Genomic DNA, 72,089 nt, shown 5'->3' with positions numbered 1-72,089 from the left:
TTGGGCATATTTTTCAGCTACATTATACGACTGATATTTCTTATTCTAGTCAAAGGTGAGGTGTGCGTTTCTCTTTTTCTCAATTTTGCGCACATAAATCAAACATCATATATTTTTTGTCTACTCAAGATGGTGTAGTTATCATGGTCCTCTTTGTGCATGCCACAGCTCCCCCCTCCCCCGCAAGATGTAAATTTAAGGTGTTTGATGATCCATAAACCTGCTTCTGTGCCCCACTAAGGAGTCTCATCTTGGGCCCATAGCCTTCTTGAGTTCTTTGCACTTGATTGATCGTTATCAAAATACTAAAGAATTATAATCTTTGTCTAAAAATATAATAAACCTATAGAAATATAAAAAATATATTTTTGACTTATAAAAAATATATTTTTAGAAATCAATGTCATATAATTATATTAAAATACCATAAAATTGAAAAAAATCTGAAATTCATTAAAAAATGTAACAAATCAGTTTAATACTTAAAAACATGCGTTGATGATATTTTTAATGAAAATGAAGACATAAAAAACATTTAAGTACAATCAAAATTATCATGTTATTTGTGATTATCTGTTACGCATATTTAATGTTTGAACATTTCTAGATATGCCCTAAATTTCTAAGTTTCAAGAGTTTCATGAATATTTCCCATTGAGTTTCATGAAATTACACTAGAGAGTATGAATAGATAAATGACACCCATTTTTGCTATTCATGTTGGGTTTAGGAGACCTTCATCTAGAGGAACATAATGATTGATAAAATGCCTTTTTTATACCTTAATCTGACCATATTGACATGTTTATTTGCATTAGTTTAGCTATGTATGCATGTTATCAAGCTTAAAATGATTAAATTTATTTTTAGAATGATATTCAAAATTTTCAGCATTTTAATGAATTTTTGAGGATTTTTATGGCAATATATTCTAAAAAGAATATAATTTTATGAGTCATAAATGATTTTTGGGGAAAATTTTGGCATTAAAAGGGATCGTATCCGTGATTCCTTTGATCCTCAATCGAGTCATGTTGAGCTGCTCATATGTGCAGCCTCTAGAAGTATTCATGCAATCCTAGACTTAATGAGGTCCATTCACCGTGTGTCATTGTCATTACATCATCCTGATTGCATCGAAGATGAAGTGGAGCTGTGGGGAGAAGGGAGAAGAAGTGGAAGGCCACTGAACAACTGAAGTATATCTTTTGACGTCCAAAACATCATTTTTGTGTGACCCTCTTGGACCATGTATTTGATGGAAATATATGTGGCCGGCAAGCCAATCACACATTCCGCATCTCGTTCCATATTCATTAATATAATATATTCATTATAGTGCACGTGTGATGCTCATAATGAAGTCCGTGAATACATGATCAGACTTAGTGAATTATGATGAGATTATAATACGGAGATCACTAGTCTTTAAGCATGTGTTCTAAACATTCCTATTCAAAGGATACGCGAGAAGGACATCAAAGTATCCGGATAGAATAGCACTATCTAGCCTCACTCATATGATGAATATGGCCGGTCCCGTAGCCATTAGTGTGGCGACACTAAGGATAGATAGTGGGTGCTCTTTAGTGGAAAGAGTTCACTGAATTGATCCGTACGAATCCCTGAATGGTATTATACCGAATTGTTAATCAGGTTGATTCACGTCACGGTTGTGTAAGTGGTCCTTAGACCTGAGACACCAAAGACGTCTTGTGGACGGACGGTTGTACTTTGGCTATGGCCAACGAGTCTCTAATCATGGGATTCTAAACGGTCTTAGTTCGGGTGCATCAAGAAGTACACGAAGGCGATTGAATGGTCAAGATGGGATCGTCCACCCTCGGTATAAGAGGTGACAGCTCAAGGAAGACAATGCAATGAAGTCCTTGGCCAAGGCAGTGAAATATCGGAGAAGAGTTCTCCGATGATTTTCGAATGCATCAGTACTAACTCGGATGATCGATTAGGGTTTGACAGTTGACCATACCCTAAGTTGTCCAAGGAGCGTCAAGTGGATGAGGGATTATACATACACCATAACCGATGATGAACAGGTTCCACGAGTGAGTCAATACACACTCCTTTGTATCTTCTAGGACACGAGGTGTAGCTTGGCACCCCACATGTCGGAGTCTCGACCTATCGATTAGGTTAAATCGATCCGAAGTTAATTAATCTATATGATGATATAGTTAATTAATTTGGAAGGCCAATAAAGGTTATTGGGCCGCTGGATTCGTTAACTAGACTGATACATGGGCCTAGAGGGTCACATGCAAATGGTCTTTTGGATGTTGGAAGATATACTTAAGTTTTGGGGGTTTTTATGAAAAATACCTGCATAGTATAAATAGGGGAAGGCCCTGAACGAAATTCACCCATGCCAGAATTGTTCAGGGGCCTTTCTCCTTCTTTTCCACTCTCCCCACACCCCCTCTCCATCCCTGATGTGATCAGGACGATGTAACGATGCCGACAGAGAAAGAACGGGGCTCGTCGACGAGAAGGAGGAGATACTGTTGAACTCCAAGCTAGGGTTTGGAGGGAGGAGGAGAATGATATCCCTTAGTTGGAGAATGTACACAAGGGGGTATATATACCCTAGGGGAGAGAGAGAGAGGAGAATATGAGAGTGATATAAGATAGAGGGCCTAGTGGGCTTATAGAACATGACCCACTAGGAGAGACCTCTCACTAACAGCCCCCCGCAAGCGAGGTATGGATGTCGTCCATGCCAAGCTTGGAGGTAGCATGAACAAGGAGAGGATTCGATAATCCCTTTGTGAGAACATCGGCCGCCTGGTCGGAGGACGGCACAAAAGACAAGTCGAACAAGCCCTCGTCCATCCGCTCCTTGAAGAAGTAGCGGTTGATCTCCATGTGCTTGATTCGGCCCGTCTGGCCCGGATTTTGAGCCAAGGCAATAGCCGACTTGTTGTCACAATAGAAGTGGATCGGATGGGTGTACTCGACGCGAAGTTTGCGGAGCACCCCGTGAATCCACTGAGCCTCAGAGGCCCCATCCGCAAGAGCCCGGTATTCCGCCTCTGCACTCGAACGGGAGACACGATCCTGCTTGCTGCTTTTCCAGCTCACAAGACCCCCGAAGGCGAAGATACAGAGGCCGGTGGTAGACCGGTAGTCCACAATTGAGCCTGCATAGTCAGCGTCAGATATACCTTCACAGTCGGCTCGAGCTCCGGGAAGAGTAAACCCTTCCCGGGACAGCCCTTCAGTGCACGCGAGCACCCGGTGAGCTGCCTGGCGATGAATCTCATGTGGAGCATGCATGAACTGACTGAGAAGGCTAACTGCATAGCTGATGTCGGGACGCGTGTGGGTCAAATAGAGGAGTTTCCCCACCAACTGCTGATATTGATGAGTGCTGACCGGCGGAGAGTCACCCCCTTTGCCCAACTTGACATTGGGATCGATGGGGGTCTTCACAGGAGCACAGTCGGTCATACCCGTCAAAGTCAGCAAGTCCACCGTGTATTTCTGCTGGCTGATGAAGATACCGCGAGCCGAGTAGGCCACCTCAAGCCCCAAGAAGTACCGGAGCTGACCAAGGGCCTTGATCTCGAACTCGCGAGCAAGGGAGTGGCTGAGGCGTGAAGCTTCGGCAGTGTCCGACCTAGTGATCAGGATGTCGTCCACATAAACGACCAGGATAGCAACCCCGGCCGGGCCGTGACGGAAGAAGAGAGTGGCTTCCCCATTGCTCTGGGTGTACCCCTCGGCGCGCATGACGGAGCTGAAGCGGTTGAACCACATCCGCGGCGATTGCTTCAGTCCATACAAGGACTTCCGCAGGCGGCAGACGGTCCCCGGGGGCCCGAGGGGGTAGCCCGGAGGATGATGCATGTAGACCTCCTCGGTAAGATCACCATGAAGGAAGGCGTTCTTAACGTCGAACTGGCGGATCAACCACCCATGATGAGCGGCCAGCGCCAAGAGGAGGCGGACGGTGTCCATCTTCGCGACCGGAGAGAACGTCTTGAAGTAGTCAACCCCATAGGACTGAGTGAAGCCACGAGCCACGAGCCGTGACTTTCGGCGTTCCAGGGAGCCATCGGCGTTGTGCTTGGGGGTGTGAACCCACTTGCACGAGACAGCCGTCTTCCCGGGCGGTAGAGGAACCACATCCCACGTGTGGTTTTTGAGCAAGGCGCGCATCTCCTCGTCCATCGCCGCTTTCCAATGAGGACAAGCGATAGCATCGGCTAAGCGGCGTGGAACAAAAACGGAGTCGATGCGGGTCAAAAACAGGTGGTAGGGAGTACTCAACCTGGCGAAGGAGCGATAGTGAGATAGGGGGTAAAGGGAAGTGCGGGTGCACTGGCGGACCCCTTTACGCAAAGCGATAGGCAAGTCAATCGAGTCATCGTCATCAGGAGAAGAGGAGGGAGGCTCGGAAGGAGCTGGCGGAGGAGAGGAAGGCAAGAAATCAGCAGACTGGGAGGGAGCGGAAGCAATAGGCGAAGAGTCGGATGAAGAGGATAATGGAGTAGGAGCGATGGGTGAGGAAGAGAGGTCGACCGGAAGCGTCGAGGAGGTAGCAGGAGATGGAGGAGTAGAAGAGGAGGGTGAAATAGATGAGGAATGAGGAGAGACGACTGTGGGAGGAAAGGGAGCAGCGGGCTCCAGATCGGATCCGCCCCAAGGGGGGAGCCGGGGAAGATGAGGGAGAGAAGAAGGGTTGAAATTCGGAGAAGGTGACATTGGCGGAGACGAAAAAATGACGGGAGGAGGGATGAAAACATTTATACCCTTTCTGGAGCGAAATAGCCAACAAAGATGCATTTGAGCGCCCGGGCATCCAGCTTCGACAAGGAGGGCGTCGTGTCGTGAACATATGCCGTGCAGCCGAAGACGAGGAAGAAGGTGAGTCGGCTGCGCGGCGGGAAAGGCAGCCGACAACCGGTCAATCGGAGGGCTGAACTAGAGGGTCGGGTGGGCAGCAGGTTGATAAGATGAGTACTGCCAGTGACGGCTTCCCCAATAAGTCCACGGGACGTGATAGTCCAGCAGGAGAGTGCGGGCAGTCGACGTGACATACCCAATACACCGCTCGGCAAGGCCATTCTGCTCGGGCGTCGCCACGCAAGACGTTTCGTGGAGGATCCCATGGGCGGTGAAATAAGAGGTCAACTCATGGTTGACATAGTCCCGCGCGTTGTCGGATCGGAACCGCTGAATAGTCCGGCCAAACTGAGTCCGAAGCATGGTGCAGAAGGCTTGGACAGTCGAGGAGACGGCACTCTTGGACGGCAACAAGTAGGTCCACGTGTAGCGGGTGGCCTCATCAACGAAGATCAAGAACCACCGGTGTCCCTTCAGGCTGGCCTGCCGCGACAGGCCCCACACATCGCTATGAATGCGATATAAGGGAACATCACTATGAGAAGTCGACGGAGGAAAGGAAGCCCGGCGAGGTTTTGCCAGTTTGCACGCATCACAAACAACGGAAGACAGGTCCAAGCCAGTACACAACGTCGGAAAAAGTTTTTTCAAAACATGGAATGACGGATGCCCGAGCCGCTGGTGAGTGAGTAGAAGCCGCTGCCGACGCTGGTCCTCGATCGTCAACAAGCACCGCTGTACCGGAGTCCCCGACCGCCCCCCATCGTCCAACAGCAGCAGGCCATCCGACCGCCTAATTCGCAAAGTCTTCCCCACCTTGTCAGTCAAAAAGATCCCATCAGGCTGAATGTGGAACTAACAGTGGACCGCATCGACGAGGCGCTGCGGTGACATAAGCAAAGTCTGAAGGGACGGAACATGGAGGACGTTGTGAAGGATACCAAGGCCATCCACATGGATCGACCCGATACCAGTCACGCGAAGTCGTCCCCCACCCGCGGTGTGGACAGCTCGACCTCCAAGATGCCGCTCGTAGGACACGAACCGGTGATTGAACGGGGTCATATGCTCAGTGGCCCCGGTATCTAGTACCCAGGTGGTATCCGAGACGAATGGAGCTTGGAGGGCCGAGTGTCCACAATACCACTGATCTGACTTGGGGAGGAAGAACGCACCGAAGTCACTGAAGTGAGCCACGGTAGGCTGCGGAGGAGGCGCGGTCTGTAGGGCAGCCAGCTGGGCACTGATACGGGCAAGCTCGGCAGTCAGCTAGTCAGTAGTCATGGCTGGATGGCTGGAGGTAGAGGGCGACGGGGCCGGTGCTTGGGCAAGATGAGCTCTGGCTTTGCGGGACCGGCGAGAAGACGATGTAGGAGCTGATGACGACGAGGGGGCGGGCTCCGGATCGCGGGTACTGTGCAAGAATTTCTTGATGCACCGGGCCTCAAGATGGTTCGGTTTGCCGCAATAGGAGCAAACCACCGGTGTCCGGGGGCCCGAAGAAGGCTTGGGCAGCAGGGGAGGTTGCTCCGTAGGGCGGGACAGGAGAGCAGCACTCTCGCCGGGAGACTCGGCAGGCAGATCCAGCAGCGGACGTTGACGGCGAAGACTGCTTTCAACCTCCGTCAACTCCTTAACCAGACCATCGAAGTCCGGGAGAGGAGTCTGGGAGTGAAGGGCCCGGCGCCGGACATCAGCATATTCCGGATTCAGCTTGTCGAGGAATGACATGTAGCGAAGTTTGAGAGCATGGCGGCGGTCGACGCAATTCGGATCCCCCACCGGCATGTAGTAATCCACCTCGCGCCACAAGGCTTGGTGGGCAAGACTATAATCCATGATGGACATGGTGCCATGTCGGAGTGCACTTGCCCGCTCGGCCAAAGTGAAGATCTTCCAATCATCGGCATCGTGCCCGCAGTAGCGATGGGCGTGCTCCCAAATCTCCCGAGGTGTCGTCAGGTGGAGGAACTTGTCGTAGACCTCTCGGGAGAGAGTGTGAGTCAGGAGCCACGAGTGGACGAAATACTGCTCGGCACTCCAGGTTTGGAAGTGCGGATCCGTGACGGGAAGAGGCTGACAAGTGAGATGTTTCTGGAGCAGACGGCCGCGCAGAGTGTACTCGACGAACTTCAGCCACGACATCAAGTTCGGAGCACTGAGGCGGCAATTGTCTGGAGCCGGAGGTAGGGGGACGCCAATTTTTGGTGACGGGAGCTCCTTGGCAAAATCGGCCGCGGTGAATTCAGTTTGGGTCGGAGCCGGGGCGTTGGAGGCAGAAGGATCACTGCCCATGCTGGAGGCAGTCGACATGACGGCAGACGGGCGGAGCAGATCCCTCAGACAGCAGGCGGCACGCTGCTGGCGAGCAGAGCGAAGGCGCGGCTTGCGGGCGACGCACTGCGCGCGGGCAGCGCGCTGCTGGCGGGCGGAGCGAATGCGCTGCCGGCGCGGCGGCGCATCGCTGCGAAGCGGCGTGAATGCGCTGCCGCGGGCGGCGATCGCTGCGGGCGGCGCGACGCGCTGCGGGCGGCGCACTGCTTGCGGGCGGCGCGAATGCGCTGCCTGCGGGCGGCGCACTGCTTGCGGGCGGCGCGCTGCTTGCGGGCGGCGCGAACGCGCTGTTTGCGGGCGGTGCGCTGCTGGCGAGCGGCGCGGATGAAGACAGGGCGGCCCCCCCTCCAGAAAAATCGAAGGAAGAAAGGGAGGGAGGTCGATCAAGAGCCAAGATTGGGAATAAGAAATAGGGATTGAGGGAGAAGTGGAATGGGGATTGAAGAAGGCCCGCACAAAGGCTTAGGGCTAGAGAGGAGGACCAGGCAGCTCTGATACCATGTTGAACTCCAAGCTAGGGTTTGGAGGAAGGAGGAGAATGATATCCCTTAGTTGGAGAATGTACACAAGGGGGTATATATACCCTAGGGGAGAGAGAGAGAGGAGAATATGAGAGTGATATAAGATAGAGGGCCTAGTGGGCTTATAGAACATGACCCACTAGGAGAGACCTCTCACTAACAGATACGATGCGCCGAGGACCGCGTGGATACGTCTAGAGGCTGCACACTTGAGCAGTTCGACTCATCTCACTCCGGGATCGAAGAAATCACGAATGAGATTCGTGCAAGGTACGCCGTTTCAATGTTTTTGTTGATGCCGTTCGATTCGCAAAGAGACTTTTGCTGCGCATCGTTTTAGATTTATTCATCCAAGTCGAGGCCCCTAGAACCCAACAATATTGGTCTAGTTAACGGCTCTACTGACCCAATAAACTTTATTGGCATTCCAATTTGAGTTAAATATATCATCATATAGATAAATTAATTTCGGATTGAGTTAACCCAATTGATAGGTAGAGTCTCCAACCCGTGGTGTGCCAAGCTACACCTCATGGTCTAGAAGATACAAAGGAGTGTGTATCAACTCGCTCATGGAACTTGTTTGTCATCAGTTATTGTGAACACATAGTCCCTCATCCACTTGATGCTCCAACAACAACTTAGGGTTTGGTCAACTATTTAACTTTAATCGGTCATCCGAGTTAGTACTAATCCATTTTGATATTATCAAAGAACTATTCTCTAATTTTATCCCATCTGGAGCAGCTATTAGGGAGTTCTTCTTGCGCAAAATCAGGAAAAAAAACAGTTTTATTTCTGAAATTTTAAAGATTTTTTGGACCAAAATTCATTTATTTTTCTCTTTTTTTGGTTTCTTATTTGAATATAATGTTGATTAATTTTAGGCAGAAGAAAAATAAAGAATATTGGTGCCACATGGTAGGCACCAATTTTATACAAATTGATGCCTCTTTTTGATGCAACACAACGGCCGGAATCGGCGGCGCGCCTTGCAACACACGGGACGGGGTAGGGCTCAATCCAATGCGTCTGCAAATATCAAATTATTAAAATGATGCAAGAGTTGAAAGCAACGAGAAGGACGACCCGCAACCGAATGGGCGATGGACCTGGCAGCGTTCCGTACGTACCACGTACAGTCGGGCTCCCGATGACCCGATAAATCACGTAATTTCCCCAGTTGAACGAAAGGAGTGGTCAATAAGGACGAAACTCTTCCCAACCCACGGACGAGACGGCTCAAAGACGGGAAACTCTCGGCAGAGGAGCACACGACTATGTATTGAAAGAGGCAATAATACTCTAAGGGGCGAGAGTTGACCTACAGGACTGTAGTCCGGAAGGCCGCGGTGGACCGGAGGTCGGGGTCGACGTGCGTCGGGCCGTGGGGATGGTGAACGATGGGTACCGGGTGACGAAGAGGGCCTTCCCAAGAGCTCGACGACGCCGCGTCCAGGTAGGAGGCGTCACCTTCAGGCTCGGATGCCGGGCAGTGGCGGAGGCACGGCCCAGCAGATCGAGAGAGAGATTTGGGAGCCGGGTCAACTGCTGGCACACAGGGGCGCGAGGGGGGGTCTTGAGAAGTGCACCGGCGTTGCAACGACTTGCGAGCACTAGCGGGTGTCGTGCGACGAGGTAGACCACTATTCGGCGCCGCGGACGATGGGCGTTCGAGCAGGAGGGGAAGCAAGTGCGATCGGCAGCGCGCTGAAGGGTGGAGCTGCACAAAAGCACCAGCAGGTGCCTGAGAGACTCAGGCGCGGGCAGCAACGCGCGGATGCAGTTGGGGTTGTGTGAGCGGGTGAGCGACGTGTTGGCGGGGCGGGAGGCGCACTGGTGACCTTCGGCGGGCGTCACGCCCGGCGGCGAGTGGACGTCGCCGACCGGTCGTAGCAGGGTCAATGGCACCCGGGGCCCCGGCGGATCAGGAGGGCACACGGGCGGGGCGGCGGCCCACGGTGCAGAGGACGAGTCGCGATCGAGGCTGACGCGTCGGCACGGTGGGAGGCGCGGAGTCGCCGCGGGCGGCTCACACGCGCGGCGGGTGACGCGCACGCGTTGCAGGCGGCGCGCAGGCGAGACGGGCAGCGAGAGCCTACAACGGGCAGATGGAGCGCGGCCGGGATGAGCGGCTGCGACCGCTGCATGGCGCGTGCACGGGCGTCACGCGGGGCACGGCGGCGGCGTGCGGTCGGGGCAGCCAGGTGCAGGGCTCAGGCGTCGTTCTCTTCTTCTTCTACGAGGGCGGCGGTAGGCAGGCGGGGCTTCTCCTTCCCCCTTTCCACGACCTGTGAACGGGCTCACATCATTCTACTAAGACGTTAGTTCGATTCATCAAAATAAAACTTCTCTGGCTCCTCTAGGGCATCCTTTCCCTTTTTATAGTGGGAGAGAGGGGGACCCTAGAGGTTGGCTTTAGTTAGGGGGAGAAAACCCCTAATCAAGCCACAAAATCAGTGGTTCTTCTGAAATGAAATAACGGGGCCAAAACACGGAGGCCCACAAACATGACAATGGGAAAACATTCAAAATTATGAAAGAGAAAAGGGAGGGAGGGAAAGCTCTAAAGCTGTGTACTTGAAGGATGCGTCCCTTGCGTCGGCTTGAGCTTCACGACGGGGTTGCTCGCGGGTCGCCATGGGCTGGTCTTGTGCTTCAGCTGGCAGATGGTCCTCCATCACTTTTATACATGATTCTCTCTCACACACACACTTTTTCCATGTGGGATTAATGAGACTTTTGTCCTTTTCTCAGTGACATGGCTGCACGAGGAACGCCAATTGTGATGGGCGAGGCAGCCAATGAAGGGCGTGACATACATGGGGAGTGTGTATCACGACCTGGGAAGTTTAAACCAAATATTATAGAAAGGAAGTTCTGCAGATGGCGTGATTTCACAGCAAAGATCTTCACTTAGTCCTTATCTTTACTCGTCTCTCTCTTTCCAACTGTATCATGATCGTCCGTATGATGCACCGTTCTCAATAGATGGCCATCAGATGATTGACCCAATGAGCCATGCACCATCGCTCTCTCTCTCTCTCTCTATATCTTTGTCTCTCTCTTGTGTATGTGATAAGTCCAAATTTAGGGGTTTTATGCAGTTGTTTTGATTCAGACTTAGCCAACAATATTTATGAAAATTTTCCACTTAAATACTCTATAGTTAATATAGAGCAAGTAAGGGGTAGATCCACAGAGAGGCATAAATTTAATTTTAGAATTTTTTTCCAAGCTTGGGATGAAGAAAATGATTTTAAACGTGAAAAATACAGTTTCTGGGATTTTCTGAATTGTTAGGTATTTTATGTAACTTCGTATGATTTAAATTAAAGCCAAAATACAAAGGAAAACACAAAACACTAATTTTTTTCCTCAACAAAAGAAACCAAAAATAAATATTTTTAGAATTTTCTGGAGTTTAATTTACAACACAAACAACTAGAAACACTAAAAATGAGAGTTAGAGATTTTTTAAGATTTTTTTAAATGTTAAAATGACTGTAACTTGATTATATGAATTTTCTTTATTTTTTCCTAATTTTTTTCAGAATTTTTCAATGCAGAAAATAATTTATCTGATTTATCTGATTTTTTTCTGTTTTATTTCTATTTTTTAATAATTTGAAATCCTAAAACTATGATATTTACCTACTCCGGCGATCGCCGGAGAGGCGGCGGCGGCGGCGGAGGCGGTGGCGGAGCGGCAGGGGGGTGGAGCGGTGGCGGTGGCAGTGGCGGAGTGGCAGGGGGGCGGAGCGGCGGCGGCGGCGGCGGCGGCGGCGGCGGCGGCGGCGGAGCAGGCCAAATGGGCTGGCGGGCCTGGGGTGGCCCGTATAGGGCTGGCCTTAGTGAGTCAGCCCACTAAGGTTAGCCCAATTTGGCTAAGTGAAGACTTAGCCAAATGGGCTTAAGCCTTATTGGGCTTAACCTAATGGTCAGGACTTAGACGATTTGGCTAAGTCCTGCACAGGGCTTCCCTGTGCCCTGAGGTCGTGTGCGCTGCTGCGCGCGGACCAGCAGGCAGAGGGCTGTCCCTGCCGCACGGGCATCTCACGGCACCGCACACCACCGCACAGTGGCGGCTAAAGGACAGAAAATTTGAATTTCGAAAGGATAAAAATGATATTTTAATGCAATTTTTTTAGGAATTCGAAGTGAGGAATGCTTAAGGATCTATAGAGAGATAGGGAGATATTTTAGAGGGAGAAATAAATGTTTTTTGAGAGATAAAATGTCGAAATGAGAGGATAGAGAGAGAAAATGATGAGATAGAGAGAGAAAATGGAGAGATGGTGTAGAGAGTTTGAAAGGGAATTTGAAGGTGTAGACGAAGGAGATTTTTTATGAAATTTTGAGGGGATTAACTGTGGATATGGATGAAGGTCTAGAGATAGAAATAACATATTCTAGAGAGAGAAAGGGCCGAAATGAGGAGATAGAGAGAGTAAATAAAGAGAGAGTGTAGAAGGAGTTTGAGATAGAATTTGGATGTTCAAATGAAGAAGCTTTTTAATGAAATTTTTAGGGGAGTAACTATGGATATAGGTGAAGGTCTAGTGAGAGAAAAACCTATTTTAGAGAGAGAAAGTAGAGAAAATGAGTGGTTAGAGTGGGAAAGTGATGGATTTTAAGGGTAAATGGATGGGAAACGATGTAGAAAGTAGAAATCTAAGATCCTAAAGCCTCAATGCAAGTTTACTGAGCCCTCAATGCTTCCTCTCAAGTATGTATCCTTATATTTTTCCAGGATCAGGCGTTTATCAATGCAAAAAAGAGACGAGATTAAGAGAAAACATCAATAAACTTACATTAAGCAGGTTGAACAACCTTGATTCTGAAAAATACTTTGTCCTGCTGACCAGCCAGAGTCTAGAGCACGTCCAGAATGAGGGAAAATGAGGGAGGAAAAGTCTATGTGTACATTGTAAGAATTACTAAAATACCCCTTTGGGCATTATCTATTCTCTTTTCTTGCCATTTTTCCTCTTTTTCTCCATTGGTTGAGAGCTTTGCCTTATAATTTCCAGTTTATTTCTTTTTTAAGGTGTTTTAAGGCCAATAGGTAGGTCAGGTCGTGGCCCAAGCCCCTCTGATCTCTCCTTTAAAAGCCCACAACACCGTTTCATCATTTGCAGCCCATTATGATAATCACTAAGCTCCCGAAATTCCTACGATTTCCTGAGAATTTTAGCTTCTAATTCCTGTAAATTTCTGCACATTTGGAACTATAAAATACTCATCAGTAATCAAAATGATTGACTTCATAGAAGTCAATGAAGTTAGTGAAAAATAATCAAAATGTGCAAAAGTTGGAATTTCTAGCTAATGCATAAATATTTGGTTAATTCAAATAATAACATGATAAATTATAAATTAATAATAATAAAAACATCTAAAATGTATGAAAATATATGTTCATTTATCATGTTATCAACACCCCCCAACTCGATTCATTGCTAGTCCCTTAGCAATGGGCCTTAGGTTCGCCTTTGAGAAGTCCATCCATCCCTTGAAACAAAAGACTCAAGTATGAAATGCTATGAATATCAATCACATCTCTAAGTATAAATAGCCCATAAAATAGTAAAGCACTAATGGTCAAGTCTTTTGTAGTGATGGAAAGATCTAGTGGTCATGAAGAGGGAAGCTTTTCTCTCTAGGTATGGTACTATCACCATGAAAAGGTCTCACCCTCTAAAGAAAGTTGCCCCTCATCACTCAAGAGAAGAGGCCCTCATCTCACCCACATAATATCTCACTTCCACCTGAAATTTGAAATGAGTCATTCTTCTCATCCAAGTTCTAGCACATAATATCAAGAGTGTACCAAAGGAATACATGTGTGGTGAGGTTAAATTCAAACATGGGTATTTCATTCCCATAAGGACCCATAAGGTCTTCAAAAGATAACTGGTGAAGCATAAGAGGAGATAGGTGAGTGACATCAACATGGGAACGATTGGGTGAAGGGAAAATGATGGATGTCAGATTGGTATATGTTACTTAAATGATGGCCAGATAAAAATCCTTTTTTTTCATGCAAAAAATTTTCACGGCGGATCAATCTTCATTTATACATTTAAAGAATTCGAAAGTACCTTTTTGCATTAATTACACCGTAGTGCTGACATGGATCGTAACATATGGCACACTCTCAGCCATCCAACAGGTAGATTACTTACTTTGTCTTTAGCGCGTAGGACAGGTGGCACCACATGATCCGATGGCATAGAAAACAAGGAAACTCTCTGGCGGATCAGAACACATAACATTATCTGAGTGGCACCCGTGTGGAAGAGATAGAAAATGAAATTAAACAAAATTAAAATCACAATATCTTAAGATCTAACCGTCAGATTGGGCCCAAATTTTGAGGGTATGTTTGTCTTTTCCCCCTCTACAATTCATATGGTTGGATCATAAAAAATATCAGTAAGAAGGGGAAAAGCACCGAGGAAGCTCTCCCACTCCTTGGTTGGCCAGGAGGGACACATCAGCTGCTTCTGAAGTCGAGTCTTCTTGATTCATGAGTTGATTTTGTAGTTTTCTTCTTCATCTTTGAATACTTTCTTGAATGTTTAAAAAATGCCAAGGCATGGGCGAGATATACATGCCCTTGGAGGTTTTTTTGAATGGTGAAGAGCATTGTATATTGATTCTGGTTCAATATTTTGGCACAAAAATATGTTCCTACTCAATTTCTCATCTCATATTCTATCTTAGATATGTAGATCCAATTTGAATTTAGCCTAAAACTCAATTTCCCCCAATTTTCTCTTATTTCACCCTAGCTTATTTTCTCTGCTTTCTCGCTCTAGACTTGGAAATTAATTGTTAAAAAATTCAATTCCATACCTACTCTACCTAACCCTAAAATTTCACACAAAAATTCATCCATCCTGAATTCTAATTTAAATTCAATTGTTTCACTTAATAATTCGCAATTAAATACCATAAAAATCTTTCATTTGGTTCTTTTGCTGCAGCATGTTGATCTCGGTTTTGCTAAAACCATAGGTCATTAGTTTCCTGTCTAAACTTCTTTGACCAAAAAATTAACTTCCAATAGAAATAGAAATACATTCCTGTTACTACACAACAACATAAGTCACAAAGAGGAAGCTCACTAAGTACATCTTTGGTTTCTCAAGCTTTTTTCAAAAGAAAACATGAGAATTTCTTAAAAGTTTCCACCACGTGGATCTACCTCTTTCTCATCCTATTCTTGCTATATTTTGATAAAGGAAAAATTACAAATTTTATTGCGTAATTCTAATTCTAGTAACACAATTAATTGAATTTGATTAACCACTTTTTAAGCTTATCATCACACTTCCTGGTGTTGAATCTGCTAAAAATAGATTCCACATTGTCCTTGGTATGTTAGATATTGTTGTTATCTTCTTTATCAGTGGTGCCAAAGATCTAAGAAATCTTCTCATCATTTCACTCCCTCAGTTATATGAATTCACTGGAGAAGAAGTAATGAGGAGGCTTGAGAAACTTGGATCCTTTTATACTAAAAGGTGATTCTTTTATAAAGATCCCACATTTAGGATGCATACTCAGATGTCACCTAAATTTAGTGCATGTGATCCTCTAGGCCCATATACCCGCTAGCTAATAACTCTATGAGCTAAAAAACTTTTTATATGCTAATCAGATAATAAAATATATCATATATTTTTATATATTTGTTAATCACAGATCAAGTTAAGATAATTTATAGGTGAGTCTAACACGTGGGGTACCAATTGACATTGCATGCAATAAAATGTATAGATGATTTTGATAAAATTTTCATATCAATAGTTATTTTTTACATGTAATCCCTCATCCGCATAACAGTGCAGGAAGACTTAGGCCATTACCAACCATCAAATCCTAATTGGTCAACCTAGTTAAATTGATGCATTAGGATATCATCATTTAAATATTTATTTGATAGTTCCACTACACTGGACAAGGATTTCATTGCATCATACTACTATAATCATCTCATATTATAATCAGGAAGATAGCCCCATCTTGAACAGTAAATCATCATTGCAGAGTTCTTGCTGCATCAGAGTTAAGAACATTTATAATAAAGTGATGAGGTACTCATATAAAATTATCAAAACATAATGGTTTACCGTAACACATCCTTGGTTTCTCAGATCTATGAACTAATTACATAATTGTGTCATGAATAAACCTAACTACTACTTAAGTATAATAACATATAAAGCTTCATATGTTTCAGCTCAGTGAAATCTTTCTCTAAAGAACACTCAGTATATCTCTTAAGTGTCTCCACACAAATGGTTAGAAGATTAGCCATAGTTAGTGACGCGTGTGGGTGCAACCAATGCTATTCTACCTGGATATTTAAACGCCTTTCCCCAATATCCTTGAATTGGAATGTATGTCAAAAAGTAATTTAATACCATATTATCATGATTCAATAATAATTTCATTAGTTCTTGAACTTCAATATAAATATAACAATGAATAATAATGAAAATGACTTATTCAGATGAATTTAAAAGAGATATTCAAGTGCAGTTGGCTTAGAAACCATATAAGTACATCACCTTTGATATAGGATAATCATTGAAAATAGTGATATATGAAACAATTGAGATTTAGAAAATGAAACCTCACTTCCTTGGTCAATCCTTTACCTATATAGTCCAAAAGGAGATGTTATGTTAAAGTGAAGTTATGGTTATGTTTTCAACCAAATTATATGTGCATTTCATAAGTATTTTTTTGGAAATTTATTGGGATTTTATGTCTCTATATTTTGATATATTTTTAGGAAAAATAAATTCACTAGGTGTCAAAGAAGAAGTTCACTAGGATCAACCTTTGAACATCTATAAGGTCAAATAGTATAGAAATGAAGAGATTGCGTATAAAGCAAAAGTTTGGAATATATTCAAGAATCATTATGGCTATTTGATAATAGATGGTTCATTTTTCATTCCTTTTTTGTACGTAAGGATTCTGAAAATTTACGAACTGGGCATTAATATCATTTTATTATTGAATATAAATGACATAAACTCGTCTCTATGGTTTTTTTTCTTAGTGATCTTAATATTATGGATTCTGTGGTGGATATTTGGTTACAAAAATTTGTATTGACACAGTAGAAGATGGATATTCATCATATGTATTAGAAGAAACAATATTCTGATGCAGAACCAAAATACCAATTTTTGAAATCTTACACTCCTACGACTTTGCGGCTCAAAATCCATTTCCTCAAGAAGCCTGTAGATTTTGTTAACTCTTGATTTTTATATTAAGCAATTAAAATTTTAATTCAGGGAATTGAAGCAATTATATCTTTTAAAATATGTGTAGACTATCCTCAGATTATCTTGTTCATATGATGAGGATTTGATGTAATAAGTAGTCGGCGGGGATTGAGCGTCACATATTACAACACAGAAATGCCGCGTACAAACGAGGCAAAATGATATGATGCAAAATTTGAAATTTAACGACAAGTATGAAGTAAGACTACTAAAGTCAAGCATCCAATTAAATCGACGAAGATCAAGTGATTCACAATCGACTCCTCAATGTCCCTTTGGACCAATTAGACGCTACAAGATGAGGGGTAAATTTAATTACCTGCCGACGTCCAATCCTCCACAGTAAACTACTAGTGGTTAACCACAAGAAGATATCCTATCTCTTAGTAGGGTGAATTTACGTTCAATCATCAAGGATAATCCTATCTCTGGGAGGCGTGGATCACAATTCAATAATACTGTAAAAAAAAATTGATCTGCGATGAAAGAGAAGACGGTAGAACCTGATTGGTGTAATATCTGTCGATTAGCAGCAGAACCGTAAGCTGACGCGAGCAAGAACGAGTGCACCCACAGGGCGTGGTGCGTGGAGAGGACACCGGGCGCGAGCAGAGTGTGCGGCGGGTAGGGCGCCAAGGGGCTGCGGGCACGCGCGTGTGTGCGGTGGAGGGCATGCACACGCCGAGGGCGGCCCGCGACAGAGCTTGGGCGTGGCTGAGTGTGGACGAGTTGTGCGGGCACGCGCGGTGGGGAGCTGCCGCATGGCAGGACGCTGCGCGGCAGGGCTTGGCGTGGCAGAGTGCAAGCGCGGGATGGCGATCGTGCGGCAGGGTGTGGGCACGTCAGGGCGTGGGAATGTGGTGCTCACGGGCGTGTGCAGGGTGTCCAAAGGATGACAATTCTGGGACGTCCTGGCGCTATGGGTCCTAAGAACGGCAATTCTTGAAGCCTTGAACAGGAGACTCCAAGAAATGGGGTTCTTGGACGTTCTGGCGCGGCTAAACCCACGATGAAGACGATGGCGGGGTTGGCCGGCCGATGGCGACCTGATCGCAACAATATTCAGCCGGCGGCGAAGGCGACGTCGGCAGAGGGCTAACACGAGCTTCAAGAATTTGATCAAATTACCTTGTAAGCATGTTCAAGAAGAGGCTCCCTCGGTAATTCTTGAAGCGATGACGGATCAAGAATTGGCGATTCTTGATGGCGGTGTGGAATCAAAATGGCAAGAGTGGGGCAATGGCAACGATCCACGAAGGACACGGCATGGAGTGGTGACCACGATCTTCCCACGATCCAACTACAGGCTACCTATGAATGAAAGAAGGAAACTAAAAAATAATCAAACTTTCACTTTGATTCAAATTTTCTCTAAAGGTCCTCTTGGGCATGCCGGCCTTTATATAGGGTCGAAGGCATGCCCAATTGGCCATAACGGGAGTGAACCGTCTCTTGACAAGCGGCCCTCTCAAAATTACGAGAATAAAACCATTCAAAAAGGCCTTGTCCACAATTCGAGAGGAAATTAAAATAAAAATAAACGATAAAATATGAATATGTGCTGCTGTGTCGTCAAGCGGAGTACTTAACGACGAGTCGCGGGCGTCGGCTCGAGTAGCTCGGCGAGGCTGTTGATGTCATTCCGTGCTGGTGGCGAGATGGTCCCTCATCAGGATTGTTGATCCCCAACATTTGCTTGAATAAATTAATGTAAAATTATTGTTGCTCTATAGTGAAAGAGTTCCCTGAATTGATCATAATGAATCCTTGAATTGTATTTTACCTTGTCGATCAAGTTGATTTTTTTCATGATTGTATAAGCGGTCCTTATCCTCAAGACACCAAAGATATATTCTGATGAGATTTCAAACAGTCTTAGCTTGTATGAAGCATAAATTGCATGAAGATAATTGTGTAGTAAGATGGAATTGTCCTCCATATTATAAGAGGTTACAACTCAAACAAGATGATGAAATGAAGTCTGCCACCCGTGCAAGGGAAATATAAAAAGAATAATTAAAAATGAGTAAATAGAATTAATGATTGCGGTTAGATAGTTGACCATAACCTAAGTCATTCTAGAAGTGTCACGTGGAAGGATTATTCATAGACAGTAACTAATGACAATAATGTTCCATGAAAGAGATGAGTTAGTGTAGTTTCACATGGCACATGTTGGTGACTCTACTAGTTGATTGGGTTAAAATGATCCTGAATTAATTAATTTTTATATTGAATATATTCAATTAATTAGGAAGACCAAAGATTTCATGGTCTTATAGGGTTATTGGTAAAAGTGGTATATGGGCATAAAGGGTCACACACATAAATTTTATTGAATGTTAGAGGATATACTTAAGTTATAGGAGTTTTGTTAAAAATTATCATTGAGAATAATACAATATAAATCCCAAAGAAAAAGGTCTATATTACTTTCTGTTGGACACCCATTCTAATATAATTTTTTAATCTCTATTTAGGAACCCTCCCCTTCTAATGTGACTAGAATGGCGAGAAGATCTTTCCTAGATCTACGTTTGAGCTAGTTATGAAGGAGAAAATGAAATTAATGTGCCGAGGATCACATGGATACATCTAGATGCTGGACATTGGTGTAGTTCAAGATGACTTGTTCAAGGAACCAAGTGTAGTAGATTAGGCTCCTCACACGGTAATTTGATCATGCACATGCTTTTGATTTTGTTTTAAGGTCTGTTTTGATTCATTTTATTTTGCTTCACTCACTGTCTTTGGATTGTCAATCATGATCTCAATACCTGACACATTCCACTATTTTCTTTTTCCCTCTTTGGCACCTAAAAGTCACTGTCAACCTAATCATCTCACTACGTCATTATTGCATCCCCTGGCGATAAACATGATTTAAAATTATTTTAACAAGCCATTCACTGGTTTGAATTGAGTGTTAACCTTGAGAGTATAACTGTATAGGGTTCATTGATTGTATATGAAATTTGTAATAATGCACATACAATTTGCAGTATGTTAACTCTCATATCCCCATTGGAAAAATAGATATCTTGCCGACATAGATTTTGAAAATCAAAATGTTGATCTGGTTCAAACATTTTATTCAATGATCATCATGAGTTTTCTATACAACAAACCAAATACTAAATTATTTTGAGTAAAGCTTGATCTGGAGTTCTGGACTAACACTCAAAGAAGGGTAATGAATTTTATGTTCCATTGGGAGTTAACCCAATCCAAGATTAAACTACTTAAATCAGAGATTTCAATGGAATATAAATGTTATATGGGTGGCAACTACCAGTCATTTCTGGGAACGGTAGGCTTCGGTCAATAGAGCAATCTGATGGAGAAGGCTGTTGGCACTGGAATCAGCAGGAGGTTGGGGAGACGCCCACTGCTGGTACTTGTGGAGGCTGCCTGTAAAATCGGTGAACAACCCGTCCACGCCGACTTGGTTTATCCAAAACTCGTACTCTGCATACGGATCCTGGTGGAAGTCCAAGTGCAAGAACTGGTTCTCGTTCCTGTAGGTATAGGGATGCACCTGCCAGTGATCCATTTGGGTTGATCAGAGCTTGGGTGGCACAGATTCTGAGAGAGAGGAAGATAAGTAGAGAGAGAGAGAGGTTGAAAGGAAAAGTAGAGAGAGAGAGATTGAAAGGTAGAGAAGTATAGAGAGAGAGGTTGAAAGGAAGATAAATAGAGACAGAGATTGAAAGGTAGAGAAGTAGAGAGAGAGATAGGTGTTGACAGAGGGAGTGAGATAAGTGTAGACAAGAGTGAAGTGTAGAGAGAGAAAGAGAGGAAGAGAATTCAAGAGATGAGAATGAGGTGTAGAGTGAGAGAGAGGTATAGATTGAGAGACAGGTGTAGAGTGAAACAGAGATGTAAAGCGATAGGTCGGTGTCGATAGAGCGAGAGGTCTAGAGAGAGAGTGAGGAGTTAAGAGAGAAAGATGAGAGAGACATAGGTGTAGAGAGATAGGTGGAGAGAGATGAAGAGAGAAGGAGAGAAAGGTGTAGAGAGAGATGAGAGGGAGAGGTAGAGAGAGGTGTAGAGAGAGGGAGTCACAGAGAGAGAGAGGGAGAGTCGCAGATAGAGAGATATATAGTGAGAGAGTCAGAGAGAGATGCGAGAGAGAGGTGTAGAGAGGGATGAGAGAGAGGTGTTGATAGAGAGAAAGATGTAGAGAGGTAGAGAGATAGGTGTAGAGAGGTAGAAAAAGAGGTTTAGAAAGAGAGAGGTGAGAGTGTGAGTAGATAAAGAGAGAGGTGTAGAGAGACATGGATAGAGAGGTGGAGAGAGAGAGCATTATATTTTTTTCTGTTCAAGGAGAAAATAGTAAACAGCTTTAGAACTATTTCTTATCAGCACCCAAGTACCTGCAAATCGTAAGCATGGGCTCTGGCCACAAGGTCAGTTGCAGTTGTCAAGTAGTTATCATGTGGTGGTACAACAGTATCTTTCCATGGACCAATCCCATGAACATACTCTTTGATGTATTCAAAGTAGCTCTCTGACGTGATTTCCCAATAAGACTGCAAATATAAATTTATGAAGTTAACTTTTTTCTCCCACTTTTCTATAAATGACGGATGTTTTAATAAAAATGCTAAATATTATGATTTACAACTTGAAACACCTAACCCCCAATCCTAAACATTTAAACCCCATACGTTAAACAATAATCCCCAAACATAAACCTTCAATTCCAAACTCTATGCCCCAAAAGCCTAAACTGTAAACCCTAAATTCTTAATTTTATTTCCTAAATAATAAACCCTAGCACATAATCCCTGATAGAAAAATAAACCTTAGCAGGTTGAGAGAAAAAGATCAAGTATAAGTCCAGTTTTCTAATAAGAAAACTGAGTTTATTGACAACAAAATCCATTCCATGAGAATACAGACAAACCTGATTTGTGTCTTGTGTTGGGATTGTCACATCGTCAATTAAGAAAATTTTTGGGGAATCTATCAGCTTTGAAACATAAATTAGGGAAGTAGGAGCAAATGACTGTATGAAGACTGGCTGCATTAACCAATCCTCTGACATATAAGGCCCTTTGTAACCATGTTTTAGCAGTGTATCCACGAAAATGTCTTCAAAAACTTTTCCACCCGGCCATTTGACCTGTCCGGGGAAAACTTCAGGAAAATTTCAGGATTGGCAATAAAAAGGAAATATTATAACGAATTTTCTACAAGAACTTCAAATGCTAGGGAAAAAAAGGATAATTAAAAGGCTTACACGTTGGTTGATAAAAACCGGATTTTTTATCTCAGGGTAAATTCCGACGATTCTTGGAGCATCTAAAGCGATGGCAATGAACTCCTCAAATGTAATGATGGAGAACCTGCCTGCATTATAAATTCTAATCAGTGCATTTCCAGGAGCCTACTAAGATCGCTTAGTTTGTTTAAAACAAGAAGTGTTGCGAGAAATATCCGTAAATATTTGGGATCTGGATTTTGTCAAACAGAGACTAACCGTTGTACTGTTGATCCCGGAATGGATACCTCTGCTTTACTCTCAATTTCTTCAGCTCCTTTAGAGTAAAGTCAACTGTCAACACAAATTTCTGTTTTAGAAGATTCAAATCTCCACAAGATATAATCACAAATCGAAAGCTATTTCTGAAACTTATAGTTTTAATTCTCTTTTTTTTGAAGAAAACTTTACATTCAATTTAAAGTCAAATTATATAAATTTAAAGAATTTATAAGACTTATTCAGACATTTCATTCTTTGGTTAATAACAAATAAATTCGATACAGGGAAAGCTCCCATGCGCTTACCAACAAACCATCCAGTAACATTGAGTCCTTGAACTTCATAAGTCCTTTGCCGATCATTAAATTCTTTATAATTGGTGACATCCGTCGTATCATCCAGGGTCACATCGTGAAAGCAAATGAGAGCGCCATCTTTAGTAGCAAGGATATCGGTCTCTATAAAGTCAGCACCTTCTTCTATAGCCCTCTGAAAATTTAAAAATTATCTTAATTTTCAGCATTTCATTCAAACGAGCCGACAAGAAAAAATTTGGCGTATGCTTTGAACTAGTCGTCTACTTTTGAAATAGCCAGCTTCAGAGAAATCGCAAATCATTAAGTTTTATTAATTCTTCTAATCCCACGGGAAGGAGATAGGAAGAAGAAAGGATAAAACAGGAAGTAAGAGAAAGGAGGATGAGAGGGTTGAGAAAGGCAGAAGGAACTCTGAGCTGTAGGATTTGGCCAAATTTAAGGGAATAAAACAAAACTCCATTAAACTAGACGGTTTCCTTCTACATTGTAGGCATAGGAATCCTAATAAATGAAATTAAAATACTACCACAACACCTAACAGTCAGAAGTACCATACATGAGTAGAAGGTGATAAGATAGAATGCAAGTCATACTCTCATCCAGGAATCAGACTTGGAAGTACATATTTTATACATTGAAATTTCCAGCTTTCACAGGATATTATATCTAATACTTGTAATTTTCAAAAAAACGTTATATCTACTACTTGTCCGCGTACCATGTATCCGGCAGCAGTTTCTTCAGGATATTCTCCATTTGAGCCTCGATGTGCGATGTTGTAAGGACGAAAAGTTTGTAGCTTTTGCTTATCTTTGTTCAGTTTGCTGGGAAGTGGGTAAATCGGTCTCGCAAGGGATCCCAAAAAGTGGTTTAGGAGGACGAAATAGAAGATCCCTGCAGTTGATCACATTAGGAAGATGGTATTACACTTAGACTCAGTTATAGAAATATTAAAATAATATCCTTGAAACTTTACCATGTGATACGAGAAACATATGTTCACGTTAAGTGGGCAGGAGAGAATCATAAACATGAAGAAGCACACTAGGAACTTGTACAAAGAAACATAGGTGCTGCAGAGATTACTTAAATAGAAGACTTGTGGACAATAAATAAACTTCAGGTTGGATACATGATGTAAGGTTGCGGCATAAACTATTCTTTCGGATCTAAGAGAAATAAAAGGATGAGGAAAATATTAATCAGTTCATAGAGTTGAATAACGTTGGTCGTTGTTTCCCAATGAAAAAAATTACGCAGGATATCAAGCGTGAGAACAGCATTGGAAGTTTGAACAAGCCAAGGCTATAAATAAGCTCATGGCCAATCTAACAACTGACAGGGTAAGAAATAATTAGCGGAAATTAATGCGCAACAGATAAGGGTGTCGCAGCTATATAAGACGCATATTCACAGATTCAATCATTCGAACGAAGAAAATGCCTAATTCGAATTTATTCCACCATTTTTCCAGTCCATAACCCGACGTATCTAATTCAGAATCCGATAACGAATTAATTTTGAATCAAAACCCGGAAAAATTTCATGCAACTTTTCTATAAGGGATTACATCTATTACGGGGTTAAATGTATAAGGGATTACGGGGTCAAAAATATCAAGTCCACTAATGAAGTAGGTGGCTATGTAGGACGCTAAGTGCCCGATCAAAATCTGATTAACAAGCATCCTCCGATTGAACTCGACAAGGATTAAAATTCGATACAACCCCTATAAGCCGCAAGTTTTTTGCACCGTCTTCATGAAAAGCAACGGAGGAGATATCAACGTACGTAAAAACAATACAACCGCCGATCCCAATCTTCATCAATCAAAGAAAGTGGCGAGTTTACAATCTTCAAGACAGTAAAATTAAAATTATAGACAAAAAATAAAAAAAGACCCAAGAAAGAACACGGGCAAATGCAATAAACGGAAACATCCCCTCCTGGTTACGTTAATCGATCAACTTTCCGGGCAAATTTGCGACGCTATTCAATAGTATGATCATCAAACACAAGATTATAAACGCATTTAAGGAATTAAAAGGTGGGTAATCCCCGATCACTCACATGGAGGGATCGTCATTTTGCCTTCGGCCTCCACTTCCCGCAAATCCCCACTCACTCTCATGGAGAACCAAATAGCTAGTCGGATTCGGTGCGAATATTCGATGCAGAATGGCCCTCTGTTAGATTGACACGTGGTCCTCTTCTTATAGTTACCCTTTAATAGGGAAGGACACGGTCTGACCGAAATTCGGTCAGACCGGACCGAACCGGACCGTCGGTCAGCGTTTTTAGGGCTGACCGGACGTTCGGTCCCGGTTCCGGTTCGCATGCTCGAACCGGACCGAAGACCGCATCCACTGCCTCTCCCCCTCTCTCAATCTCTCCCCCGCTCTCAATCTCTCCCCCGCTCTCAGTCTCTCCCCCGCTCTCGTTATCGTTCTCTCTCCCTCTCTCGCTCGCCTTCTCTCCTTCTCTTCCTCGCTCTCTCTCTCTCTCCCGCCCTCTCTCCCGCTCTTCCTCTCTCCCTCTCTCGCTCTCGCCGTCTCTCCAGCTCGCTCTCTCCCCGTCACCCTCTCTCCCATTCTCTATCTTCCCGTCACCCTCTCTCCTGCTCGCTCTCTCCCTCTCTTCCCGTCACACTCTCTCCTGCTCTCTCTCCCTCTCCCCCGTCACCCTCTCTCCCGCTCACTCTTTCCCCGTCACTCTCTCTCCCGCTCTCTCTCTCCCTCTCTTCCGTCACCCTCTCTCCCACTCTCTCTCACTCTCCCTCTCACCCCATCAACCTTTCTCCATATCGTTCTCTCTCACTCTCCACCTCTCGTTCTCACCCTCTACCCTGCTCTCCCTCTTGTTCTCTCTCACTCTCTACCTCTCTTCTCAACCTGTATCCTGTGTAAGCACAAAGGGCTCTCAAGGAACGATTTGCTGCTAGCCTAGCACTCAAGAACGAGTAGAGAACCAAAAACGGAAACACTAGAAGAAGAGAAGAGCCACAAAGTTCACACACACCGCTCACGAACAGCGCCCTACAGTCGGGCATTTAAACAAACAGAAAGTAAAAAATAGCAGTTGTAACCGTCGGGCCCCACTTCCTCCATCGTGGCTTCATGGATGCTGTTATAACTCGGCAGATCCGACGGCTACGATTTAACGCTTGCACTTAAGTAAAACAAAGCGTTAGATCGTGATCCTACGGTGAGGATCACTCCTTCAGTCTCCTCCTTGATCCGAATCTTCTTTCACAGGCGAGAGACCAATTCGCCGGCGGAGGTCTGCAAATCTTGTTATGCTGAGAGATATGGTGAATAAATCCGCGAGCTGATCGTCTGTGCTCACGTACTTTAGACCCACCTTCCTTTCTTCTACCAGATTTCTGATAAAATGGTAACGCACGTCAATGTGCTTCGTTCGCCCATGATGAACAGGATTTTGGCTGATTTCAATTGCCGATTTGTTGTCAATGCATAGATCAAAGTTCTGCTGATGTTCTCCAAGCAATTCGTCTATGAACTGACTGATCCAGACGCCTTGACACGCTGCTGTGGTGGCAGCTATGTATTCAGCCTCACAGGACGAAAGAGCTATTACCTGTTGCTTGCAACAGTTCCAAACAAGTGGCTTGGATCCGTAGAAAAAGATAAGTCCTGAGGTGCTATTGTGATCATCCACATCTCCTGCGTAATCACTATCACAAAAACCAATCATCTTGCACACTTTCTCATGCTAGTACACCAGTTCGTAGTTGATGGACCCCTTCACATATCTCAAAATTCTTTTTGCAGCCGCCATATGAGTTGAGCTTGGTTTATTCATGAACCTGCTCAGATAACTTACAGAAAAAACTAAATCAGGTCGAGTGAGTGTTAGATACCTCAGACACCCGATTAATTTTCTGAACATGGTGGGATCCACCTCGACCCCTTCTCCTTCTCTGCTTAATTTCAGACAATGCTCCATTGGTGACTTGGATAAGTTAGAATCCCTCATGTTGAATTCTTCAAGAATCTTCAGATCATAGAGGCTTTGAGATAATCTGATCTCGGAGTTCTTCTGCATCACTTCAATGCCCAGATAGGAGTTGAGTAAACCAAAATCAGTCATGTCAAATAATGTCTTCATGGATTGTTTAAATTTCTCTATGTCTTCAGCACTTGAGCCAGTGATGATTAAATCATCTACATACACTCCCACCAGTAATCTGTGTTGATTTACTGATGAGATGTACACGGCCTGATCACTAGCACTTCTCTTGAACCCAATTCTGGTCAAAGCCTCATCCAGTTTCGAGTTCCATGCCCTTGGTGCCTGTTTGAGCCCATATAGAGCCTTTTTTAGCTTTAGGACATAATCTTCTTTGCCTTTCATCACAAATCCTTCTGGTTGGGCCACATAGATTTCCTCTTTGATTTCACCATTCAAGAAGGCCGACTTGACATCCAGATGATGTAACAGCCACTACGACTGAGCTGCTAGGGCCATAAGAATTCTAATGGACTCTAGTCTTGCCACAGGTGAGAAAATTTCATCGAAATCAACTCCTTTTCTCTGTCTGTAGCCTTTTGCAACTAACCGAGCTTTGTATCTTGTCACTTCTCCCTCGGAACTTCTCTTGACTCTGTATACCCACTTCACCCCAATCGGCTTGCATTTGTGAGTTGGCTGTACTAATTCCCATGTGGCATTCTTCTCAATTTCCGCAATCTCTTCATGCATTGCTTGCCTCCACACTTCATCTTTGACTGCTGCTGCATAAGACGAGGGCTCTTCACTTGAGATGAAACAAATTTCATCATCACCAACTTCTTGTGTTGCCTCATAGATTGACTGAATTGATCTCAGTCTTTCAGGTCTCTCTTCTTCATCAGAAAACTGATTTTGGTCGACATTGTCATATGGAGTCTCGTCTACTATTGAGTCTTCTTCAGTTGATGAGGCTCCAAATGTCAAGCTGTTGGCCGAGGTTGGGGTAAAATCAAGGTTCTGACCCACCTGTTGACCAAAATCCCAACTCTTAGTTTCTTCAAAGATAACATCCTGACTTATGATTACCTTGAAATTTTCTGGATCAAGACACCTATACGCTTTTGTGCCCAATTCATAACCAATAAAAATCATAGCATGGCTTCTGTCCTCAAGCTTGCTCATCTTCTTTGTGGTCTTTACATGGGCCACTGATCCAAACACTCGTAGATGCTCCAGATTTGGCTTTCTTCCACACCATTTCTCATAAGGAGTTACGCCCTTGAGACTTTTGGTGGATGATCGGTTGAGGACATACACGCAGGTGTTCACAGCTTCTGCCCACAGCTCTAGAGGCAGTTTCTTCTCCTTTAGCATGCTTCTGACAAGGGACATGATTGTCCTATTTCTCCTCTCCAGGACTCCATTTTGCTGTGGTGAGTACGGGGCAGTGAGCTGGCGCTTGATTCCACTCTCATCACAATAACACTTGAATTCTGCAGAAGTAAATTCTCCCCCACGATCTGTTCTGAGACATTTAATTTTTTCTCCACACTCTGATTCAGCCAGAGTTCTGAACCTTTTGAAGGCACTGAATGCCTCTGATTTCTCCTTCAGGAAAGCCACCCACATTAGTCTAGAGAAATCATCAACAATCAATAGGAAGTACCTGCTGCCACCGATTGTTGATGGCTGGATTGGCCCACACAGGTCACCATGAATTAGCTCTAATCTCTTGGAGGCTCGAAATTCCGAGCCATTTGGAAAGGACTTTCGAGTCTGTTTCCCAGCAATACAATTCCTGCAGAGCTTGTCAGAAAAACGTATTTGAGGAAGGCCCATCACCATGTTATTCCTCCTCATATCATCTATGTTCCGAAAGTTTTGATGACATAGCCAAGAATGCCACAACCACACTTGCTTTTCTTCTTCTTGCGTGATCTGACAAATTTCAGACACAGATAGCTTGAGAGTATACATACTGCCACCAGTCTTCTTCACTTTTGCAAATACCCTGCCCACATCATCAGTAATGGTGAGAAAACCTCCACTTAATGAGGATTTAAAGCCAGCATCATCTAATTTCCCAAGGCTGAGTATGTTTGCCCTGAGATCGGGAACATATAGTACTCCTTCCAGCTTTAATTCAGCACCATCTGAGTAGTGAACATATACAGAGCCTTTTCCCTCAAATTTAATTGAGGATCCATCAGCGAATTTCACCACTCCACAATGATCTTCATCCAAAGAATGAAAGTATGATTTCTTGCAGGTCATATGAGAGCTTGCACCTGTATCAAGATACCACACTTCATCTTCAGGAATTTGTCCATTAACTCCTTGCAGCAAAGCAGTCTCCGTGAGGGCCATGAGCAACCTCGATTCTTTAACTGTAATGTTGACAGCTTCCTCTCGAGCTCTTGGCTTTTTCTCATTAGTGCACTCATCTGCAAAATGTCCAAAATTTTGACAGTTATAGCATTGCACCTTTGATTTGTCAAACGGTTTCCTATCTCCATCTTGCTTGTAATCTTCATCTGGTTGATTTTTGCTTCTGCTTCGACCTCTGCCTCTGCCCCTTCCTCTTCCTCTGCCTCGTCCATGGGAGGACTGCCCTTCTTCTGATTTGGTCTTCTTCATTCGATTCAATGCACGAGTCAACACTGCCTGCTCCTCTTCTCTAGCATCTCATTTCGCAAGACGCATCTCATGGATCTTAAGAGACCAAATGGCTTCCACTAGAGACATGGTCTCCATGTCACTAAACTGTTCATGGGTGAGCGTCAGAGAGTCGTACCTCGGAGGCATCGAGCGAAATAGCTTCCGAACTGCTTCACAGTCTTCAAGGTTTTCACCACACTGTCTTAAATCAAACACGGTCCTTGTAAACTTATCAGTGAAATCACTGAGTTTATCTTCCTTCTTCATGGTGAGATTTTCGAACTCTCGCCGCAAGCCTTGAGCTCTAGACTGGGCGAGACAATCTATCCCCACATGGAACGATCGGATGATCTCCCAGTTCTCCTTTGCAGTCTTCTTAATATCCAGCTGAACTCCTGACGTTTCTAGAATCGCAGCTAGCATGGCAGAGAGAGCTAACCTGTCTTTCTGCCGATTCGTCTCGGTTCCGGCCACCACATCCCACAGATTCTGGGCGTCGAGATGCACTTCCATTCTCATTGCCCAGTGTCGGTAGTTCATCGCTGATAGCTGCGTCAGCGGTGTCGTCACCACGACTTTGAGCTTTCTCATCGAGTCGTCAGGCGTGGTCTTCTCTCCTTGTGTTGATGATTTTCCCCGCTTCGGCATCGCGACAGATCCTTGGAATCAGAAGGCTCTGATATCACTTGTAAGCACAAAGGGCTCTCAAGGACCGATTTGCTGCTAGCCTAGCACTCAAGAACGAGTAGAGAACCAAAAATGGAAACACTAGAAGAAGAGAAGAGCCACAAAGTTCACACACACCGCTCACGAACAGCGCCCTACAGTCGGGCATTTAAACAAACAGAAAGTAAAAAATAGCAGTTGTAACCGTCGGGCCCCACTTCCTCCATCGTGGCTTCATGGATGCCGTTATAACTCGGCAGATCCGACGGCTACGATTTAACGCTTGCACTTAAGTAAAACAAAGCGTTAGATCGTGATCCTACGGTGAGGATCACTCCTTCATCCTGCTCTCCCCCTCCCTCTCCTTCTCTTTTACTCTCTCCATCTATCTTGCTCTCCCTCTTTTGCTCTCTCCATTTCTCCCTCTATCTCTCTCACCCTCTATCCCGTTCTCACTCTCTCCATCTAGTTCTCTCCCTCTCTCTCCCCCTCATCCATCTCGTTCTCTCTCTCTCTCTCTCTCTCTCTCTCTCTCTTTCCCTCTCCCCATCTCGTTCTCTCCCTCTCTCTCATCTGCTCCCTTTCTCTCTCTCTCCTCTCACCTACTGCCTCTCTCCCTCTGGCAGTCCCTTTGCATTCTCTCCCTCTGAGTTCCCCCTCTCCCTCTTTAAATCTCTCACTTTCTCTCCCTCTCTCCTCTTTCAATCTATCACACACTCTCTCTCCCTCTCTCCTCTTTCAATCTATCACGCACTCTCTCTCCTCTTTCAATATCTCACACACACTCTCTCCCTCTCTCCTCTTTCAAAATCGCACTCTTTCTCTTAGTCTCGCCATCTCGCTCACCCTCTCACTCTCACCCTCTCGTATTATCTCCATCTTGCACGATCTCAGGCTTACTCTCCCTATCTCTTTCTCCCACTCTCTCCTTGTCTTGCTCTCATTCTCTCCTTGTTTCGCTCTCTCACTCTCACCCTCTATCACTCTTGCATTATCTCCCTCTCACCCTCCTCCCTCTCTCCCCTTCTCATTATTTCCCCTTTTACTGTCTTACACTCTCATTCTCTCCCTCTCTCCTGTCTCTCTCTCTCTATCATTACCAAACACTACTTCTGCACCTGAGCTGACATTCACATGGAGTCTAGTTTGATGTAATGAGTTTACCAAGTCAACCTGACATTGAATTTCACCTTGATTAGTCAACATGACCGACCGGGGACCAGACCGGACCGAGACCGAGACCGGACCGAACTTCAGGTCTAGTTTTAGGTTTTTGACAAAACCGGATCGTGACCGGACCGTGTCCTTCCCTACCCTTTAACATTTTGGACCGGGAAAAGTCGGACGCACCGAACCGGGACCCGCACTCCACCATTTCCAGGGGACCAGCCCTGGTCTGAAGGTCTGGATCCATGTGTACCGGTTTATGTTAATTATTTTTCAATACTGTTTTTCTTGGTCAACCCTACTCCCTCAAATCCCCTCGTATTCACATGGAGAACCAAATAGCTAGTTGGATTTGGTGCGAATATTCGATGCTGAATGACCCTCTGTTAGATTGACACGTGGCCTCCTTCGTTATAGTTAGGCTTTGACATTTTGGTCCAGGGAAAGTCAGACTGATCTGAACCAAGACCGACGGTCCACCATTTCTAGGGGGACCGGCCGATCAGTCTCGATCCAGTCTGAAGGTCTGGATCCAGGGGTACCAGTTTATGTTAATTATTTTTTAATACTGTTTTTCATGGTCAACCCTACTCCCGCAAATCCCCTCTCACTCACATGGAGAACCAAGTAGCTAGTTGGATTCGGCGCGAATATTTGATGCAGAATGGTCCATTGTTAGATTGACATGTGGCCTCCTTCGTTATAGTTGGGCTTTAACATTTTGGACCGGGAAAAGTTGGACCGAACCGAACAGGGACCTGTGGTTCACCATTTCCAGGGGGATTGGCTGGTCGGTATCCTCTCTTAATGTCTGGATCCAGGGGTACCGGTTTATGTTAATTATTTTTTAATACTTTTTTTCTTGGTCAACCCTACTCCCGCAAATCCCCTCTCACTCACATGGAGAACCAAATAGCTAGTTGGATTCAGTGCGAATATTCGATGCTGAATGGCCCTCTGTTAGATTGACACGTGGCCTTGATAAGCCTAAAAATGATGTGTAAATACGTCGTTGATTGAGCTTTTAGACTTATGCAATAAAATTTATAAATACCCTTAATCACTAAATACATTTTATAGAGCAAACAAGGGGTTGAACCATAGGGAGGCAACAAGCAATAATTTTTATCCAATCTTAAATAAATTAATTCAAGAATGAATTAATTTTTCAATTAATAACCGTAATTATATTTAATTATGTTTTTAATTAATCAAAATTAAGTAAAAACTTAATTTTGATTTTAAATATCTTCAGTCAAAACACTCAAGATAGGATAATTTTAATTATCAGATCAGATAAATTCGGATTACTAATTTCCCTATTATTATAAAATTTTAAAAGATTTTTTATGAATTAAAATTGAGAATTAATAATCAAGAAGGGGATTTAGAAATTGGACTTCAAGATGGACGAATTTCTGGATGAAATTTTATATTTAGGTTTTTAATATATTGAATTAAATTTCCAAACAATCAGTTATGAAATCTAGAGAGATAAAATAGAAGAATTAACCTAGAGAGAGAAAGTGAAGAATTTGGGGAAAAGTGAAATCCTACCCTAATTTAAAAATCTAAAACTGCAGAATTGTTCCAAAGCTATTTAAAACTAAAGATTAAAAATCAGATCTTGAATTAGACTCAAATTGCAATGCTAATTTCATTCAAAACAACTTCTAGGGCATGTACAGTTTGCCCATGCCAAGGCGTTGTAGAATCTCTTAAGAAGTAGTTCAAAATACAAATCAGACACTTACAACATTGAATGAAGAATCAAGATCTGTCGACTTCTAAAGCAACTCCTGTGTCCTTCCTGGACAAATCCTTGGGGAGCGCTTCAAAAAGTGAATTTTGCCCTCTTCTAGACCTCTAGTTAAAGATCCAACCGTCTGGATTGTAGAGCGGGAAAACAAAAACATGCCCTCAAAGGTTTCAGCTCAATCGGACGGCTAGGTCTCAAGATATCGCAGATTTACTGGCATTTAATCATGGCCGTTAGATTGATTATCTCTCTTCAAAATATCTCATAAAATAGACTTTTCATATTGGTTGCCGCATTTTTTTTCGTTTCCCCCTTCTCGGATTGCATTTTGACACTTCATTGTACACGTCCGCAGCATACAATCATTGGAAAATTATGTCTTCATTTGAATGGACAAGAGAACGCCACGTCGCCCTGTTTTAAGAAAAAAAACATAGAAGACAAGATTCCTTTTAATTTTTGTTAGAATTAATAATACGCAGTCGATCTCTGCATGCATTTAATGCACGCGGCGAATCGAGTGCAGGCGTGTATTAAAAACAGCGCAAAAAATTCCCTTTTGATTAAAGCACGTGTGTTGTTAGCCGCGTGCAATCAATGCACGCAGCTACTCAACTGTACGAGGATTCTATTTCAATAAATGCACACAGAGATCGATTCTTCGCGTGCATTTATTGCACAAAAAGAATCATTAAAAAACATACCTTTTTCTTGTTCTCACCCACCGCGCCACGCGTACATGATTCGCTCATTATGGCATCGCGATGCGCGATGCCATAATGAGCCTATCATTGATAAATTTGGCGCTTCCAATCATTCGCCCAAATTTTTGGGTGAATGATGTGGACGCCACCTATTTAATACAAAATCGTATTTAAATATTAAAAAATAAATTAACAATTTTTTTAATTCTAAATTCATTTCTTGACTAAATAATGGTCAGAAAATTATAAAAATACTATGGAAAAATTCCAGAAAATTAGGAAAGCCCTTATCAACCTTTAGCCAAGTATTTAAGGCCCTGTAAAAATATTTCTTCAATGAAATGAGGTTAAATACCATGTAAAAAATAATAAAAAGTTAGAAATAATAATAAAATCAAAGTGTAAGTCATTTATCTTCATTTATATATGATAACATGCAAATATGGCCATTACAACACATAAATATAATGTAATGTTCATCAATTAAACATGATAATTTGCAAGTTATCAGGCGTCCTTCGTTATAGTTAGGCTTTGACATTTGGGACCAAGAAAAGTTGGACCGAAACAAACTGGGACCAACGGTCCACCATTTCGAGGGGGGTATCCGGTCTGAATGTCTGGATCCAGGGGTACCGGTTTATGTTAATTATTTTTTAATACTGTTTTTCTTTGTCAACCCTACTCCCCGATCTTTGAACCTTTGCCGCTCAACACCCCACACCCCAACGCATGCACGCTCATTGTCATAATCTCCCCAATCCCGTCCCATGCACTCCCCATTGCCATCGCCACCCCAAGTGTTCACCACTAACCCATGCACGCTCACTGCCATTGCTCTGCCAACCCCCCTCGTCTGCCCCCCCACACCACGCGATTGTGATGGCGTAAGGACGACGACAGAGATTGAACGGGGTTTGTCAACGAGAAGGAGGATATCCATCTTGCCAAGGATGCGTGGATACGTCCAAAGGTTACACACTTGAGCAGCTCGACTCGCCTCGCTTTTAGATCGAAGAAATCATGGATGCTATCCGCGCACCGGTTCTTCGTTTCATGGTTTTATCAATCCCATTCGATGTCGTTACGTGTCTTATGCTGGGTAGAATCCTCGTCTTCATCTAGATCTAGGCCTTTAGAACCCAACAGAAGGTAGCTGAACATTGCACGCTAGCTGAAAGCAGTGAAGACGCATTTCGGCAATGGCATGAGAGATTTGAACAAGGACACTAAAACTATCACTCACTCAATCAGATGGCCAACAAGGAAACGGTTGAAGCACTACCATGGATGGTGATACCTAAAGAGGTATGTCGGATGTGTGCAACTCGTAAGTTGAATAGATCAATCTTTCCTAAGTCAACTACATTTAGAGCTTTGATACTGTTAGAATTGGTGCATGCAGACTTTTGTGGGCCAATAAATCCTCCAACAATAGGAGGTAATAACTATTTTTTGCTAATAGTTGATGATCACTCAAGATTGATGTGGGTCATTATGATAAAGCAAAAATCTGATGCTCTCAGTGCGTTCAAGCGGTTCAAGACACTTGCAGAGGCTGAGGCTGATGTCAAGATGAAGTGTCTTAGCACAGATTGAGGTGGAGCATTTCACTAAACCAATTTCGAGCGTTATTGTGAAAAACATGGGATTAAAATGCAGTACACGGCACCATACTCTCCAAACAACAAAATGGAGTCGTGGAAAGAAGAAACATGACAATAATGTCCATGGTAAAAGCCTCCTTGAAGGATGAAGTGTGCAAAATATTTTTGGGGTGAAGTGGTAAATACATCCATTTAAAATTTGAATCAATCCATACCTAATAGTCTTCAAGGAAAGACACCCTATGAAGAATGGATGGGAAGAAAGTCAAGTGTTGAACACTTCCAAGTTTTTGGATGCGTGGCACCCTTGAAGAAGTTGGCTGGAAAGCCAGGAAAGTTAGATCCACAAAGCCATCCAATAATATTCATAGGTTACGGAAGAGGAACCAAGGGGTATAGGTTCTTTTACCCATCCACTGGAAGGATTGGAATCAGTCAAGACATTGTATTTGAAGAAAATTCCAAATGGGCTTGGCCATCTGGAGAAGAAGCTGGAGGTATGATTACTTACCCTAGTTCATTAGATCTAACATCATATGATCATGTGCATAATGAAGATGAAGAAACTCCAAGAAGACCCAACACAGGAAGAGAAGATCCAGACAAAAATTATTCAAATCAAGGTTTCTCTCCTTCCTCATCTGATTCAGAAGGAATTCCACGGAGATTTGGAAGTCTTCGGGAGATCCATGCAAGACAAAATGATGAACTTGATCCCATTAAGGAGGAAGAGCCTACAACCTATGAAGAAGCTTGCAAAGAAGTTTGGAGATAAGCTATGAAAGAGGTGTTAGAGGCAATTGAGAAGAATCAAACTTGGGTGCTTACCTCTCTACTACAAGGATGCAAAGCTATAGGCCTCAAGTGGGCCTATGAAGTAAAGAAGAATATTAATGGCCGAGTAATGAGGCACAAGGCACAACTGGTGGCTAAAGCTTACTCTCAAATAGTTGGCATTTATGTGGAAGAGGTATATGCTCCAGTTGCTAGGATAGAAACTATTCGACTTCTGATTGCCATAGCAGCTGAAGCATGTTGGGATCTTCACCATTTGGATGTGAAGTCATCTTTCTTAAATGGATAACTTGAAGTAATTCTATGTGGTGCAACCGGAAGGATTTGTGATGAAGGACAAAGAGAATTTGGTGCTCAAGCTCAATAAAGCACTAAATGGTCTGAAGGAAGCTCCAACGGCCTGGTATCTTAAGTTGGACAAGTGCCTTAGTTCCATCAGTTTTGTAAAAAAATCTCAGGAACCAGCACTTTACATGTCAAGACAAGATGGCAAGACCTTTCTAGTTGGAGTTTATGTTGATGATTTAATTGTGACAGGTGTGGAGCCTAGTCACATTGAAATGTTCAAGAAGCAAATGAAGGAAAAATTTTGAGAAGACGGACTTGGGATTACTTAATATCTGGGCTTAGAAGTTACCCAAGAGAAGAATTCTATAAAGGTGACACAAAGCTCCTACGCTCTATGAATATTGAAGGAAATAGGAATGTTGGAGGCGAATTCAGTCAAGACTCCACTAGAACCACACACCAAGATATCCAAGAGGGAAGATAGTGAGCCCATTGATCCCATTACCTACAAATGGCTGATCGTAAAATTGATGTACCTAACTCACACACGTCCTGATATGATTTATTCAGTTGGACTTATGAGCAGGTACATGGAGAAACCTTTGGAGATTCACATGTCGGCACTAAAGAGAATAATGTGATATGTGAAGGGAACATATAACATGGGGCTCAAGTTTGAGAAAGGTTTGAAGGGAGAAAATCTACATGAATATAGCGACTGTGACTTCACAGGAGATGAGGTTGACAGAAAGAGCACAAGTGGAATTGTGTTTTCTTCCTTGGCTCTACAGCAATTACATGTTCATCTCAAAAGTAGAGAATTGTGGCATTATCCTCATGTAAAGCTGAGTACATTGCTATCTCCGAAGCAGCATGTTAAGTTATATGGTTATTCAGATCGATTTCCGAATTAAAAGGTGGAGAGATCAAACATAGTGAAGATACTTGTGGACAGTATGTCAGCCATAGCGTTAAGCAAGAACCCAGTTTATCACAATCATTCTAAAGACATAGATACAAGGTATCATTTTATTCATACTTGTTTGGAGGAGAAGAAAATGATGCGCAGTTCGGCACAACAGGATTAAGGGTGTGTTTGTTGATGTAATCTCTGCTGGCCTAGAGGCTTCCCGAAACTTCCACCTCATGAAGACTCTTCAAGTCCTTCAAGTCCTCCTTAGTGTAAAAGTTTCTAGAAATGGAAAACTCAACAAGATACATGTACGTTCTTTTGAAGTATATATAAATAAGGGGTGTGTGTGCATCACACTACCACCAATCTTCAATCTTCTCGTCTTCCTCCACTCTCTTCTCATCTTTTAACAAATGTTAGGAAGGGTCCAAGGGTCAACATCTCTATCGAACTTGCTTCTCTCTTCCCCACTCTCTCTCTTTATCGTTCTCTCTCTCCATCTTCCCTCATCTCAATCACACACTCTAGAAATCACGCTCTTTCTTTCTCTGTATCATGCGCTCGCTCTCTCATTTCCGTCCTCTCTAAGTGAAGAGAGAAGCAATATATTTATTGAAGTGAAGGACGGATTGGATTCCCTAAGTGAAGGAATTTTATTGACATCAAATAAATTAAATTTTAATTTATTTCGATGAATAAAATCAAATACATATTATTCCTGATTTTTCTGGAATTTATTTGACATTAAATAATTTAACTTTTAAATTATTCAACTCAAATAAAGGAAATCAACATTTCAAATTCATATTTGTGATTTATTTGACATTAAAATTTAACATTTAAATTTTTTTCATGTCAAGAAATCAATAATATAATTTTTCTGGTATTTCCAGATTTTTTTGGAATTTATTTCATGCCTAAAACAATTTATTTCTAAATTATTTAAGGTTAAATAAATATTCCGCTTTTTAAGGAAGTAAATATGCTTACTATATTCATTTAAAAATACTAGAATGCCCATTTGGTTAAGGGCTTCTTTCCCTTAGGGGAGGTCTTGGGATCTAAACCCATCGGGGCCAAAAATATGATGATATTTTTGCAGCCCTTAGCTGGCCTGCCACGCGGGATCCGCGCCTAGGTTGTGCGGGCCCCGCTGGCTGGCCGTCTAGCTGGTGCCCGCCACGTGGGTGGCCCGCCTAGGTGGCACAAGCCCCACTGGCTGGCCGCCTAGGTGGCTCCCACCACGCGGGCCGCCTGCCTAGCTGGCGCTCGTAGCCACTCGTAGGGGCCATAGCTGCCAAAGCAGCTGTACCTGCCGCAACGGCCTCAACCGCTAGAGCGGTTGTAGCAGCCCGTAGCCGTCGGAGCAGCCGCTGGAGTAGCCACAGCCGCCCACAGCGTTCGTAGCAGCCACAGCCACCAGAGCAAGCCGTAGCCTTCCGCAGCGACCGCAGCCGCCTCAGCCGCCTCAGCCGCCACAACAGCCTCAACTGCCGAAGTGGCCATAGTCGCCCGTGGCGGCCGCTGCCGCCTGTAGCGGCCACAACCATTGTGGCGGCTGCAGTTCTCGTTCACAGCCATGCCGCATCGCAACCGTGCAGCCGCACAGTTGTGAAGCCATGCAGCCGTGTAGTCGCACCGCCGTGTAGCCTCGGCTATGCACCCACTCAAGCGCGCAGCCGCAACTGTGTAGCCACGCATCCACGCAGCCACAGCCGTCACCGCACAGCCGCAATCATTGCCGCGCAGCCTTGTAGCAGCCGTAGCTGCGGCCATCAGCCTTATCTTCATGTCCTGTCGCCGTGCCGCCGCCGCACCTTCCTGCAGTGCCACCATCCTCGTCGCTTGCGCTCACCTCCGAGCCCATCACCGCGCCTAGTTGCACCACTGTCCTCATCACTAGGCTTGCCTCCGAGCCCATCGCCCCGCCTACATGCGCTGCCACCGTCCGTGCCACCGCGCTCGCCTCCAAGCCCGTCACCACGCCCAGTTGCGCCATTGCCTTTCGTGCCACCACGCTTGCCTCCGAGCTTGTCGCCGCGCCAAGCTGCCCCACCACCGTCCTTGACACTATGCTCGCCTCCAAGGCTGTCACTGCGCCTAGTTGTGCCACAGTCCTCACTACAGCGCTCGCCTCTGAGCCCATCACCGCGCTTAGCCGTGCCATCACCGTCCTCGCCATTGCGCTTGCCTTCGAGCCTGCTGCTGTGTCTACATGCGCCACACGCGCGCCTAGTGTTCCCTAGAGTAGTTTTGAGGAGAGAAATCGCCGGACAACCCGCCGCCGCCACTTCACCTCCACGAAGTACATGCCGCCGCAGGATGAACCGCTGCTGCCATCGCCGCCGATGCCTACCTCCGTTCGCCGATAGATAGATTTAGCCAGTCACAACCAACGACATCGTAACGATGCCTAATGTCATCGTCATTGAAGATCTATGCCCACCCAGATACCGTTACCTACGCAGCCGCCCTGTGTTGCCACTCTACCGATCAGCCCTCCTCTCCTTGTGGGGTAAGATGAGCTGTTCGATCCTAGCACATTGTGTTACATCAGAAACCCCTCGTCACAAGAGGTTTCTCCCCATTCAGCCCAATTGGGCATTACTCCCTACACTATATAAAGGGAGGCATGCCCAAGGAAGCCTGCTGGAGTTGATTGAAGTTGAATTTGTCCTCAATTGGCCCTGCCTTCTACCCTTTGGATTTTTCTTTATCGTTTTCTTAGATTAGATTAGATCGTAGAGTCGTCCACCACAATGTCGATGGCGGTGGCAGCGGCATAGACTACGACATCAATGACAGCGACGACATCATGGGTAGAGGGGCGGCAGATTCAAGAACAGTGCCAAGGAGACAATGCTGGTGCCGCCGCAAACTCCGTTGCCATCATTGCCATTTCCGCCGCCGTGCACCTATGAATGGTTCCACTGGACTACCCCTAGCGCACCCCCCCATCCGTCGCATCTGCCAGTGTGTCTCCCCTCTCCCCCCCCTCCCACAGCGCGCTCTTGCGTGTTCGTGCTCATCACCGCTCCCGCACTTGCCCACAGACCCTGCTCTCTGTGTGGCCCCATGAGCACCAGCGCCCCGCGCACCACCAGCGCCCTCGTGTCACTAGCGCCCCCACATCTTAGCACACTCCCACGCCTTTTGCATGGCTGATTTCTCTGATGCGCGTCCGTCTACAAACGCCAGCCAGCCCTGCCAGCTCCTTGAGTCATCTTTGTCGCTGCCATCACCGTGATTCCACGCTGATTCATTCTCAACACCGTCACAGACGATGGGTCTTAGCCCATATAGGTTTCATCGCCTCCCCTACGTTAGCAATCAAATTATTTTTTCTAGTGCTGTTGATTTGTGTTCCTCTGCCTGAGAATTGATACGTCGCTATAGGATTAGCCATCAATTGCCGAGAGTTAGGATATTTCTTTGCAATATGGCTTAGCCTTATCGGTAAATGATTGTGACACCACTGGGTATTAACAATACCCCTCATTGCTTAAGTGTCTAGTTAGTCCAAAGGGACGTTGAGGAGTCTGAGTTTGATTAGTCAAACTCCACATCTTTAATTGATCTTCCAAATTCCTCAGCAATGCCGTGTATTGATTCATTAAATTTATGTGCTTCGTTTGATCATCATATTGAATATTAGATTGTTATCGCCACCTCTTGTGTTGTAACACGTGCTGATCGATCCCAGCCTTACCGTGTTACATCACATAGCCATTAGTGTGAAGACACTAAGGATAGATAGTGGATGTTCTTTAGCACAAATAGTTCATTGAATTGATTTTCAGAAATCCCTGAATTGTATTTGAAACTCTCAATCAGGTGATTCAAGTAATGGTTTTTTAAGTGGTCAATAGACTTGAGACACCAAAGACATCTTCTATATAGATAGTTGTACTTTGACTATCACCTACAAGTTCATAATCATGGGATTCAAAATAGTCTTAGTTGGGTCGGATAAAGAGGATCAAGAAGATGATTGAGTGGTCAAGATGGGATCATCCACCCTCAATAAATGAGGGAACATTGCAAGGAAGATGATGTGATGATGTTCTTGGCTAATGCAGTGAAATATAAGATGATAACTCTCTGATGATTTCTGAATGCATCAATACTAACTCAGAAGGCCAATTGGGGTTGGATAGTTGACATACCCTAAGTCATCCAAGGAGCATCTAGTGGATGAGGAATTATATGTATACAATAGCCAATGATGGATCGGGTCCATGAGTAAATACACATTCTTCTATATCTCTTAGAGCACGAGGCATAGCTTGGCACCCAACAGGCTAGAGACTTGACCTATATACTGGCTTAAATTGATCTGATATCAATTAATCTATATAATGATATAGTTAGTTAATTTGGAAGGCTAATAAAAGTTATTGGGCCACTAGATTTATTAACTAAAATGATACATGGGCTTAGAGGGTCACACACAAATGTTCTTTCAAACTTTGGGAGATTTACTTAAATTTAGGGGGTTTTGTGAGAAATGCCCACTTAGTATAAATAGGGGAAGGCCCTGAAAAAAGTTGTTAGGGGCCTTCCCCTTCTTCTCCCTTTTTCCCATAGCTCCTCTCCATTCTTTATGCATCGGGACGACATAACGACAACACAAAGTGCGAACAGAGCTCGTCAAGGTGGAGGAGAGGATTTGACATGCCACACATTGAGTGGATGATAAGCCTAAAATTGGTATGTAAAATATGTCTTTATTTTTGCTTTCAGACTTATGCAATAAAATTAATAATAGCCCTTAATCACTAAATACCATGTATAGAGCAAGCAAGGGGTCGAACCACAGGGAGAAACTCTACAAGAATTTGTATCCTATTTTAAATGAATTAATTTTGCATTTAATGGGCCTTAATTATGTTTAAAATTCTGTTTGTAATTAATCAAAATTAAGCAAAATATGGCTAATAAAACACATATATGTAATGTAATATTTATTAATTTAACGTTATAATTTGCAAGTTATCAGTGGACACATCTAGAGGATGCAGACAGGATGGGCTCAATGTGACTATCTTGAGGATCAAAGAAATCATGGATATGGTCCTTGCCCAAGTTATCGTTGCATGATTTTGTGTATGTCGTTACAATTTTGTCTTAAGTTTTTTGCTTAAATTTTGTTTTTCATCCAGATGGAGGCCCTACAACCCAACACTTTTAGAAACTCATCTGATGGTATTCAAGCACGAGGGATCTAAGCAAAGCTTTCCTTTTATTCAAGCAAAGCCGAATGGCCTCCCTTTTTTGTTATTATTTTCTAGTTACATTGCACCTACATGAAAAATAATCACACCTAATGATGGAGGACCGTCACACCACCTAGGACTCGGGACGCCAACAACCTCGTTGAGCAGCATGAGTCAACATCCACAACCCTGGCTTCAAGTATTCGGCATGAACAACTACTGTGAGTCATGCATCTTCTTTTCTCGTATTTTGATTTTTCAATGAACAATTTGGATTTGGCCGCTGTGTTTTGGGCTTGTCCGTTGTCACTTCCATTCCTTAATTTTGGATGAAAGCTTAAGGGGAAACCTCATCACAAGATGGGTTTTCCCCTATCTTGGCCCACTTAGGCATCTGCCCTCCTATTTAAAGGGACGACATGCCCAAGAAGGCCTTAGAGAAAATTGAATTGAATTTGAGTTCTTGTTTCTTTGGGTTTTTCCCTCCTCTTGGAGGAAATTATCATTTTCTAGAGTAGAACGTGGGAATTGCCCACGACGTGAAGCCCGTTCCCACGTTGGGACCACTCCGTGATGAACCGCTCGTTGTCGTCATGCCCACCCGGTATTAATTTCTTGGAGCGCAAAATCAAGAAGTCGTCTTCTTGGTCGCCTTACTGTATAAGAAGGCAACCATCCGACATCTTGCTTGCCAATTGGTGCCCCGCAATTACCTCAAACGGTCGACGTCCAGATCGCATTGCCAAGAACCATTTCTTGAGGTAGTAACTGCCAAGAACACCTTTTCTTGGCGTCGTTCTTGATACTCTGCCGTTGTCGCTGCCGCTGCCACCGCCGTTGCCGCTGGCGCAACCATTGCTAGTGCCCTTTCGTACCGGTTTTTCGTGCATGCATGCTCGCATGCACCGCCTACGCCCGCATGCACGTGCACAACATTGCATGGGTGCCCCCAACGCTGCACACCCGCGGACCTGCGCCGCGTGCCTGACGCCCGCTCCCGTGTGCGTCAACGCCGCGCACGGGTCAGACACCACACGCCGCGCCCCACGCCACGCACCAGCGCGCACTCGTCCCCGTGCGCCTCGTGCGTCTGCACACTCTCGTGGCGCATCTTCTACACTCGCGTCTTTGCCTCCCTGTTTAGCATCCTAGCACCGTGTCTGGGACTGCCTCATCCTAACTCCACCACGAAGTGTCACTCTCTACCATCGTGCCTATCTGATCTAATGACTTGCCACGAACTCCTAGGTCTTGACCCATAAGGTATCGCTGGTCATTCCTTTTATGTTTGCAATATCATTACTTCTTTCTGTGTTGTCTTCCCTACTTTGCTCAATTGCCGGAATTATTGGCATCTCGTAGGAATAGCCGACACCATCGAGGAGTAGGACTTCCTTGTGGGAGCGACTAATTTGTTAGCAACGAGGGTTTGGACGCCACTGGGCATTCATGTCCCTCACATCCCATAGCGTTTAGTTAGTCAAACTGGTCATTTGGAGCCCGACAGTGACGGTCCTCTCCTGAATTTTGATTGATCATTGTACTTAGACCAGCTTGCCAACTAGTTTTCATCAAATTTTTTAAAATTCATATTACACCATTTTGATACGTTCATTTCATCATCTTTCATCTGTGTTGTTACGAGCTGTCTGATCGCAGCACACTTTGTGTTACATCACCTAAGGTCAACTTTAAGAATATTTGGACTTCATAAAAATCAGACATCCCAAACATGTAAATATAAAAGATGCGGATGAAAATGAGGGGTGTGTTTTAATATTCATTATTGTGTGTAAAAAATCTTTTATTTTTTATCTAAATTCTCATTGTGGAGAAGTGTTATCATGACCTTTGAAAAGTGGGCACATATTTTTCAGGGAGGGTTTTTTCATAAAAAAGACAATGTTGTCATCGGAAAACAAATAATATAAAACAAGTGGTTTGCATCGTATGGTCTAAAAAGCTTCTACTTCAGTAATTAGCATCATTTTATATGTTTCTACTCAGAACTTCTTCCGCTATGATGAATAAACATGGATATGTAGGATCACCTTTAAAATTTTAACATATTCGTCAAAGGCTCATTAAAATCATTTTTAATCAATACAGAATAAGAATGTCATTTGTACTCTATCATTTGCTTTTTCCAATTCTAAAGTTAGGGTAACATTTTGTCAATGCCTGATTGAATTTCTGAAAAATAATTTTATCCTGGAAGATATGGGAGCGAGATAAATAAGCAACACACCCATACTAATGGGAAGTATTTTTGTGTTAAAAAAATTGAATACTGAGAGTGACATCATGTTTTATAATTCGAAAGAGGAAGTATCAAAAGATGGTGTAAACCATCAGGTTTAGGTGCACTCTATTTCATGGATTAAAGGATGTCTTCAATTTTATTTCAAGTGTAGGTAAGACACATGATTTTATTGGCCTCACTTGTAACTATGTTTTCTTTATATTCATGAATTGTATGATCACTATAAGTTGGTTGAGGTGTGACTAGTGTTTCATAATAATCCACAACACCTTTTTCAATTTTTTTTCATTACCATCATGTTGTCATGTATGAGTGTCATTATAATCATTTGTATAATGTCTAATAATTTACCAGAGATACTTTGTATTTTTTAACCTTCTTTTAGCCAATTTAGATTTTTGATTTTTTTCAAGACATTTTATATTGTTCCTCTTGGTTAATTACTCCATTTAGTTCCAAAAAATATTTTTTATATCCAATACCAATTCATCTATTTTTTATTTATGTTTTTCCTTTTCTTTACATATTTTTTAATTAAAAGTTACAATTACATTTTCTAATACCTGTTTTAATGTACATAATTTTATGTTAGGGTTTTGCATTCCATCTGGATGACCTATGTTATGAAAATTATTGTCGAAAATTGCTACAAATGGAATGCTTTTTGTCCACTTTTATTGAAATCAGAAAGAATGCCTAATTTTCTTTCGAGTAATTTGAGGGTGTGTAATTATCAGTTGAGCATGATCTAATTTTATTGAAACCATTGTTTTCATGTTTGTACTTGCATTATTCAACATTATGGTTTATATTTTTGTCTTTTACTGCTTATTGAGACCAAGTCCACCTAACTTCTTAGACCCAAGGATGTATTTTGGATTAATTATAGGACTTTTTAATGATTTATGTTGCAAGGGATAACCTTAGAGGTCGGGGTGAATTAGGTTGTCCTGTGAACCTTTTTATTACATCAAGTTAGAGTAAACAATACTCCTAGATTTTATTTGTCTATGTTTTTGAATGAGCAGAAAGGGAAAGATGACACTAGATATTTTATACAGGTTAGGTCTAGTCCCTTATGTCCTAGGATACCCAACCAGATTTCTTAATCCATCCCTAACGAAGTCATTAGTGCCCCAGTGAAACCAGCCTGGTAATAGGGATACAGGGATTTCTCCTATATAGGAATTGAAATGGTGAGCTTTCTTGGGCCTCCTTAGCCTTCCCAGGAACACACGCCTTCTCAACTCTTTTTTGGTCACACGACCCAGGTCCTCTCAGTTTGCCCAATTTATCTTTACCCTGAGATACACTTATCTCCTCGAATAAATTAACCAAAGTAGTGTGTTGAATATCCAATATACTTCATTGAACATCTCAGAAAATGCAAAACAGTAATACTTGTTAGCTATAACAGTTATCAACTTTGTAATTTTGAGTCGTATGATTGATAACTTGCAAATCAACATGATTAATTACTGAGTTTTACATTATATTTATGTATTTTAATGACTATATTTGCATGTTATCATATTAAAATAAAGATAAATCAGTTACACTCTCATTTTACTATTATTTCTGATTTTTTATCATTTTTTACATGGAATTTAACCTCATTTTAGTGAAGAAATATTTTTTGAAGGGCTTTAAATACTTGGCTTAAGGTTGGTAAGTGTTCTCATGATTTTTCTGGAATTTTTCCATATTTTTTTATAATTTTTTGACCGTTATATAGCCCAGAAATGATTTTTTACATATTTAAATAACATATATTTAATTTATTTAGCATTTTATAATATATTTATTTATATATGAAGGGGCATCCACGTCATTCACCCGAAATCGGCGAATGAGTGGATAATTATTATATAAATTTAAAAGAGAGAAGAGAGAGAGAAGAATAGTCAAAACAAGCGGCTTATGATTTAAAATAAATAAAAGAGAGAAGAGAGAGAGAAGAATAATCAAAATAAGCGGCTTATGATTTAAAATATATAAAAGAGAGAAGAGAGAGAGTAGAATAGTCAAAATAAGCGGCTTATGATTTAAAATATATAAAAGAGAGAAGAGAGAGAGAAGAATAATCAAAATAAGCGGCTTATGATTTAAAATATATAAAAGAGAGAAGAGAGAGAAGAATAGTCAAAATAAGCGGCTTATGATTTAAAATATATAAAAGAGAGAGAGAGACTTTTGTTTTTTTATTATTTCAGGGAGACGTGGACAATGATTGTTCTCCGATCATTGTGGGTGGACGACGCGGACACATGATCCCATAAGGCGGAAAACGAGAAATAAGCTCAACCAATCAGGAAAAATCATTTTTTTTAGAAAATAAAACGATCCAATGGTCCAGATTTATCCTCACTAAAATCTTGATATCTTGAGATCTAGATATCGGATTGGGCTGAATATAGAGGGTAGGTTCTTCTTTTCCCCCTCTACAATCCAGACGGTTGGATCTTTAAATGGAGGTCTGGAAAAGGGCGAAAATCACTTCTGGATGCTCTCCCCCAAGCAATTGGCCAGGAAGGACACAGGAGGGATTCTTGAAGTCGACAGATCTTGCTTCAGAAATCAAATTTGTAAGTCTCTGATTTGTATTTCAATCATCTTCTTGAACGATTCTAAAACGCCAAGGCATGGGCGAAATGTACATGCCCTAGAAGTTTGTTTTGAATGAAATTAGCACTTCATTTTGATTCCGATTCAAGATCTGATTTTTGATCCTTAATTCTATATCAATTTAGAACATTTCTGCATCATTAGATTTTTTATTTAGGGTCGGATTTCATCTTTTCCCCAAATTCTTCACTTTCTCTCTCTAGGTTAATTTGTTTAGTTTCTCTCTCTATATTTCGATTTTTATTGTTTAGGAATTTAATTTAATATATAAAAAAACCTAAAAATAAAATTTGAATCGAAAATTCATCTATCTTGAAGTCCAAATTAAAAATCCCTTTCTTGATCATTTAATTCCCAATTTTAATTCATAAAAATTGTTTTAACATTTTTTTAATAATTGGGAAATTAATAATCTGAATTAATCTGAGATTAAAATTAAAATACTCATATCTTGAATTTTCTGACCGAAATATTAAAAATCAAAATTAAGTTTTACTTAATTTTGATTAATTGAAGAATATTATTGAGGATAATTAAGATTTATTAATTGCAAAATTAAATCATCTTTGAATGAATTCATTGAAATTGGATAAAAATTCTCATTTGTTGCCTTCCTGTGGTTCGATCCCTTACTTGCTCTGTATTTTATATTTAGTGAATAAGGGAAATTATAAATTTTATTGTATAAGTCTAAATCCAAAATCAACGTCATTTTTATGTGCATTTTTAGGCTTATCAATGATCATTCAATCGCTGCCTGTAAATCTGAATTCGAAGTATTACTTTAATTCAAAAAAATAGATCTTAAGTTTTTTTAATAATCAAACATGACTCTTTCAATACCCTCAATAACTCACCTACAACAATGTAAATTTTGGTAGAGTTTCTTCTGTATTTTGGTAATTTCTCATGTTTACCTGCCTAGAAGAACTTAATACTTTAAGTATAAACAATACTAAAAACATGAACCCAAACCTGGAAGGATTTGTGTAAATCCTTCAGTTATCTTCCTTGTTATTTCTTTGACCAATATGCATTTGCTTTCCTGTACTGTTAGTCTGGCATGAACACACAAAGAAAAAGTCTCCAATACTATTACGAATTTATCACTTGGGTTTGATCACGATCAATCCAAGCTCAATTTAATTTAATCTATTTAATTTCTTAGGCATAAAACTAGACACAATGATTATATGTAGATTTTGATCAAATGGTCTTATTTATGAAGAGATATTTTGACCTAATACCAATCAGCGATTAATAGTTTCCAACGAACAACCATCAGATATAGAAATTTATTTAAGATGCACCTGCTATCTTTCAAGCTATACTGGTACGATTCACTTTGACTTCCAAGATTAATCTCACTCAATTTAACAAATCAAGATTAATCCAGTAATTAAATTTAATCTTGCAATACAGTATTGAAATCATTAGAAGTTTGCTCTAGCACCAAAATTAATGCTTAGATGAAGTTGATCATACTTTTTAATTTTGTTAAAAGTTTGATAATCTAGTTGAAACAATAGTGTTCAGTTTCACATTATGGTATTATATTCGGTGCCCTGAATGTATGTGAGTGTTTTTTTTAATCCGATTCAACGTGGATAGCAATTAGCCCGATTTATCATCCAACAATACTTAAATAAGTTTTACCAGCGACTCTATCTTCAGCTGTTGAAGATTGGGCTACCTCCCAGAACTTTCTCAAGAGATTCCTCGGCTAACCCCCTGAGAAATAAAAAAAAACCAAGCAGCTAGAGTGACCTTTTCGAGTTTTTTGGACAATCTAAATCTCAAGAGTTGATCTCAACGGTTTAGCTCAATGGTCATTCTTAAAAAGTCTTCCTCTTACACTCAACTCATACACAAGGACTCTCCTTTCTCTACAAGAGATCAAAGGGTTCTTTTGTACTCAGTTGCTTGAGAAAATGCACAAGTGTTGAGAAAGTGAAGGCCGCCATTTCATGTTCCTTCTTATTTCTAACAGCCTAGCCTTACGCCTAAAAAGCCCCAACATTGCTTAATGTAATGGCCAATTCTTTCGAGGGTGAAACAGTGAAGATAATAAACATGATTTAAATTTAGTAATATTTATAATTAAGTATACAAACTTACCCGTATAAACTTTACTCTACGCATAAAAAAAATCAATAAAATTTTTGATGCATATTTGAAATGATTTAGGATAACAATTAGGAAATCCTTTAAGTCAATTTTGACCCGAGACTAAATTTTTTTACCTTTAACTACTAAGCTTACTTGTTTTTCGACTTTAGAGTTACATAAATATTTACATGTGCATATACAATAAGTGATTTTTACTTTGTGTTGCACATTAACCCATGCTATGGTTTACTTATAATTTTCCATGATATAATTATTATTAATTCATAAAAATTCACCAAAAATAAGACTAATACTTAGGCATTACTCTTCACTTTTCTCACCTCTTATTGAAGTTTTAAACATGACTTAGGTTAATAAAATGGTGCATTTTGGAATTCAAATGGAAGAAAAAGACAAGCCCAAGCACATCCTAGACAATAAAACAAAATCTATAAGGCATGATCCACATCATAAAATAGGGCCATTAGATGAGATATTAATTTTTGGAGACTATTTAAGGTTGTGTGAGAATTGAGTCAAATAAAGGCAGTAATTGAGGAACTAACCAATAAAGTGATTGTTTTAGTATTAAAAAAGTATGCACATCCTATGTGGTGTACACCACTAGGTCCCATCATCCGACGTGATACCACCACTGCAGCAGGAGATGAGCAGTGTCATGACACGTCGTCAGCGTCAAACTCAGACCGAGGATTCGAATTTCATTTATAATTATATTTGATTTCTCAAAATTTTTTGTATTTCTAGTTATTTTCTCTTTTCTCCAAGGCCTATAAACAGGCCGTTTCTATAATGGACCATTAGTGTTTTTTTTGGAATTGAAATTGTCTTTTGAGAGTTTCCCTACTTCCCTCTTTGCCGCCACCGTAGCCTGCAAGAGGAAGCCACCTTCCCTACGCCCTGTTCTGATCATGACGTTTCCTCCACATCCACATGCTGCCAAGCGTCCGCGCGTCCTTAGCGCCCTGCCATCGTCACCGCGACCACCACGCACAGTCGCCCACCCACGTAGTCGCCGCACACAATTGCCCGCCCATGCAGCCGCTGATGGAAATATATATGGCCGGCAAGTGAATCACACATTCTACATCTCGTTCCATGTTCATTAGTACAACATATTTATTATAGTGCACGTATGATGCTTATAATGAAGTCCATAAATACACGATCGGTTTTAGTGAATTATGATGAAATCCTAATACGAAGATCACTAGTCTTTAAGCATGTGTTCTAAACTTTCCTATTCAAAGGATGCATGAGAAGGACATCGAAGTATCCGAATAGAATAGCACTATCTAGCTTCACTTATATGATGAGTATGGCAGGTCAGGTAGCCATTAGTGTGGAGACATTAAGGATAGATAGTGGGTGCTCTTTAGTGGATAGAGTTCACTGAATTGATCCGTACGAATCCCTGAATGGTATTATACCAAACTTTCAATCAGGTTGATTCACATCACAGTTGTGTAAGTGGTCCTTAGACCTAAGACACCAAAGACGTCTTGTAGACGGACGGTTGTACTTTGAATATGACCAACGAGTCTCTAATCATGGGATTCTAAACGGTCTTAGCTAGGGTAGTTGAAGAAGTTCATGAAGATGATTGAGAGGTCAATATGGGATCGTCCACCCTCGGTTTAAGAGGTGACAGCTCAAGGAAGATGATGCGATGAAGTCCTTGGCCAAGGTAGTGAAATATAGGAGTGTTCTCTGATGATTTCCGAATGCATCAGTACTAACTCGGATGACCGATTAGGGTTTGACATTTGACCATACCCTAAGTCTTACAAGGATCGTAAAGTGGATGAGGGATTATATGTACACGGTAACCGATGAACAACAGGTTCCATGAGTGAGTCGACCTATTGGAGACTTGATAAGCCAAAAATAGGGGTAAAAACTATGCAATTTTTAGCCCTTATCGTTGTGGATTTTGGCTTATGCAATAAAATTTATAAGAACTCCACTTAAGACGTATAGTGATAAGTACGAGTGTCGTCCAAGGGAAGCTAGTAAGGAATTCGATTTGGTGATTATTGGTCGTTTCACTCTGATTAAACTGAATTTGATCTTCAATGAGGATCAAGTCACCCTAATTAGATGAGAATTTAGAAAGGGGGGTAGAAGAGTTGAGATGAATAGAAGAAATATGGAGCTCTAAATTGGCTTCTTTTATCCTAATAAAAGAATCCAAGAGGTCAATTAGAGAGGTTAAAAGGGAATTTTTAATTTGAGTTTGGTTTGTTTTTGCAACTTTGATAATTCAAAACTGAAATGGGGGTAATTTAATCTCCTAAGAATTAAAACTAATCTTTTTAGAGTTTTTCTTTCGAATGCAGCTGAATGCTTAGTTGAATCCCTCGAATTCTCCTCTCAATCCTAATCAGGGCTTGTACATGCCGCTCAAGCCAAGCGATCTAGAATTTCAGATCAAAACCAAGAAGAAGAAACAAGAAATTGAACTAATCTCATTCAAAATGCACAAATCCAAATACAATCAAGGAAAAAGTACCAGATAACTTGATCCAGGGTGGGACTCCTCTCTGTCTTGCAGCTGTGATAGAGAACCATCAAGAAGGAGCTCTCCCTCTCAAAATTGAGCTTTTATACTTAGGTTATATGGTAAAAATCACCATTTTACCCCCATTTAGTACTTAATATTTATCTATCAATGTATGCTAGATCTGAATGATCCAACCATATAGATAGAAAGAGGGGATCAAGACGAACAAATCCATAAAAAAATCATCTCAATCGGACTTCAGGATCAAAAGTTATTAATAAATCAATTTTAAACCAATTTAATCCATTGGATTTAAAATTGATTTATTTATTAGTTTCGTTTTTAAACACGCAATGACGTATCGCTCTCTCATTAGCTGGCGCATTTTGAATCCTCCTTTTTGCAGAAAAGTCCTTAAAAAGCCTGGAATTGCTTTTGGACGCCGCCCAAAAGTAATTGCGTATATGCCCCTGGCGCACTCTCTCTCCTCCGATTTATCCTAGAACATTAAAAATATATATTAAAAATTGCAATAAAACCCTGTAAAATTTTAAATTGGATCTTTACGCCTGTAGTGGCGATCGAGAGCTGTTTTCAGGGTCTTTTTGCAACGAAAGTTTGCAAAAAGGCCCTTGAAAGTTTGAAAATAATAAAAATATTTCTTTTTCTATTATATATATACTTTTTTTCCTTGAAATAAATACATTTCATCTTCAAATAAATCTCAGAAAAATCCTAAAAATTCTAGAAAATTCACTGATTCATTCCCATGCTGATAAATGTCAAAATAAAATATTAAATATGCCATTTTCATTAAAAAATAATTATTTCGAGCTTCAATAAATCCTTTAAAATTCATAGAATAAACATAAAATTAGGAAAAAATCAGAAATCACTAGAAAACACTATTTTTATGTAAATATATGATAAGAATCCCATTTTATGTTCTTTAAATGCATAAAATCATGCTAATAACATGAAATAAAGACAGAAATTAGGGTGTTATCAAGACTCGACCTATCGATTGGGTTAAATAGATCTGACATTAATTAATCTATATGTTGATACAGTTAATTAATTTGGAAGGCCAATAAAAGTTATTGGGCCGGTGGAGTCATTAACTAGACTGATACATGGGCCTAGAGGGTCACACACAAATGGTCTTTTGGACGTCGGAAGACATACTTAAGCTTTGGGGGTTTTATGAAAAATACCCAATTAGTATAAATAGCGAAAGGCCTTGAAAAAAATTCACCCAGGCCAGAATTGTTTAGTGGCATTTCCCCTTCTTCTCCCTTCTCCCCACACCTTCTCTCCATCCCCGATGCGATTGGGTTGACGTAACAATGACGATAGAGAAAGAACAGAGTTCGTCAACAAGAAGGAGGAGATTTGACGTGCCGAGGATCATGTGGATATGTCTAGAGGCTGCACACTTGAGCAGCTCGACTTGTCTCACTCTGGGATCCAAGAAATCACAGATGCAATCCGTGCAAAGGTACATGGTTTCATGGTTTTGATGATGCCGTTCGATTTCACAAAAGGCTTATGCTGTGGATCACTTCCATTTGTTCATCCAGATCTAGGCCTCTAGAGCGCAACAACCGCCGTGTGCAACCATCCGCCCCCGCAATAGTCGCATACTACCACTCGCCCCCATGGCCGACACACACCGGCGTTCACCCATGTAGCTGCCACACTCAACCAGGCACCTCCACATTCACCCTTGATAAGCCTAAAATTGGTGTGATTAAATGAAAGTTTAAATGTGTCGTTTGGATTTAAGCTTATGCAATAAATCAATCAAATCCCCTTTTTAAAAATATATAAAGTATAGGATGAGAAAGGGGTTGAACCACAGGGAGGCACTTCTCAAGAATTTTTATCCTAATTTTTATGAATTAATTCAAGAATGAATTAATTTTTTTGTATTTAATGGGCTTTAATTGTTTACTTTTTTTGTAATTACTCAAAAGTACGTATAATATTTATAGGGATCTTAACATTTTCGCTCAGAACACACTGGAGAGGATAACTTTGATTATTGTTTTAGAGTAATTTGGATTATCAAGATTCAATTGAAAGTGATTTATCAATACAATCTTTTATGTATTAATATTAGGAATTAATATGCAGGAAAGGAATTTTGAAATTGGTTTTGAAGATGGTTGATTTTTGGATGAAATTTTAGATTTAGGTTTTTGAGATGTGGAGTTGAATTTTACAACAATCAATTTATAGATATAGAGAGAGAAAAAGTAGGCAAGCTAGCCTAGAGAGAGAAAATGGAAAGAATTTGGGGAAAATGAATTATAGATGAAATTTGACTCTAATCTAGGGATCTAAGATACATTATGAGATGAGAATCAAGGTAGAACTAAGAATATAAAGTCAGATCTTGAATCAAATTGAAAATGCTATGCTAATCACTATTAAAATCATATCCAAGGGCATGTAAGTTGATAGACCTTAGCATTTTGAAATCGTTCAAGAAGAAGTTTAAATAGTGAAAAAGAAACGTACAACTTTGATTCTTGAAGCAAGATCTATCAACTTCAGAAGCAAGTCATGTGTCCTTTGTGGCCAAAAAACTTGGGGGAGAGCTTCCTTAGTGGTTTCTCCCTTCTTCCCAAATTCTTATTTATAATCCAACTGTATGGATCGTAGAGGGTGAAAAAATAAACCTACCCACAAAATTTGGGCGCAATCGGAAGGCTTGATCTCAAGATATCGCTGTTTTACTAACGATTAATCTCAACCATTAGATCATTTTTATCTTTCCTCCACACGAGGACTAGCCAGGCAAAAATGTCGTGTTTTAATTTGCCAGGATGCTCTCCTTATTTTCTCCACTACTGGATCACATGCAGCCACATCTCTGCACGTGGAAAACAATGTAATCATTACCGTTAACGAGAAAGAAAGACTTTACCTTTTTAACGGCTAGGAGAGTGCCACATTGCTCCGTGTCAGCGCTGCTGAAGTTTTTTAACTAAAAAAGTGACTTTCATTGTAATCAATGCCCGAAAAATTGATTTTCCTCGTGCATTTATTGCACGTGGGTATCGATTCTACGTGTGCATTTATTGCATGAAAAAATGCCAAAAGGAGAACATAAAACATTGATTTGGTGATGATTCTCCTCGCCACCCGTGCCAGGTAATCATCGAGGCGATGATTTTCTCATTATGGTATCGTGCATTGGGATGCATAATGACCTATGAAATGCTGATTTGGCGAATCAAATCATTCGACATAATTTTTGGGCGAATGACGCGGAGGCCACGTAATTTAATTAAAAAAATCCCTTTTTATATGTCAAATAAATCATAAAATACATTCTTTTAATTCTAAAAATAATTTCTTGGCTATATTATTGTCAAAAAATTATAAAAAATATGGAAAAATTCCATAAAATTAGTAAAGCCTTTAAAATCTCTAGTAAAGTATTTTATTCCCCTAAAAAAAAGCGTTGGACTTAGTGACCATTAGTGATATTGGATTTGGAGCTTTATTTTCACTATAGTGTTTGTAAGAGAGTCCTCTTGCCCTCGACCAAGGAAAGGGGCTGTACCATCAACATTTTTGTCAGATTTAATTGTTAGAAATCGATTGTGTTGATTTGTGGTCTGCTTTATCCTCTCTTAGTTGACTTTAGTCTACCGTACCTATGTCAGTCCTAGTCATCCTGCACCATCATAGAAGCATTATATGCATCATTTTATTAAATTAATCTTTATTTTACTATAAATATCCCATCCATGCATTAACTCTTAAAAATATTTATCATGACTATTTCTTCTTACTAAAATTCTATCAGAGATTGAAGGAATATTTTTATCTCATTAATTTTTTTCTGGAATTATCATGGCATTAAGGTTTAAGTTCATTCAATACAAAAAATAAAACAAAAGAAGATCAACACAAAAGGGCTTTTAAATTGCCATCTGAAATAGCCAGCAGCACTCAAGCCAGCCACCAGCTAGCAAGCGCACAACACTCAAGTTGGCATGTAGCATGTGAGCACTGCCGTACAGGGAGTCCCAACTTCTGGCACATAAAGGCCCACACAGAATCCCACACAAAGGGACACATAGAGGCCCACACAACGGCCCACAACATGCCACAAAGAGCCATAGAGGTATGCACACACACGCAATAGATGTTAAGTAGTTTTTTAAGGAAGAGAAACACGAAAGTTACATAATACATCATATTTTTTATTTCTCAGATATGGCATCAATGAGGTCTTGTATGTTTGCACTCTGTGTCGGGCTAGAGCAAGAAGCAACAAAACGATCACGACCAAACAGGCCGTGATCTTAAGAAATAAAAGAAGAAACATTAACCAGGCTCGAGCGAACACGGTCCAAAGCATATGTCATTTTGGGTCATTTTAAGTAAACACACATGATCTTAACCATCCAATCTTCTAAAGGAAGATGGGACAGTGAGAGATGTTCGTGATATTTAAGCATTGTTGTTTCTTTTTATAGGGCTCTAACTGGCTCTAGAAGCTGATGAGAACAATGGGACCTCTCTACAAGTGAATCACGCTAATGAAGCACTGATGAGGCGAAAAAAGAGATACACCGTAATAATGAGTCCACGACTGTAATTTAATTGCAGCCGTTGAACCCATTCAAAGGGGGATCAGACAGTTGGGGGGTAATCCCGTCCTTCTCAATCTCTCAGCCGTCGTCCTCATCTACCGCCCGTGGGAGGCTGGCAATGAGGGAACCCCAAGCTGATCTAATGGCCCTTGGAGAGCCATTGGATCAAGCCTGATCCCTTAGAGGGATGAGAGAACCTATCTCGACCCCTTAAAGGGAGAACAAAGGAAATGGAATCCCATCTTCCAACCAAGACAGAAGACAGCAGGGGGAGACCATTCTTGTGGCGGGATATGCCAGGGGAGTGTCGTGGCACTTTCCCAATGGCTCTAACTGCCCAAAATGGTGCTCTTGCATGCCTAGAGATGCTTGGATTCATGCCAGCACAGAGCAGGGCAAGAGGCGATGCACACCAAACAGAGGGGGCGGTGATCTGCGCCCCAAATCTCCGCTTGCCCAAATCAGAGCAATTCAAGAAAGCTTCTGGCTTCCTTAGGTTGATTTCTACGTATTTATTTACTCTGGATCTATGATTTTGGTTCACATCAAAATTTTAATCCATTTTCTATCTAGCTTCTAAGTTTGGCCTCTCAGGGGCATTTCACTAAGCACCTTATTGGCATCGGTAATTTTACACAATTTTAACTATTCCATCCCAAGTTTTACTTTATAAAACAGTATAAAAAGAACATATTAAATATTGTAATCATATAAATCACATTCAGTTATGATGGTCTATCTCTAAATCATATAATACTGTTAATATTTATCTACTAACTGCTGTTAATCCATTTCTGTCTTCTCTGTCTCTCTACCTACTTAGTTAATTGAACAATTTTAAATATTCTTCGTATTGAATTTCTTAATCCTCTTAATAAATATATAATTCCTTATTTATCCTATCATAATTCTATTCCTTCCTGATTCTTCTTCTTGTCCTTCTTATAACAATAACTATTGGTATTAATAAACTCCTTACATCTTACTAAGATTAAATTTATTAATCACTTTCTAAGCAAATATTAATATCCATTTTTATTATACCTATATCCTATCTAAGATATAACTTACTAATAATAAAATAAATAACCTCCTAGATCCTATGAATAGTAGTTACCACTCTATCTATCTTATTAATCTTTTGCTTCCAACACTACCTATATTAACATCACCTATAACTATTACTCCATTTTGAATCTCTTACTCCTTTTAATTTCTAGTCTCTATGAAAAGATATAAATAATATCTGATATTCTATCTCTCATATATAGTTCTCTCATCCATCCAATATCTCCTCGACTTACTAACTACTTATCCATTTTTACATACACCATCTTTATTACTATTATTACTGCTCCTTAACTATAACTCCATGATTAAATTAACATCTAAAGGCCAGTCCCTGTCAAGGTGACCTTGCTCCTGCAATAAATCTGTGTGAGTTTCTATTTTTATAAAATTTATTTGGTTTTAAGCAAATTAAAATGACAACAACACTAAAATTAAATACATACTTTTTACTCCATTACTAACTCATAGATTTGGATTAGGAAAGTCTGTTTTCGAATTTGAACCATTAAGAACGCGGATGAAGTCAAGAGAACAAGATATCCAACCCCTCCGAAACTTGAGAACAATAACACCTAAGGGCTGGGAGGCTTAGGGAACCTCTACTTGAAGTCTTTTCCCCTATCTTTGTTTGCCATCTTTCATTTATACTTCTGACCTGTTATTGGTCGCCTAGATTTGGTTGATTTATTCTTATTTTAAAAGTGTGTGAAAGAGAGGCTTCAAATTTGATAAGGATTATTGGAGAAAAATCACCACTCTTCCCTTAGGCGAAGTAACAAAGAGATTTATGTGATCTATAGATGTTCTATTTGAAGTTTATCACATTTTTTGTGGTATACATTATAGTTCATAGCCTAGATAACAAGCTTTCCAAGGCATAATACCACAAATAAATTGAAGAAAAAAATATGGGTACTGCATGATTACACTACCCATCCATGATTACCCATGAATAATGTCGCCGCCAATGCCACTTTCTTAAAAAGTTTTCTCTATAGTGTTGGCCAAGGGTATTTAAATTTATTTAGTTTGATTTATATGCTGTATAAAATCACAACTTTTATTAAAACAATATATAACTACCAGAATATAATAAAATAAAATTAAAACTTATTTTATTTATCTAATTAATAGTTTTAACTAATTTTGTTTCATTCTGAGTGAATTTATTTCTTAAACATAGTTAAACATAACAAACTATATAAAAGAACATCGACTAATGTAATAAAATATATCTTATTACTTGATCCTTGAAGACTAGACCCTTATCAGGTACTAAGGAAAATATTTAAATAGGATTCCATAAATCAAATCCTAAAAATCACATATCTTAACCCAAATTTTGGTTTATCACCTTCACTGGCCAATACCTGAACCATCACATGCTGGTTAGAAAAAATATCAAAGTATGATAGTCTAAGGGCAGGGAATTTCCCATCAATTGTTTGAAGTCCACATTTGTCAAAGTATGATAGTATGATAGTCTTGAAGTCCACATTTGTCGTTGTGGTCCAACATAACTTACACTTGTTGAGAAATTTGGTCGTGAGTGTCATGATGCCTCTGAATGTTTTGATATAAGAAGATAAAAAGTGGCAAGGCCAAGAAAGCTGCATATATCATGTATGTTTCCAAAGAGCGTCACTCCACAGTTACGCGTACCATTTCTACATCAATGGACATATAGGGCGAGGAGAAACTGAATCCCATATATAAGCTTCTTGAGATTAATCTCTAAGTTTTGGTTACATGCACATTGAACATATTTAATCTTTTTATAGGCATGAAATCAGCTAGTATGCATGATGTGTCCTGTCTTGATGCTGGTGTCTGTCAATGATGAAAACCTAAAGATTTCTACTATTGTGAGATAAAGCAAAAAGAGACTCCATTATGACTTCTTATAGCATCTGATGCAGTGGACAGATTTAAAACTGCAGTTCCACAGCTTAGAGAGGCATAGATGTGTAGGATGCACCAGAAGTCATTGATGAAAGGGTGTTTCCTTTTGTGCACAAACTTGGATTTGTGGCTTCATCAACAAAGAGCAGCATTTGTATCATAAAGCTAAGGATATCCCAACAATCGGTTGCTAATCTTGATTTGGAGGACGTCCAGCCATATTTATAAGATAGAGTCTACAAATTGAGAAATATCTACACATAACTAGGACGGATTGGGTGCTTCAATGGCGCAACATGTATCTTCTCCACTGTGTCTTAAAAATCATGTTCACACTCCTCACATTATTGATAATGACCTTGTGTGGGTTGACCCTACACATACATAGGAAAGCAAAAAATATGTCTACAGGATCGAGTACAGTAGACCGGTTGAATAGATGTTGAACAGAGAAGGTTGACACCATCCTATTCAACTTAAATAGGTTTTGGATAAACCTCATATCCTATATTATTCATGTATTAGTTCTTATCCAGAAGATGTTTCCCAGAATGTGACATCCAAAGAAATCACACTATTAATAATCATAAATATCATGCTATTTTTCATCATACCTTCATATATTTTATATTATATTTTTATTCAAATCACCATAAGTGCATGTTATTCAAACTCAAAATCTTTTATTATATTTTGGAAATAAAGTTTAGGTTTTTATATCCTTTTTAGTATTATTACAGAAATTATGAGATGGAATGTATAAAGAAAATAAGTTTATAACTAATTAAATATGTATTTGGATTTATTTGGAGGATATCATATTGCAAAGCAGATTTTGATTTTTTTCCTTTGCTATGACATTTCAGGATTTTTCCATAGCTAAAAGTAAAAATTCAATAATTTTTATGAGTCATGAAATAGATTTTCCGAATAATTTAAATATTTACAAGGTTTAAAACATATATCAGTCAGTACATGACATAAATCAGATTTGGAAAAAAAAATTAATCAGATTATGGTTGGCATCAACCAATTATCCGCCATGGCAGATGATTGGATGGCCAAAAATATTTATATATTATTTCATAAATACTCTAAACCTTACCAAATTTCGGTCATTGGAAAAATGAAGGCAGTTATTTTGCAACCAGTGCACAAAGGTATCTTTTAAGCATGAAGACACATGGTGTCATTGAACTTAATGAAAGAAAAGGCACATTTAAGGCATTCAAATTCATTGTTGTGGAATTATTTAAGGCATTTAAGAGACATTTAAGGCACATTTTAAGTACATATGGTGGAATTATTTGCCAGGATCATTTAAACTCGCAAAGCTATGCAGCAATGTTAATTTTGTTAAAATTGAGGAGATTGATTAGACATTGTTAGAAAACACACTAAAGTGAATTTAGTATAAAGTTTTGAAAAATACAAGGATTTTTCTCCAAGATGGAAATCCTAAATAGGGGAAAGAGGATTAAAATTTAAGGGTAGGTTCATTTTCCCTCCGTTTTCAATCTACAATCTCTGATCTATAAATATATGCCCCATCCTTGTGAAAAAAATAGTCTTTATTTTTTTTACTAATTACAAGTAACAGTGTTTGATGATCTACTCAAAACTCATTCAGAGGAAAAACCACTCGGCACCTTAGGACGTGACTAAAAAAGTTAGAATGATCCTTTGTACTCTTCAGACTCAGATATTTTTGCTTCGTCCTATGATAACTTCATTACAGATAGCATCCATTTTGGCTATGGCAAATGCTATCAAAAGCTCAGCCTTTCACTGGCATGTATCAGCCTCTATCTCCATTGCCAGCAGCAACAATAAGTCCATATATAGCCTACTCCACCCCAATCAAGTCTTTCATCTGCTCCAGTACATTTATTCCATCATTCTGAACCATCACACCGTTGTTAAAATGGTGGCCAAGGTATATAAAATAGAATTAATTAATATGTCTTACTATAAAGTTTTACTAAAGTTCCTTAAATTATTTAATAAAAGTTTAATATAGAATCTTAAAAAAGAAGTTTCATTTCCCACCCTCTCAGACAATTAATATTTATGACTTCTAAAATTAGATTCAATTATTTGAAAATTATAAAATAAACTAAAAATTAATTTATTCAAAACTTGATCCACATGTCTTGGACCCTTGCTCTATATTTGTAAGTAATAACAAATATTGTTGCACAAATCAGAAGGCTTTGCTGACGCGGGTTAACTCAAATTTATGGTTATCAAGTACCATATAATTTTTATGTTCATGAATTAAACATTATCAATTCATGTGACGTTTATGGTAAATTCTTTAAATACCTACAATCACCTAGTGAATTATGACTTGATCATAATACAGAGATCATTGGTCTTTTAATACGTGAATGAGATTGAATGGATCTACATGAATCTGTGAATGAGATCATACTTAACTGTGAACCAGATTGATGGATATGACGACAGTGCAAGTGGTCCCTAGCCCTGATACATCAAATACATTTTGTGGATAGATGTGTGTGTATTGATTATGACCTGGGAACTCCAAATAATGTGATTTCAAACTAGTTTATCTCAAATGAAGAAGCAAGTCCATGATGCAAATAATGTGGTCAAGATGTGATATATCGCATTGGCATAAGATGAGACAGCTCAATGAGATTGATACGATGAAGTCCTTGGCCAAAGTAGTGGAATATCAGAACATTATGTCCCCATTGATTTCTCCAAAGCATTAGTACTAACTGGGATGAAAGACTTGGTTTTACAGTTCATTCCCTGAGCTGTCTTAGGAGTATCAAATGATACAAAATTCTAGATATAGTTTAAATAATGACAATAAGGCTCCATGAGAGAGTTATCATAATCGCTACACCTTGTGGGGCATGAGGGGTATCTTGGCATCCCATGGTTGAGTGACTGAACTTATCAACTAGGTTAAATTGATCCTTGATTGATTTTTATATATGTTGATATAGTTAAAGCTAACTCAGGTGTATATTTGTATGTCATTGTAATTTTCATTTTCTTGAATCAAATAAAATTCTGTAAATATTTGAACTCATTTGTCTCCACAAGGATAAGTGCTAAAGGAGGAATCTAGTTATGATTTGGAAAGAATAATAATAATAATAATAATAATAATATAATCAGATGATAAATGGGAGGATAATAGTTATTAATTATAATAGTTATGATAAATGGGAGATCAAATATTATTATTGTTATTAATTGAGGGATAGGTGATATGTGTGAGATAAGAAATAGTTTTAACATTTTAATAAATATAGAGATTTACTGAGATTCCTAAAAGATTGGCTTTCTTTTTTATAAGATAGATACAGAAAGATGATTTAGGGGGTGAGACGTGTAATAAGAGGGTATTAATTCTTAATTATATAGGTTAAGTAAATAAAAAATATATTATCAAAATCATACATATTGACTTATGTAGTTTTTTAAGATTTGGACAAAATGCCTCAACGATGCTGTTCTAATTAACCTGAGTCAAAATTGATTTCCAATTTTGTTTCAATAAAAAGATATTTTCTAATATTACTGCTAGAATAATTTAAAAATAATAATCATATAGCCTTGATTATAACAAGCAAATAATGGCGGTGTGATTGGGCCACCCTAAATATCTTGTGCATCCTTGGCTTCCGTTCTCTATGTAATCTGGATCCTTCTAGAGCTTCTTTGACGCTTTTCTAAGCTTCTGGAACCATCACATACCTGTTGCCACTCCTGATCAAAATAGACGGTCCACATGATGAGTCTATTGCCACTCCAGGAAATCGCCATTTGAAGATGGGGTCATCTTCAAATACATGTTATTTAAACCGACTCATCCACAGGGTGAGTCTATTGCCACTCCAGGAGATCGCCATTGAGTCTATTACTTTAAAATAGACGGTCCACAGGATGAGTCTTTTACTTAAAAGCTTTAGATGGGGCCCCATAGGCCATTGATGGTGTTGAATGCCTCTGGGCAAGCATAAAAGTATCGTAAGATAATCCAACAGCCTTTCCATTACCAGATCCTATTGTTCTACTAATGATAATGGTAAAAGAGGAGGAGAAGGATGGGTTTACCCATGAACTTCCAATCTTTTTAATGCGGCACAAAAATGGGTGTAGTTAAATTCTCTGCTGAGTATCTCTTTTAAGCAATGCTTCCTCATCCTCAGAAGCCATTACCTAATCAGGTTTGTTTCTCGTGTTGGTATAATCACCAGTAAATGCTCATTCTGATATTCCTTATGTGTTTATTCTCATAGAAATGATCATAAATACATGTTATTTATTCATGAATGACTTAATTTTTTTTAATGAAGTTCATCTTCTCTTTATTTATTGATATTTTAACATAACTTATTAACATTAATTTCATGAAAAAATACTTTCTCTTAAAAATAAAATGTGGCGACATTAAGTTCATAAAGAAATCCTTATTTTTTCTAAAATATCAAGTTATTTTATGGAATTAAATTCATAAATAAAATAATTTCATGTCATCATTATACTTTTGAACTTATTTTGAATCTTTGAGTTTTTTGGATTTTCAGTCATCCTAAAATTTCATGCGACTCTGAAAAGCCACCACAAATATTAAGGAGGTGAGATAAAAATGAGTATCTTGAATGTCTGCAACTCTAAATGAAGATATCTAACAACCAATAATGAACTTTGAGGTAGCTTTTTATAATAGTTCTGTCTTTACCTCCTCTAGTGATCGACCATCTTGAATCTATAAGTATGCCCCTCATCCATTTAAAAATATGCACCCCTGCATTTCTTTCCTAATCATGATTAGCGGAATAATTTGCTCCAAAATCTCCTTGGGGTCCCCTTTTACATGCAAAGAGCAAACCATTGAAGGATTGACATCTCAATCAGCACTTGTGTAGAAAAACCACCACTCATCCTGCTGGGCACATGACAACAAGGTTAGTATGAGTCATTTTTAATTAATTTTCATTCATTTGAATTTAATAAATTATATTTGAATTTTTAAATGAAAAAATATGTTCATATCATACTTGAGCAATGTGCAGTTGACCTTTCAACCTGCTTTGTGCTCATAAATAAAATTTGAAATATTTTTTTATTAATAGAAGCATTACATAATATAATTAACACACATTTCTGGTTTGTTAATAAGTCCACCCATCATCATTAGTGGCTGTCGACCAATTGGGACTATGTGAATAGAAGATGGAAAAATGGGATTAGTTTTTTTTTCATCGTCAGTATCTGACCCTCATTAAAGTTAGTCCATGATAATGCAGTATTGGTGCGGTCGCAGCTAAAACCCTGATCATACCTTGTCAGACATTATTTTAAATATGGGCCCCACAACCAGGGGTAATATCATTTCCCTGTCGGTCTGGCCTGCGTTGCCTTTTCAAGAATAAATGGTTAATGCCATATTGGAAATTTAAAATTCAGAATTCCTATATAAATCCCAAAATTAGAGATATGTTTAATTAATCAATTGAAACCTTTCCTTGTGTGCAGGACTCCATATTTCGTTACTTGGGCTCTCTCTAATGACATTTTGGGCTGTGAATATGTGTTATAGAGGTGACCTTGACATCACATCTGCTAAGAAAAATGGTTGCCTATTTATTGCTACCAGCCACGTAAGTGTCATATTTATTGATTGTTCGCCTTGGCTGATGTACCCCTTCATCCACCCTCACTTTTTAACTTTTAAATACAACCACTGAAACATAATTAACTTCAAAGAATGGTTAGCCCTAAATATAATTATACCTATTACAATCATAATGAAAATTTTAACATATTTGTGATGTTATGTCTATAAGAAATTCATCATGTAAACCATTTATTATTAATATTAAAAATGTAAAAATAACTTAATCCTATAATTAATGTTTCAGATGTAATACTCTAATAAAATGAAGATAATATCAAGCATAATTATGCCAAAATATTAATAACATGCTTATCATTTAATGGTCAATATTTGATTGCACCTTAAAATAGTTAACTATACTGATACATGAACCTAAAGAGTCACATGCATAAGATCTTTTAAATATAGGTGAATTTACTCTTAGGTCAAGGTATATTATGAAATTTTTTTGGATAAGAGATTGGTGAACCTTTTTATTTGTCCTTTCTAAAGTTCTAGCAGATCTGTTTGAGGGAATGAAAAGGAGATCCAGCACTCTGAAGATCATGTGGATACTACAACATTCAATGATTTGTAGGGAAACAACTGATATCATTGCAAAGTTATGGAGAAAATAAATTAGCCAAATTATGAGGAAACTTAACCAAATAGTATCTGAAAATATTGTCATCAAATAAATATGTACTTATTTACTATCTCCTAATTCACTTGATATTGTGTCCATCATTTTTGTGCAGTAGCTTGAAAGTTACAAGAAAGAGGAGAAAACAACAAGAAGTGATAAAAAAATCTGAAACAATGAATATTTATTTGTACAAGTCTTTAACTCATTGTAAACTATATCCTCAGAAAGATTAAATATACAGATATCATGAACACAAATGAAGTGCTAACCTTTGTGGTAATTTTGTTTATTTTATCTGCTTATAATCAGAAAAATTATCACAAGCCCATGTTATTCAGGCTCAAAAAGAATTATTACATTTTTCAAATGAATTTCAAAATTTTATATATTCAATGGTATTTGAATATTTTTCTGACAAATAATTCAAAATGTTACAAGAAAAACTGATGGCTCCAAATTCAAGTAATTATATTTAACCATCCATAAAAAGTTTGGAGCCACAACTTTGAGGGTAGTTCCATCTTCCCCTCTTCTATTTGTCCACTATCTTGGATCTATAAATATAACCAATTCTCGTAAAAAGATGCTCTTTTATTTGTTCCTGATTACAAGTAGCAAAGTGATTTGCTCATTCAAAGTATACTTTTGGTCCATTCTTGCTTTCTAAGAGTGAAAGACTGAAGGAGTGACATTCATATCAAGATACATGAAGAGAAAGCACCACTCAACCCATTTGGCACATCACGATGAGGTTAGTGTATTTTTTGTGTTTTTCTAACTCATCTTTTTCTCCTTTTTCCTAGATTATCATCCCCATCCACTTGCAACTCAGCCACTTGTCGACACATATCTACTTCCATCTCCATCGCACCACTCATTGTCATGTATCCACCATCATCTCAATCTTTATGAGAAGTGGTATATCTTTTAACTGCTCCATTCCACTCTCATACACCGCCATCACCTAGCACAAGAAAAATTTGGGGAAGCTATTTGATTTCTTCCCTGCAAAAACATAGATTACCATACTACAGGGTGCATTAATCTCATCATAATTAACAATGTTTTAAATATATTTTTACTAAGAAATACTTGGGCTTGTAAAAAATGTAAAAATGACATTAAAAATGCATTGGTTTATTCCTTACTCTATTTAGGGCATGAAATAAAAACCTGTTTACAGTTGAGATAATTCACGTAAAATTACCCCAAAAATAACTTAAAAATTTGTATGACTCCATGCCATATTTTGGGTCTATCACTGTCCACTCTGAAAGGAAAGCCCCAAGAATCATCCCACACATTCAACAACTATATCCTTGTCACCTGACTTATGAATGGCCACTCTCTTAACTTCTATGATGATTTTGCTTCTTGATCTTGAATTTTAGAAGGGGAAATTCTCCATTCCTTTCATGTCCTATTCAATCTCTTAAGATTGAGGTGGTGAGTTCCACTTGGACCTAGGTAGAAGATGTTTACAATATGATAGTAAAAAGAAGAAATCATTGACAAACGTAAAGTAAGATGTGGTGAAACAAGGGATTTGAAGCTAACAAGGAACCACACATGTCGGTAGATTTATTAAGTCCAGACCCAAATAATATCAGTAAGACCATTTAGTTTTAAAAAAAATAAATTTAATAAAATGAGTTTTGGTTTTGAGATTTTATTGAATAGCTTACACACATTTGCTTGTTTGATATGGTTGAATCGTATCAAACATCTTACACACATTTTTCTTTCTCTTCCTTTTTCTCCTGCTCACCTCTATAGCATGTACATTCAGTCATAGAGCCCCTCAACAATCCATCCAAACTGTCTAATATCCAAAACGAGCTGCCTCATTTTGCATATAGATGTCAAACACAATCAGTGATGTGTTGCTTTTACTCAACCTTCTTAATTCCTAAATATACAATTATATTTAACTTTATATATACCTTATCTATCGGACATGTTTCTTTTTATGATCTAAAAGTTCCTAATTATGAGATTCTGAATTACCTGAAGTATAATGTAGCACCAAGTCAATAAATGTAAGGTGTAGTTCAGATGGGATTGACGCTATTCAGATTAGAGAAGACAAGACTAAAGTTTTTGAAATATGTTATGAATTTTTTGGAAATTTTGTGAATGACTCTGTCCTAACTTTTGGGGTTCTATTTGGATGAAGAAATCAAAGTGATCTACAGCAAAAGACTTTAGAGAAATCAAATGACATCGATAAAACCATCGAATGAAGTACTTGTGCACAGATTGCATCCATGACTTCTTGGGTCTTGGAGCGAGACAAGTTGAGTTGCTCAATTGTGCAGCCTCCAGAAATATCCATGCGGTCCTCGGCATGTCGGATTTCCTCCTCATTGAAAAGCCCCATTCAATCTCCGTTGCCATCCTTTCATTGTCCCAATCGCATCGGGAATGGAAAGGAGTCATGGGGAGAACAAAAAAGAAGGGGAAGGCCCCTGAACAATTCTGACCCTGGTGAATTCCATTCAGGGCCTTCCCCTATTTATACTAAGTGGGTATTTTTCATAAAAACCCCCAAAACTTACTTATATCTTCTGATGTTGAAAATACTATTCGTGTGTGACCCTCTAGGCCCATGTATCAGTCTAGTTAATGATTCGAGCAGCCCAATAACCTTGATTGGCCTTCCAAATTCATTAACTATATCATCATATAGATTGATTAATGTCCGATCAACTTAACCCAATTGATAGGTTGAGTCTCCAACACATGGGCTGCCAAGCTACACCTCGTGCTCTAGAAGATACAAAGGCGTGTATTGACTCACTAATGGAAGTTGTTCATCATCGGTTACTAGGTATTTATAGTCCCCTCATCCACTTGATGTTCCTAAGATAAATTAGGGTATGGTCAATTTTCAAACCCTAATGGGTCATCTGAGTTAGTACTGATGCGTTTGGAAATCATTGGAGAACTCCTCTCAGATATTTCACTGCCTTGGCCAAGGATTTCATCGCATCTTCTTCCTTGAGATATCACCTCTTATATCGAGGATGGATGACCCCATCTTGACCACTCAATTGTCTTCGTGAATTTCTTGATGCAGTCCAACTAAGACTGTTTTGAATCCCATGATCAGAGACTCGTTGGCCATAGTCAAAGTACAACTGTCTGTCATCAAGACAACCGTGGTGTTAATCAACTTGATTGACAGTTCGATATAATATCATTCAGGGATTCGTACAGATTAATTCTGATAAATCTTTCCACTAAAAAGCACATACTATCTATCCTTAGTGTCTCCATACTAATGGCTACAGGACCGACCATACTCATCATATGAATGAGGCTAGATAGTATTATTCTATCCGGGTACTTCAATGTCCTTCTCGAGTATCCTTCAAATAGGGATATTTAGAACACATGCATAATGACTAGTGATCTCCATATTACTATCTCATCATAATTCACTAAGTCAGATCTTGTATTCATGGGCTATACCGAGTAATTTATTTTAATGGACATGGAATGAGATATGAAATGTGTTATTGGCTTTTCGGCCTCATATATTTCCATCATTAAGTAGGAGGATTGACTTAGGTTGATAATTGACCATTCCAGATGTCATTATATGAACGTTGCACATGTGAATTAGACATACAAGATAACTCATGACATATGAGTTCCATAAAAGAGTTCATAAGCTTGTTTTTACCTTCTAGAACATGTGGTCTTGCTTTGTGATAAGCTCAAAAATGCGTGTATATATGTTGTTATTTAGGGGCATTTTCAGACTTAATCACTAAATTTATATATATCCCTTAATGCTTGAGTAAGGGGTTGAACCCTGGGGAGGCGATAGTGAAATTCAATTTTCCTTTATTTCAGGATTAGCACTCTGGATTCTAACAAGTTTATGCTTAGTTAGTAATTTTTTATAAGAATTACTAAGGTATTAGTGTGCGAATTTGATCTAAGAGTTTTTGGGATGTGAGTGTGATCCAAATCTAATTTAGTAGTTTCTCATTAATCTTGCTCTGCTTGTTTATTTAACCCAAAAACCTAATTCAGCCTGAATTTTTTTTTTTTTACTTTTTAGTAAATCAGAAATGACTTCAAGAAGAAAATTAATCTTAATTGTCACGACCAAACTTCTTATAGAGATTGATCTAAATTACTTATGACTAGAAACTACTAACTCAGAAACCCTCAGGTCATACTTTCTAATATATTTAATTTTATTTCATTATATATATATATTTTATTTATTCCTCATGGATTTAAAATGATAACAGTATTTTTATCATATTTCTATTTTTTCCTAATTAGTTGGAAATTGTAAAAATGTCCTGTGATAGCAAATCGTGACTGTGATTCACGATTTGCTGGTTTTAAGAAGCACAAGACTAACTTTTTATGAGTTTAAGGAACAAATATGATTCAAGATTGGAGATTGATAATCGATCTAGACTAATTGATTTGAAAACAAACTAAAATTATGAGTTAGGATGATTAAAATCAAAATATGGAAAAATGATGAACGTGAACGGAATTGCAAATCTGAGAACAATAGAATGTAAAATGAATTGTAAAATGCGTTCAAAGTGAACTTAGAAGTACCAGGGATGCCAGAGGATTAATCTGGGGTGACCTTCGAGCAACAAACACTGCAAAATTCTCAACAAATCTGACTTGAAAGAGCTGAAAAATGCGGCGACGGATCTGCGAATTTCTTCACCAACTTGAGCTCCAAATCCTTCCCGGTTGTTCCTTGAGTCTACGAGAAGGCTATGCGATCACTCCTCGAGCTTAAAAATCAAGAACAAAGATAAAATTTCAGTTTTCCTTCTTTTATTGCCGTGGAATCGGAAGAGCAGCTCTTCCGATTCAGTTATTTCTTTCGTCTTATGCGCATTGTATGCAGAGCGTACACCGCATCTTTATTCACTGTCCTGGTGCCGTGTTAGATCTTTCTCCGTGCGTACCACACTACATGCCCGTGCTTCGCACGGTGGAAGACCCCCCCAGTGCCATGTATGTGCTTAACTCACTGCGTCGCACGCAACGAGTTAAGCTGTGAGCGATTGGTCAGCGCACAGGTGCGTGTGGCACGTGTGATGCGCGACACACACGGCGCAGAGCATGTGCATGTCGCACACCGAAAGTACCGATCTCAGAAATGATTGGTTCGCACTTGTCTCGCATGCCCTGCGCCATATAGCACCCACGTGAGCGTCAAAACTGGCCCAATAAGGGCCAGTTTAAATAAAAAAAAACAGTTCGTAATTATAAAATGACTAGAATAAGTCCTAAAAAAATGTGTATTAACGCATAAAAAAGATTTTATTAATTTCTAAAATTCATTTTATTTGTTTATTTTGTGTATGTTTATAGAAATAGATCAATTCAACATTTAACTCCTTTTTAAAATTCATTTTAAAAATGTTTAAAATATATAAATTGACCTAGTTATTTAAAAAAAGTCTTATTTAACTTGAAATTTAAGGAAGTTCTTCTTTTAACCTAAAATCATGATAACATGCATTAACAATTAATGTTTTTAAGCATTAAAAGCCCAAAAATATGATAAAATAAACAATTTATCAGCTCTTATTTTCATGTTATCACTTTGCGTCTCACAGAATGGTGACTTGACCTACTGATTAGGTTAATTTAATCTAGGATTACTTATTTTTATGTCCGATAAAATTTATTAATTGGTATAACCGTTAATTCTTATGGTACATGATCCCAGAGAGTGACATGAATAAGGTTTATTGGATGTTACATGCATGAATATAGGTTTATATGGAAACCCTTTTTAGGTAAAAAACAAAAAAGGTTCCTAGGTAGAAACACCCATGCCATTATCTTATTGGATGACAAATTGCCTCTAAGTCTTTAATAACATGCATTTTAATTACCTTAGTGAAACCATATTTACATATTTATTTGCATTAAATCTATTTTTAGAATGATGTTCTGAATTTTTTGCAATTTTTTTATTTATGCGTATTTTTTCAACCATGGATTCTGAAAGAATTTAATTTATTGAGTCAGAATATGATTTTTCTGTAACTATTTGGCATTAAATTTGGAAATATATTATTTTCTTAGTCAAAAAATATTTTTTT

At 40.1% G+C, this 72,089-nt stretch overlaps 1 protein-coding gene across 2 annotated transcripts; it reads right to left on the bottom strand.

The window, feature by feature from the left end:
- Positions 1-20,100: 20,100 nt before the first annotated feature.
- Positions 20,101-25,061, bottom strand: LOC144702144 (glycerophosphodiester phosphodiesterase GDPD6-like). Of its 2 annotated transcripts, XM_078574046.1 has the most exons (8): positions 24,911-25,061; positions 23,559-23,734; positions 22,829-23,012; positions 22,521-22,595; positions 22,281-22,390; positions 21,945-22,163; positions 21,412-21,567; positions 20,101-20,573 (listed from the first exon to the last, which is right to left on the bottom strand). In XM_078574046.1, exons 1-8 carry the CDS (start codon positions 24,969-24,971, stop codon positions 20,331-20,333), a joined length of 1,224 nt encoding a protein of 407 aa, XP_078430172.1. In that variant the 5' UTR covers positions 24,972-25,061; the 3' UTR covers positions 20,101-20,330. The 2 variants fall into 2 exon arrangements, with proteins under 2 accessions (XP_078430172.1, XP_078430173.1); XM_078574047.1 differs by lacking the exon at positions 21,945-22,163.
- Between the last annotated feature and the right edge of the window lie 47,028 nt (positions 25,062-72,089).

Source organism: Wolffia australiana, chromosome 4, assembly GCF_029677425.1.
Source record: "Wolffia australiana isolate 7733 chromosome 4, ASM2967742v1".
Taxonomy (NCBI): domain Eukaryota; kingdom Viridiplantae; phylum Streptophyta; class Magnoliopsida; order Alismatales; family Araceae; genus Wolffia; species Wolffia australiana.
This window is presented reverse-complemented; position numbering and strand designations above follow the sequence as displayed.

What these genes read in the sequence shown, in the direction of transcription:
- LOC144702144 (XM_078574046.1), bottom strand. Translation starts at nt 24,971, where the DNA reads ATGAGAGTGAGTGGGGATTTGCGGGAAGTGGAGGCCGAAGGCAAAATG. An exon ending in CAAAATGACGATCCCTCCAT is followed by an intron (nt 23,735 to 24,910) that starts GTGAGTGATCGG and finishes GATCAACTGCAG; the next exon opens with GGATCTTCTATTTCGTCCTC. An exon ending in CAACACAAGACACAAATCAG is followed by an intron (nt 21,568 to 21,944) that starts GTTTGTCTGTAT and finishes TTATATTTGCAG; the next exon opens with TCTTATTGGGAAATCACGTC.